Below are 52,799 nucleotides of genomic sequence, written 5' to 3'. Positions count from 1 at the left end.
CCCCCACTACCCTGGCTCTTCTCTTTTCCCTCCCCCATTCCACCTTCCTCTGTGAGATGCGTCTGAGGAGGGTACATCTTATGTTTTACTCCCTTTTTTTTTTTTTTTTTTTTTTTGTGGAAGCAGAGAGGAACGTGGGAAAAGGGAAGGCAGCAAGCACAAGGTTTAGGGATTTTTGTTTCAGTACTTGTAGTTACAGCCTTTCCAAGACGACCTTTATAGGCGTTGTCTGTAACGATGGTTAGATGAAATACTGTTTATATTTCCTGACACGGTGGCTTTGTCCACTTATGCCAGCAACAATTCTTGTAGGGGAGCTGAGGATGGTAATCATGGGGGGAAGAGCAATTTAATGTGTCCAAAGTGGATTTTACTTTCTCATTTAGTCAGATGTTACTATGCTAACACCGATGTTAACATGGTAAAGACCATGCTTCTTTTGCTATATCGAGTAGTTGATGTTGAGTGTGCAGACTTGCATTCTTATGTGGCTTTCCTTTTAACAGGAAAAACCTTGCGGCTATAGGCAGTGGTTCAGTGGCTGAAAGGCAGAAATGGCATATGAAGGTTTATTTGACCTGGTTGGAAAATAGCTTGGGCCTTAAGTTGACTTACTTAATTAAAAAATAAGTTGCTGGAACTCTGCTTTCCTCTAGGAAATGTTACTGTCTTCCAGTAGCTTCCTTTGAAGTCTCATTAATACGTGGATCTTTAATGGGAAAAGTTGAAGGCTAGATTTTGAAGTGGAGAAGAAAAGCAGCACTAAGCCATCACAGGGCTTTTTATAGAGAAACCCCTCCCTTAGTTTTAAGACGACTAGTAAACTTGCAGAAGTGATGTGTAATGGAATACAAAGAGTGCATGGCTGGATCACAGCTACCTCATGATTGGGGGCATAACCTAATAGTGAATGGATTCAACCACCTTTAAAATAAAAATCTGGATTATGAAATAGTACTAAGCTTTACAATTCAATATGGGAATATGTTCCTATAAACTCTGTAGGTTTTCACACAGCTGCTGTGCTTTTGTTTAAAATTCACTTTGTTTTGTGCCTTACCTTTCAGACTTTCAAGCATGAGTAAATTTTTTCTGCTGCCTAAAGAAAGACTCATTTGGTGGTATATTTCATCTTATGGAATAAACATTTTCACTGTCTTTGTTGCAAGCTTGCTTTCTTGTTCTGAGAACAAATTAATGGATCTCCCATCTGCATCTGAAGCATTTAATGTTTCTGGGATTTCTAAATAAAAAACTTGGATATTTGGTGTTTTGAACTATGTCAGAAAGATCTCTTAAGCTAATTGGCACACAGCCAGCATTTTATTGCACATCTTAATGTACACCGTACCAGTTCATGTTGTACTGTTTGCCCAGTTAGAAAAATTAAATGTTTGAAATGTGGGCTACATGTTTGAAGGTGGCGTTGAGAGACGCGGATAATGGTCTTCTTAAAAACTAATGGGAGTGCTTTGCTTTTTTTCATGTTTCCTCAGACCTTTTCTCAGGTCTGCCTCTCACTTCTAAGCCTTTTTTGAGAATAAGAATGTAGCTCAGGAGCTTCAGATGACCGTAGCTGCTGTAATTGGTTTTATCTTCCATTTGTTGTAGTCCTGCTTTAGCTGCTTCAAAGGAAGATTTTTCTGATGACCTTTTTTTGGAAGGCAGTCTTCCGTGTTCTATGGAAAGCATGTGACAGTCTACCTCTGGTAGGAGTAGCTTAGTTGCTTTCAAGGTTCTGGACCTTTTCTGGACTTTTAGGCTTTATTTAATGTATTCTTTAGTATGTTCCTCTACCACTTCATTTGAAGCTGGTGTAGTAAAGGTATACGGGATATATCTTAATTTTCCATCTCTGACAGTAGTGTCTGAGCTTCATAAATGTTGGCTTACGTTTGCCTAGTACTAACTTCTTGCAAATTGCAACACAGAATTATAAGACAGTCCCTAATTCCCTAGAGTGGACTTAGGGGTCTAAGCAGACAGCATGTTGGAGAAGGAAAACCACTATGCTATGAAGTGACTTCCATAAAACATCACAAAGCAGAACACTGCTAATGAGGCCATAAGTAGAGAGAAGTTTAAAGCTTCTGACATGCCTACTCTATAAGCCATAGAAACGTGATTTCTCTCCTACATGAGGGGAAAATTATTTCTAGTTTTGAAATACAGACAAAAATTATTGGCATTGTCTGCTGCTGTGCTAGTCAGTAGTGTCCTAGAACTGAAAATTGAACCTTGCCCTTCTAAATTTTGTTTCCTTTCTTAGTATCCCTTTTCTATTGCCATTTTTGTGTGCAGACCTTCCTTCCAGCCTAATCTCTTTCAGACTCATGGGACATTGCATAACCAACTGAGTTGAACACAATACAGGGTGATACTATGTGCTTTTTTCTGGATGCTTTCGGTTTTGGAAAAGATACCCTTCATCTGATCAACTTACATGAACCTGTCTGAAGATGTCTTCAGTTATTAATGAAAACAAGTGCTAGGATCACAGCTTTTTTTCTCCTGAATGTTTGGTTGTGATTCTTTTATTTTTTTTTAAGTAGTCTTTGTCTTTTTATTGTGTTGTAGTACTGGTGAAGAGGCAGCTTTTCGAATTTGCAAGTAATTTAGGCACTATAAAATCTTGATCCCTTTCTGTTTTCTTGCATTCTTTGTAGTGTTCAGGTCCCATATTAGAGCATCTCTACAGGTCATTGGTTCCATACACCTTAGTCTACAGGTTTTCTGCAGTTTAACTTTCATCGATTCTCTTGGTGAATTCTTGCAGTTAGATACAAACGTGGAGAATGAGCAAGACCTGCACATCTTTTTCATCACTGGAAGCTCTTGCTTAACATGGGATTTGTCTGGCTGAACTCCAGTGTAGTTCAGGCTGTATCAAGACAGTTGATATAAATCTTGATTGCTGAAGGAGTATGCATATATAATACTTTTTGATGTAGTTCTTAAAATACTGGTCTATAAAATTGATAGGGTCATTCTTAGAAAGAATAAAAAATTGGAGGAAAGGTAGTATTATGTAGTCTAGAATTGACTGTATGCTGAAACTACTGATAGCTCTGGATTGGACAGAAAGGCCTAGTGAGTATCACAAATATTTAAGGAAATTATGTCTTATACAACCAGTAGTTTGATTCAGGAGACTTTGTAGAGACATGCTGTTTAATGACTGACCTCAAGTATGTGCTAATGGATGAACTACCACTAGGGTGCAGCTGTGGTAGAGGTGATGCTCTGCCTGGAGTATTAAGTATTCCTGGCACTGCATCTGTGAAAAACCACTCAGGTGTCACTTCAGGTACTCTGCCTTTTAGTGTATGTAGTGGGTTGATTTTTTTCCTCTATTACTGTGATTAGTGACAACTAGATTCTGTAGTGCATTGATCTTTTGTTCATTGACGAGTAAAATTATAAGATTAATAGAATGCTTTTAACTTAAACGCCAACTGCAATGAAGTAACAAATATTTCTCCTGTTTTGACAGATATGCAGAGTTCTGCAATTTCAACAGATAAAGCTCTTTTTCCATTCTGCCGTTGGTTAAATGTCCTTATTTCTGATGCCTTTTTTTTTTTTTTTTCCTGACAGTAACTTACACTGTGCTGCTGCTGAAAATCCAGCAAAATGAGTAATTAGTTTTGAAATAGATAGGTTTCCTGATGGAAAGCTGGTGCTACCACAAGGGAGACTGAGGGACAGTGTCACCCCTTTAGGTTGCAGCCTGTATTAATGCTGTCTTATGCTGCCTTTGGGTTCATTCTTTTGAATTTAGTAGTTGATTTATGAAGTCTACAAACTCTACTAGTTCAGTACTGCATGTAGAAGTGTGGCTTTTTACTTTGATACTTCTGATGTTGTAGCTTCATGATTGCTTCAAAGTAACTTGTGTGGATTAACTCCAGTGATAATGTTGCTACATGATTTAATTACTGGACATACCTTTTGAGTGGAGCGTAGCAACAGTTTTGTAAAGGCTTGAGAAGTGTGCTCTGAGGAAAATGATCTGCTTCAGCTGGGATGTAGGAAATGTAACAGTTAAATGGTTAATTACTTTGTAGTCATAAGCTTACTCAGTATTTAAGTAGCGAGGTAATGCTAATTGACTGTAACGTGACTAGATCAGTCATTCTCAAAATGTATCTGGTGGGTGCATTAGTTTGTTTTTTAAACTAGGCAGTGGCATTGTACATACAACTTTTTGGGTAAGCATGCAGTCACTGAGTGGCATCTGAGAAAACCTTAAGGATCCGCCTTTAAGAAGCTCTTCTGAGATGGAGGCTGGTTTTTATTATTTGCAGATCAGGTATGTTCTCTTGCATGCTTAAGCTTGTTCTCTCATTTCAGGATTCTCAGCAGCTGTAGGGGTTGGTCTTTGTGTGTTTTGTTTTGACATAAAAAATTTCAATTACATAATTCAAAGCATCAGCCTTCAAGGGTGAATAGTAAGCGCTTGTTCATTAGGCTTCATGTGATATTTGCTTTTCTGGGTTAAAATGTATTCTGTTTAAAAGGCAAAAAATAAAATTGCTAAGTGTTTTGAGTTTGGAACTTTGCATTTCGAGCTCCAGTTAGTTGCCATAATATCTTTTCCTGTCAACTCATTTTCTGTCAGCTTTTCAAGGTCCACCTCTGTTCCTTACTAGGTATTTATATCCTTGTGATATTTTAATAGTTGTTCTGTTGTATCTTTAAAACTAATTTTAGGTTTAGATATCTGTTTCTTCAAAGCCTGACGTGGCATCTCTTAGATTAGTCAGTCTTGGAAACTGATGCTCAACATTGCTCCCCCCCTTTCCTTCTCTCCTAATCACTTGATCTCTTGTCTATCATCTGTCAACCCACCTCAGTCACACTGAGCATTGTGTTCACTGCCAAGCTTTTCCAGGTTAGCAGCCATTGTGTATTGTCTTTTAGACAGCTACAATAGTGTAAGTAGATCTGGGCTACTACAGAGTGGCATATTTGTAGCACTCAACTCTGCCAGGTTACCTGCTGTGCCAGTTTATTATGCTTAAACTTTTTGTTTGTTCATTTTTGGGTGTTGAAGTAATTCAGTGGTATAAGAAGCAATAATTTTTGCATATTTATGGTTGTTTGTCTACAGCTTCTGCTGATGGGACATAGCTGTTGGCGTTGATGCAGTACGTTTTCCTGAAGCCAGTGTCTGGAGTGGCAGTTGCTCAGTGCAGCTGAAAGTTAGAAGATAGAGAATTTTAGTAGGCAAATTAAGAAGGCCTAATAGTGTTGAACCCAGATCTGAAAGTTGTATTACATCTGAATTACTCTGATACTCAGTCAACTGCTTTGGAACAGAACCACAGCCAAAAGTGGTGGAAATACATTACTCTGTAGATATGAAGTGGATTTCCGGAAAGAAGTTCCTGTTTTAAAAGCAAGTGTTTTCTGTACTATGTAGTGTAGTTTTTCCACCCAGAGAAGGAATCTTTCACTACTGGTGAAACAAAACCACCACAACTGGTGGTTGTATGATTGTTTTACTTAATGGTAGTATAGTGTCATCAGCCACTGTGATACGCTGTAGAGAATAAAAAGGTTTTTTTTTTATTTAAAAGTAATAAAACTATGGCTCACCATTTTCACTGGTTAGTAGGTGTTCTGAAGGAGGCCAGTAAGATAATTAAGACAGAGGTGTTTGTGTGTACCTTCCTGCTTATTCACATGAATCTGCTCACGTATGCAAAAAGGTTTAGAGATCAACTAATAGCAGTCAAAGTTTCAGGCAAATGTGAATTGCTGAGTCAAGTTAGAGAGATACATTTGCTATGTAAGTGATATACAGAATGGCCTGCAGCCAGGAGCAACAGTAAGAATCTTTCACTTAAAATAGTCACATCTGGATTGCGTATTCCAGCCTGGGTGAATCTCTAATATTAGTCTTGAAGGAATGCATTGTGTACAAATCAACATTCATTTATTGCTGTACCACTCATGTCCTAGTATCTTTCACCTGTACCTGTCTGTGTTTCTGGTTCTAAATACTTAAGTTCAGTGTCTTTTTCCTATCCTAAAGTGGTTGTTGCTGTTGATTCATATCCATGTTGGATATGCCAGGCCAGACAATGAATGGAATTGGTTTGTTTGATGTCTTAATATAATTGAACATAAACTAAGTGCAGTGGGAAGATTCTGCACAGTAATTATGTTGGAATGGTTTCCTTGGTTTGTGACCAACTTTCTCACATCCCCATGGTAATTTGATGCTGATGGCCTCTTTCCCAGCAGTTGCTGTATGCTGTGTTCCCTTTGTGTGCTAGTCGAAATCGAGGTACTTGGACCCTCAAACCTTGAACAGATTTTGTGGGCAATCTTATTCCCCTCTTTAATAAGGAAACACAGCAGTTCTCAAACCTTGGTAAAATTCAGCAGGGGAATCAGGTAATAGCCATGTTGAACACTTAGTTTAGCTTTTTTCACAACTGAAGGTTAATGAATTTTAAGACTGATAAGTGCTTGGTGTACGACATGCCTTTGGATTGTATTTTCTTTGAATTGTCCTTTCTGGTGGTATCATCTCAATTGACTTTACAGATGTACTTTCAGTCTTGTTACTAATGATGCTGTGCTTAATCAGCTTGTATAAGAACTCGGCTCTCAATGTGAAGGGTCAGTGATCCTGCACTCAAGTTACAGTACTGCTTGACTTAAAAGATTACTAGGACCTTGTAATAAAAAGCTTGAGAACTTAGCAGATGTTTACAAAGATGTCATGTAACTTCTCATGCAAAAGTAGGAAACATGCTATGACACAGGACGTGTCCCAGGGATTTTGGGAGAAGTACTGATACTCGTATTTGGCTGCACGTATGTAGACTAATGTAATTTAAAAGCAATTGAGCCAAGTCTTTATTTTAATCCATATTACAGAACTGGAGTTTCAAAAAAAGAAGCAAAAAACCTTAACTGTTTGGTGCGGATAATTTGGGGGGGGTTTATTCTGCTGATGCTCATTTTCTCAAAACCTCTTTATTAAATGGTATTTTCATTCATGGTCACTTGGCATAGCAGAGCCAGCCTGTAGAAGGTTAAAGCCTGATGTAACATTTTGAGAGGGCTCAATATTCTATACACCTGTAGTGGCATGTAAGTGAAAACCCTTACGCCTCTGTGTTTCTCTGTAGTTTCTTCCTGTATGTCTGAGATGGCAAATATCTCTCAGCTCTAGGGAACAGCATGGAACAAATGGGTGTGTTTCTAGCAGTCTTCACAGGAGCTCAATTTCCAGTGTCAAGAGGTAAAGGTGGAGAAGGCAAATATGGGTGGTTATGCTGGTTTTGATTGCCAGGGTTAACATCAGTGAAAATAACATGTTTACTGACTTCCAAGGTAAAGTACTAGACTTTCTTGCACAAAAGTAGTGGCTCTTCAGCGTTAGGGTTCTCTGAGTATTACGGACCCAGGCATACAATCTCAGGACATCTATTTTGGACTGGTAGAGAACCACGAATAACTAGGCCAGGCTAAAAAGTATGTGTTCCCAAAAAATACAAATTGCCAAAAACTTAGACTTGATAATGAGGATGGTTAGTCTCTCCACCATAGATGTCTGATCACACTACTTGCAGAAGAAATGCCATGAATACCTGCAGAGTATTAATTGGCATTTAAATGTCAGATATATTTTTGAGATAGACAGTTTCAGTTGCCAAGTGCCAATCCTGGTTAGTATCATTGTAGATGCTTTAAGAGTAATATGCTTAATATGACTCTTACACCAGCCAACACCATTAACCTCTTAAAATACTTCAGAATCCAGCACTTCAGGGAGCTGCTTCAGTGGATATGTGGTAAGTCTAACTGAAATTAGCAGAACAGTTAAGTGGATACTGCACAGAGCTTCTGAAAAGGTGACTCAGTCCAACATGGATGCTTTCTTAGCAGTTTTGTGTTTGCAGAATGTACTTTTATTGTACCAGAGATACTATAGGCTAGCTTCTTCTAACATTATACACTCTTGGCTGTATGTACCTTTCAGATTCTTCTTTAATCTACGATCATACCTTTTTTCTTTCATTTCCTTCTGACAGTAAGACTGCTTTTTGCTAAGACCCTTGCTGAGCATTGAGGACACCTTTTTGTTTAAATACCCTAATTGTTCTTTGATCCATTTTTGTCTTCTGAGGTAAATCAAAGCCCAGGGCTGAAAAGTTAGTGACACTGCAACTGAAGAGAGATGCTGTAAACAGATAATTTTTTTTCAGAACAGATCTGTCTGGTCTGGAATTTAAGGCATACTTTTTAGCTTTGGAATTTTACGCAAAGCATTCTTACAGCAAAAGGAATTGCATTTTACTTCACAATGTTCTTTGTGAACTTAAGAGTAGAATATCAATTCAATTTCTAACCAAAGCCACAGGGAGCTTAATGTTTTGAGGATTTTTGTTAATTAAATGAAGCTTTGTTTCTGTTGAATTGTAGTAGTAAGCTGAAAAGGCAATACTAGAGAAAATAAGCTTGAACGTGGCTTTCTGGTTTTTAGCGTACTTTTTCCAAATATAGATTCTTGTTCTGTTTACTGTAATGAATAGACAAAGTCTGGGCTTTCTGAGAATCAATGTCACCTGACTTCATGGCACTGTGTACATCTCCTGTCCTTACCAGTTCAGTTGATTTCATTACTTGCTGGAAACAAGGAAGTTCGGATCTGTCACAAATGAGTTACATCATACTTATTACATGACATTTTTTGTGAAATGGATGGACAATGACCTATCCTGCATGCAGTTCAGAGGCTGTGGTGTGGGGAACAGTCTGCTTCATTAGATTTTGAGTCCTAATTCTGGGCTCATTTAAGAAATGTGGGGGGCAGGGTTGGCTTTGGTAAACACTAGTTAATTTTAGTGCACCCATGAGATGTTATGTGTTTTCTAAGATTTTTCTTTGAATAATTCAAAATTTTCTTTGTGTCAGAGCTATGATTTACCAGACATATAGGTGTGAGGTGTTTTGCTAAATTGTTTTTAATATAGAAATTAAGTAGCATAAGTCCATAAAATTTACATTTTGGTGTAGCCAGTTTTTGACCCAAATAGATTAATTTTGTGGGTGACTGCATGTAGTGACTTCACTGTTTGGAGCAGACTTTTAATAGATCCACCGTGTGCCCCGCACTTCAAAACTAATTATTTTTTTGCCACTTTTTAGTTTGCCTTGACTTCAAGAGAGAGGTGCATTTTTACTTTTATTGCAGGGGTTTTTTTGCTACTTAATCTAGAACTCCCTTGTTGGATATGTCTGTCCAAGAGGATGGGAAAAATTGAATACTCCAAGGAGAAACCCTTCAGAGGACTGTTTCTGAACTGCAAAATTTATTCTCAAAAACATTTCCTTAAAACAAAAGCATAATAACATTGAGTTTTCTGGTTGTATGTGAAAGTGGTGGTTTTGCATATTTGAGACATTGGAGGAGAAATTAACAAAATTAAATCATATTGGTAACTAAGCTCAAGTTTTAAGATATCCTAAATTGGCTTTACTACAGGGCGACAAACCTCTTAGATCTTGACTTTAATGAAGAACTTATTTTTGAAATCAAAGTGTACAGTCTGAGCCTGTGGTGGTAATGCTTATGGAAAGTGTTTCTGATGTTAATGCTGGTTGATGTTACAGCCACAGACATGAGTGTTTTAATGATTAGGAGATGGAGGGGAGCATCAGTGATATGGAGAGGTTCACTAGGGATTGACCATTCAGGTTGCTGAAATGTAAGAATGAGGGGTGGTTATATAAGACTGGAATTCAAACTGAAAGGATGAATGATTGTGGATCTGTGAAGCTTCTTGTCAGGGGACTTCATGAGTAAGAAATTTATGCAGGCTGAAGTATGTGGAAAAAATCCACATCTGTCTCAGGAAAATACCAGAAAATAGTTGTGGGCTGAATAACACTTTGGAATATAGTGGTTTTTTCTGTTTATTTTTGGAGATGGGGCTAAAGGGAATGTGTGTCATGAAGGAGGAAGAACCTGAGCAAAGAGTTATGGCAGAAGAGAGAGAAGCCAATGGGTGACCAAAGTCTTGTCATAATTTGAAATAAAATCTTAGAGTGAAATATTGTAAGCAGTAATAAGAATAGGAAAAGCATATTTTTTATTTTGTGTTTAGTATAAATGTGGATAAGTAGGTGTTAGCTGGAGGGAACGAAAATTTCTAATTCTTCTTCATCACTCTTTTTCTTAGCAAAACCAAATAGGAAGCTGACATTCCTGTACTTGGCTAATGATGTCATACAAAACAGCAAAAGGAAAGGACCAGAATTTACGAAGGACTTTGCTCCAGTAATAGTGGAGGCTTTTAAGCATGTTTCAAGGTACAGTAAACTTCTGTACAGTGTCCTTCATCATAGTGTATTTGGGGGGATTTAGAGAAGTCCTTAGTTTCTCATCCTTACGTGCTATTTCTGTATGTGAAGTCTTGTTAATTTCATTTATTCCATGTTCTTTTGATCTAGGATAGTCTTAATGCTGTTGGATGAAGTTACATAGCAAATTCATCTGCATTCAATCCCTTTTGCCTTAGAAGGCTGTTAAATGTGCCTTAAACCAAGACATGCTTTCCAGTCTGTTTCTATGCTACAACAGTTTGATACATTTCATTACCTGTGTTACGTGATTTATTTTTTCCCAACAGCTGTTCATCTCATTGCATGAGGATGCTAGAGTTGAGACAGTATTATTTTTCCATGTTCCACAGCTGTTGAAGTAAAAAAAAAACAATTTGCAGTGTTTGAGAAAGAGTTACAGACCTTCGGATTTGTGGGTTGAGCAAGGAAACGGAACCGAGCATTAGCTTTTTTAAATGTACTTGCTAAGACATCTTGAAATGGTCTTCACTTTTTTTCAAAACAAAAAAAAAACAACCCAACACATGATTTTTTTAATTTCCTGAGATTTTTTGATTTCTGGTACTCTTATCATTGTCAAAATATACCAGGGTCTTTCTGTGAAAGATCATAGAATCATAGAATCTTAGGGGTTGGAAGGGACCTCGAAAGATCATCTAGTCCAACCCCCCCTGCCAGAGCAGGGTCACCTAGAGTACATCACACAGGAACGCATCCAGGTGGGTTTTGAATGTCTCCAGTGAAGGAGACTCCACACCCTCCCTGGGCAGCCTGTTCCAGTGCTCTGTCACTCTCACAGTAAAAAAATGTTTTCGGATATTCACCTTGAACCTCCTACGCTCCAATTTACACCCATTACCCCTTGTCCTATCACTGGTCATCACTGAGAAAAGCCTAACTCCATCTCCCTGACACTCACCCCTTACATATTTGTAAACATTGATGAGGTCACCCCTCAGTCTCCTTTTCTCAAAGCTAAAGAGACCCAGCTCCCTCAGCCTTTCCTCATAAGATAAGATAATCGTATGGCAGTGATTTCACCCAGTGCTGATTTTTGCTATTTTTTTTGTAACAGTGAGTCCGATGAGAATTGTAAGAAGCACCTTGGTCGAGTGCTCTCTATATGGGAAGAAAGGTCTGTTTATGAAAATGATGTGTTAGAACAACTTAGGCAAGCTTTGTGTAAGTATTTTGTGTGTGTATGGATTCAGTCACTTGTTTGAAATGTATTTCCCTGACTCCTCTGTTTGGTTTCATTTAGATGGAGACAGAAAGGTGAGGAAGCGAACATATGAACAGATAAAGATTGATGAAAATAGCTGTTCACCTCGAAGTTCTCCCACTGACCCTCCACAGGTAAATGCATGTTTATAAAATTGCACGTTTGCATATGATTTGATATAGAATTTTGCAGTTACTCTTGATTTTTGAATGGTGTCTGTTTTTAATTTAATGAGGTACTGTTTCTGAACATCAGCTACTACACCTGAAACTGTTCTTCACAGTACTTTAGGTTATAAATGAGGCTAAGAAGTTGAGCATGCTGTAATATTAATCAGTTTAACTCTAAGCCACCATGTATGAACTATATCCAGCTTGGTCCATATCAGGATTTCAGCATTGGTTTATACATTTTAGGTTCTAATTTTGTTTCCAGGATGGTAACCAGTAACACATGCATCAAGATTGTTATCAGTTTATTAAGAAAATATTTCTCAGTGGGCAGTCAGGATGGTTGGGAAAAGTTCCTGTCGACCTTGCATTGTGTTTTTTTTATAATTCTTGTGGGGTTTTTGTTAAGGTACAGCCATATCTCAAAAGGTTTTGTTATGGTGAGGAACCACTGTCCTCAATCAGTTTAGTATGTTTCTCTGTAACAGACTTCTGGGCTTCTGTGAACATCAGCCCTACTTAAAAAAGAAGTGCACTGATCTAATCTGATGTGGTAGTGAAGCAAAACTACAAGAAAAATAATATCAAAAAAGTATAGCAAAATTAAAGGTACTGTAAAATGATCACTACTGTCAAAAAGAAAATATTTATAAATAGTCCTGTTCCAAGAATTTTAAGAAAAAAAATTTTAGGAAGGTGGCATTTAAAACTAGGAACACTGTAATGTTCTGACAGTTAATGGCTTAGTTTTGTTTTGTTTTCTGTCTGAGAGGGGATAGAATATTGCTATAATGTTATCATGAATGCTTTTTAAATGACCATCAAATTATTCCATAAGATTATTGTGAAATACTGTTTGATACCATGATCTGTTTATTTAAACCAGTTCTAAATCTTGCATGATTTTTCAGACCACAGATCTCATTAGAGCATTGCAAGAACTAGAAAACGCTGCCTCTGGGGATGCAGCAGTTCATCAGAGAATAGCTTCTTTGCCTATAGAGGTTCAAGATGTTTCCCTGTTAGACAGAATAACAGGTGAGATTTCAGTAACTGAAAAGCTGTTCTCAGAATCTTAACAGTATATAATGAAATCATGCTTTACTTGTTTTTCTCTGCTTATTTTTTAGATAAAGAATCTGGAGAGCAACTTTCCAAAATGGTAGATGATGCATGTATGCTGCTGGCGGATTACAATGGCAGGTTGGCAGCTGAAATAGATGATAGAAAACAGCTAACTCGAATGTTGTCGGACTTTCTCCGATGTCAAAAAGAATTCCTTGCAGAGAAAGAACATAAGCTGGAAGTGCGTAATATTTTAGTCCATTCTTCACTTACGCCTGTTCTTTAAATGCTTTTAGTTTGCCTAAACAAATTTTCTCTTCAAAGGTAAATATTTAATCACCACTTTTAGGTCTTTGCTTCCAGCACATTTTTAACAAGACTTTTTTTTGTTCTAGTGTTCTAAATGTATTAAACCAGCTCAACATCAGGTAATGTTACAACTGTAATCGCTTCAGTTTTTCTGTTTTTTAGCCTGTTCAGTCTTCATTAGATGTACAGACTTAGTTTTAGTAGTGTAGATAGAAAGTCTTATCCTGGATGGTACAAACCTAATTTGTCATAGAGTAATTTTTTTCTTGTTCTTTTAATTGTTGTAAGTCTTACTTATGCATTAGATTGCCTAATAATATTGTTCTTGTGAACAGAGTGATCTTTTTGGCAGTTGCAGGTTTGTGAGGCCACTTAAAGGATAAGAATTTAATTACTGATTTCAGCACAACTTTTAAACCTGACTTTAACCATCCATTAAACCCAGTAAAATGTAGTTTTAGGTTCTACAGCCTCTTACACTGCTTGTTAGCAGCATTTGTAGCACAAGCACTGTTAGGACAGGACAATTCATTAATAAAAGAAGGTTGCAGAGTGAACAGCTTATTATGAGCAAATTATCCACTAAGTTAGTCGGTTCTTCACTGTTACTAGCCATCTGTTTTCCTTTCCTACCGTGTAGTACTGTCAAGCTTCCTGTTGAACTTCCCACATATCCTAAATAAGTCCGTAAATTTGCATCCATTGCTTCCTAAATCTCTTTGGGATTCCAAATCCCTTGTCTCAGGTTTGAGACATAGGTTCTAGCACTAACTTCGGTATCACAGTAATGGAGCTGAAGCTCTGTCCTTTTGCAAGCAGAGATAGCTGAACATTTTCGATGCCGTGTAACCACAGCATTTGCAGTAGTCTTTACATAGTGCACAAATTAATTGCTCCTCAGGTTTCATATGACACAGGCCTGCCAAGAACATTTTCCTCACTCTGTTGTTTCTTTATCCTTTAATAACTTGATTTCAAATTTTATTAGTGTCTTTGTTCAGGAAAATGCTGTTCCCAGAGTATCTGAAGTGATCATTCAGATTGGTTGTGTCATTCCTAGAAGACTCATTTCCTAACTTCCTTCCTTTTCTCCATGCCTCACAGAAAAGCAATTGATGAAGGTTCTTCCTATCAACTTCACTGTGTTTAATCTGTGAGAAGGATATCAACCAGTTTCACCTATGATAGATGGTACTCACAGTAGAGCTGATTGCAGTCATAACTGATCCAGCTTCACAGTGGAACCTGGAAGATTAAAGAACAGGAAACCTTAAGGTTTTAACCATCTACCCTACCTTCCTTCTCGGTGTTGTGTTTACTCACAGGAACAGTGTGGAAATCATTGCCATGAGACACTCACTTTTTGTAGATCATTACCAGCAGTTAAACCCTATTTATAGGTATGTATAAGTATAGTAGACTAGTGGGATAGCGAGTTGCTCATAAGGCAGTGACTTAGTCCTTCAGACAGACTTGTCTCTCTATAAAAACAAAAGAGCTCAATTAATGTGAAATTACAAGCGGAAGGTAGCTGTGAGCAGATTCCACTCTTGTTGGTTGTTCTCAACAAATACAAACAGTTGCATTTCCCAGTATTACTAGATCTAAGAATTCATGGCTGTAAGAGAAAGCAATTGCTTATTCCCAGGCTGTCATGACCCTTAAGGTTTCTTGTCTGAGATATTTAAACTGTTAAAGAACCCCATTCTAATACAGCACACTTCCAGTTTCAGACTGGTTTCAGAGGTCTTTCTTCAGAAAGCAGGAGTCAGTCTTCAGTATCTGTAACAGTCTGTTTCAAGCAGATGAAGTCCTAGGATGTTGAGGTATACTGTAAAAATGTTTTTAGGCTGATCAATGTGGTTTAAATGCAAGAACTGTGAGTAAAGCTGGTGACAACCCAAGGTATTAATAAAGAGCTATGAGTCAAGAGATAGTAAAGAACAAGAACCTTAAAATCAAGCTTCTAAACTTCTGTTAAGATGAGTGAAGTGACTGTATGCTCACTACCTGCACTGACTTGTAGTTAGGGAAGTGGAAAGCTGATAAATATGCTGAAGTTTAGAAATTTTAAGATCAGGATGTCTTCATGATATTGTCTATAGGGCCAGCTGACTTAATTTCTGTTTGTTTTCTTTTTTTAATTAATAAATGGCTATCTTCTAATATACATAACAAATGCCTGTAGCCAGATGCATTTGTGTTCTGAAGCAAGGACTCTGTTTTTACAGTCTTGGGAAATATCTTGCCTCAGATTGAGCCTTGCTTCTTAACTTCTCATTTGAAATAGCAGTGCGAAAGGGCCTGTCATCTAATTCTTTGAGAATGTATTTCCTGAACTGCCTGTGTGTAGATTTTGCTGCTCAAGCTTAGCTTGTGGTGAAATTAATTTGTTCTACACAAACTTGTCTCCTTTGTTAGACTTCTGACTACTGACATTTTTTTGTGTAACATGATTTCTGGATTGTAACAGATCAGTTTTCATTTCTTTCTGAATTAGTATCACCTATCTGTGGGCATATTGCGGAGATCCTACCTGGCTGCTTTGTCAAACACCCTGGTGTGGAGAGAACAAAGTCATTGTGTTCTTAGTAGAATCTAGAAATGTTACCTGCTGTTGACCTGGTTTAACAGTTTTAGAATTTGAATCCCCAAAGAATACTTGTTAACTTTAAACTTTAGATGGGAGCTTTAGACCTAAATTTGCAGATCTTTTATCTTCTGAAGAAAATGTACAGGTAAGTAACTTTGAACAAACAGTCTTTCCATGAGTACTTCTTTAAAAATGAGTTTATCTAATAGTTATTTCTAAACAGAAGTGTATGATTCCCATCAAAATCAAGGTAATGTATGCATTAAATCCTGACAGGAAATTTTGACAACAGATATATTATATGGCCTATCATGTCTGCATAAAGAGCTAACTGTAGTGTTTAATAGGTGACTTTCATAAGTCTTCTCTGGGTAAGTAGTGTCATCTTTAACTCTTTATATTGTTTTCTTTAACATCTGTCTAGCTTCTGTTGCAGGTGGTGGACATGGACCTATCTTCTAATGATGTCACCATCCATTAGTACATATATCCTGCTTAAAATAAATTTAAGAATCAAAATCTTGTATTGTCTGTTGTTTTTGAAAACTGAAGAGAAGGAATTCTATGACTACTCATACCAAGCCTCTGCTATTTTCATCTATATTCTCACAAAAGTTACTGAGTTTATGCCCAAGATGGATAAGTATTTATCCAGTATCCTTCCTTTTTCTTGAAGATTGAAACTTTCACATAGTTTTTCCTAAAACTCACAAGTCCTTTCAGTTAAATAATTTGAAATTCTAAATGCAGAAGTTTGGGTTTCAGTTGCTACCATTGAAGCTGCCATTACCAAAAGCAAAGAGCTGTGAAAACAAGAATTTTCCAAACTTTCAATGAACATCAGAAATAAGAAGTGATGGATGAAGAACTTGTCCTTCACAAGCACAATAAAAAAACTTTCACTTACATCTATCTTACAATTTATGTAGGTAGCAGAGATGTATTTTAAAAATTGCTCTTTTGCCCCCTTAGAGTGTCCCTCAAATTTAGGATTGTCTGAAAGAGCGTTTTCCCTTCACTTTCCTAAGTTTTAACATAGTAAAGTATTTAAGTTCCATTGTACTGTAGCTGTACCTGAAAATGGTAGATGTGATTCTGTATTTTAGAAAAAATGGAATATTTTGCAGAAAGATTTTTGTAGGAACCCTTTTTTCTCTGAACTTTGAGAACAAATATATTTTCCTGGTTTTTACTATCTTATTCTTACTCCTCTGCATACTTGTTTTGTCCCCCTCCTACCTTCCTGCCTGTCCCCTAGTTTTTGAACAGAAATGTTGGTTGATCTCACTGAAGGCAAAAGAACTTTTTATGTTATGGAGGAATAGAGAATTAGGTATACATAAGTTTATATCCAGGTGTGCTCATATCCTTGTGATAAGGACTGTCCTGTAGACTTTCTAGAGTTAATGTGGTCTTAAAAATACAGGGATGATGTGAATAAGAGAAGTACTTGATTACTCTCTCTTCGTATTGCTTTTGATTTGCCTTTTCCACACTGTCATTGATTACAGAGTAAATAGACTCCTACTAAATTTCAAATAAAGGCTTTGATAGTTTAGAATCCTACATGACTTATTGAGGAATGTGAACAGATGATCATATGAACTTTTTCTATAAAAACGAGAGCCTTCTCTTACCTGCACTGTGATGTTACAGAAGAACATGGTGTCGCTACACTTCGTGTATACCGGATTACCCAGTTTCTTACATAGCTTTTCTATCAACTTGCTACTTTAAATTGAGGAACATTCTTGTCACTAAATACAAATATTTATGAAGGATATGATACTTTGGTAGGCCTGCTGTGTTTTAGCAGCTTGCATTTAATTAAGGCACTTTTATTGATGACACTGCTGTCTTGCATTCTTTATTTTCTAAATCTGTATAAACAATATTTGTGTCCTTGCACTCACATCTGGTTATAAGTAGTTTCTTAGGATGTCAAGAGAATATTATATGTTTGACATTTTTATTTCATGATTGAGCTTTATACCTCATAGTTTGATTTGTCTTCCTAAAGTAATTAATTTTGTGAGGAGATTTTGAATAAACAGCAAGTAGTCAGTCATCCTAGTGTACAGCTCTGGAGTCAAAGGATTTTTATTTTATTTTTTTCAGTTCCAGCTTAATTACTTAAATGCAGACAAAAATGTTAGTCAAAGAGTGTAGGGTTGGCAGACTTCTGTGTTCAGGTTTTGTTTCTCAGTGCAAGACTGTATTGATACTATTGTCTACCCACTCTTCACCATGCCCTGTGTGTTATCACAGGGTGTAGTGCTTTCCTTGCCTTTTTTTTTATTTCTCTTTGGACCCCTTATACTTGGTACCTCTGTACACCAGCTTCTGTCTTTGAGTGCCAGCTGATCTTGGGGTAATACATGTGGTCATGTTTCATACATTTTAAATCCACTTAAAAGAAATCAGATTAATTTTTTCATAACCTTGCAGCTGAGGAGTGGAAGTATTTTGCTGAGCTTTGGTTGAAGTTGAGGGAGTGATTTGTAGCATGAATCCTACACTGTTTTTTGTTAAAGGGTGGTGTTTGCAGCATTGTAGGGGATCTACAGCTCCCTAAATGACATCACCACAGTAACTCAACTTAATCTTGAATTAGAGCTGAGTTGTGCTGTACTTGCTGCTAACAGTGCTGTGATTACCAAAATGGGTAGCTGGGAAAATTTAGGAAGCATTCACTAATGTTAATGTGTACTGGTGAGGACTGTTTTGAGTATTTAAGATGTTCTGGTGTCTCTAGGTAGCAGACTTCCTGTAAGTAGTGATACCAAACAGACCATGTTGTATGGTCTCTTTTGATGTGAACAACCATTGCATTAATTTCTATTCAGGATAATTGAAGCTAGTTTTGACAGTGTTTCCAGTTCGGAGTAGTATATGGCTTCTGCTGAAAGAGGGGTTTGAATTGATCCAGAGGACTGAGGGGTGCATGGCTGTGGGTCTCTTTATAAAATAAAAAAAAAAAAAAAAAGGGAGGAGACCCTTAATCAGAATTATTTTCTTAGTTCTGTCGTCCAATTTAAGGTTACATTCACTATTTTTGAGCAAAATGTATGTAGCTCTTAACCATCAGGAGAGCAATGTAGGCTAATCTCCAATGGACGATAGATTATCTTCATTGTAGTACTCCCCATCCTACTGTGCAAGAAATGGAATAGGATTCAGAAAAAGGCCCCTATGCTTAGAGATCTGTGTAGATCAATTTAAAGCCTTTGCCCATAGGTTGGCTTTCACCATTTGAGACGCTTTATGTAGTGTTAAGTGTTCTATTGATTTTAAAGTTGAGTTGCACAGTGCAAATCCTTTAGTTTATATAGTCACTAGGAGTTTTTTTTCTTTCTTTTTAAAGAGAAATAACCACCCCCCAAAAAAAAAACCAACCCCAAGCTCCAGCTAAACTGATGACAGGAGAGTTATGCAATCATTGCAATACTCATCTCTCTATTAGATTAGAAGTTAAATGATGGGAAGGGGGTGTTTAAATCTCTTATCTTCAATGGAAGTAGGCTTGCTAAGCATACTTGCAGGTTGCTAACCTGTCTTTTAAATGTTCCTTTATTTCCATTAGCACTTTTTATGTACCAACAAGTGGCAGGACATAAAGCTGTATAGAAGCTGTGTAGAAGCAATTTGCTGGACTGGAGCGGAGAACTACAGCCCTTCTATCAAACGGAACAAAGCACTATCAAGTGTTGCTCTGTTCTGTACCCATTTCATGAGAATAATGCTTAATTTCTCATGTCTTCTAACCTCTCCGTACTTGACCAATAAATAAGCCATTTTTGTATTGTGATTTAATGACTTCAATATCAGATACTGTGGTACATAGTTTCTCAGTCTGTACATGATAGAGTATTAGACTTCAGAGCTCTATCTTGTTGCTCAGAGCAACAGAAGTTCTTGAAGATTTACACTTTCTAAATTAAATTGGCAGGTATTTTAGTATAAATCCTGGCTTTTCTAATAGATCAGGGAGGTTGTAGATTGTACTTTGCTCATCCTTATGAAGTAAGAATAACCTTTTTCTTCAGTTCATCATGTTTTCAAACATTGCTTGTCACATTGAAGATGCTGTTTTTGAAACAGGGTAATAAAACTGCTGCAACTTTTTACCAATTTAACCCTTATTATTTGTGAAAAGTTGGGCATTTTTGTTGTGGTTCTTTTTTAGCTTTCACTCTGCAGCTTACCTGTTACTTTTAATTTGGAGGTGGAGGGGAAAAAACCACAAGATTCCAGCACATTAATACCCTTAAGGTACCTTTTGAATTCCTAGTTATAAAACTGCCAAAAAACACTAATCTTACCTAGGTAGAATATTGTTATTGTTCATGAGACTTTTAGACAGAAGGTTTCTGGCTGTTGCAATGCAAAAACTTTATACTCTTAACCAAAACAAATGGATCTTATTGTGTCATCCTCAGAAGAACAAGTTTTGCAGGTATGTAATGGATTTGAGGTTTGTGCAAGCAAACATCTGAGAGGATGGGAAATTGAAAATTGAATTATCAGTGCTCTATCTGGAACTTACCATGTTTTTGAAGGACAGCTGTAGATTTATAAATGGCTTCATCTGATGCTTTCTACATCAGATGTTCCCTTTGTTTCAATCAGATGTTTGCTGGAAGGTAAAAAACAACTGGATGGAAGAAATACTGAAACTGTAGCACCCATTTACATCTGCAGTAGCAATGTAGTTTTTCAGTTTTAGACTACACTTTTGCAACAAGCCTTAATTTCCCACACTAATACTGTTACTGTTCAGACTTCAAAAATCCCCACGTTTTTCTTGCTAGGCATAATACATTTTGAGAATATATTTCTTAAATCTTGCCTGTGAATAGAAAATTGGCAGACCTGTAAACCCTGCGTGTGTCCCCCCTGCAACTAGAAACTTGCCTATTTAATTGTTGTGTTAAAGCATCTGTAAATTCCAAATAAGTAACACTGCACTAATGACAGGCAGCTGTGCTGGGGAGAATTTACAGCAAGATGTAACTACACAGACTAGACATAGAGCGTTCTCACTCAGTTTGAGAGTTATGAAACAAATGCTTGTAATCTAGTTTGAAAAAACCTCAACAATCTGAATGTAGTGGATGGAAAGGAAGAGGGAAGGAAAGTTATCAGAAAGCTCTGCTCCAGAGTTTGAGATTACTTGTATAAACAAACTGCATAGAAATCTGTTGCTTTAGCTACTGTCTTCTGGTACTTTCATTTAAGAGGAAAATAAGTGTATGTATTCAAAGATGATGGTGTTTAACTCAAATGCTGTGCTCCTTAGTGTTTTCTTTAAACTGTGACCTAAATAAATCCTGTTGCTAGGCTGATAATCAAAAGTTACACCTGGAAATTTTTTCTGCCATCATTAAGATTTAGAAACTTTTTTTTTCTTCTAAGAGGATTCTGTATGAAGTTAAAAGGAAGCACCACACTCAAGTTACTCTTTCCTATGACCTGTACCTGTAGTTAGATGTTCAGGGTTTTTTCGCATTTCTGATAATGATCTGATTGAACGGGTTCAGAAATCTGACAGAAGAAAGAAATGGCTAGAAAACATCAGTTTGCTTGTTCTCTCAGTCTTGCTGTGAAACGACACAAAACAGATTTCATTCTATCTCAGTTAGAAATTTTTGATGTTTCCACTTAAAACCAGTATAATCTTGGAAAAAGTGATATGTGCAAAATCTGGTGCAGAATGTAGTAGCACTCCTGAATTTGTGGGCAGGGCTAATACCTTTTTGGAGAGTTTGATTATATGCAGCAAGGAAGCGGTCTATGAGTTGACAACCACTGGCTGTTTTTGAGACAGCATTTGAAGAAAATTTGCTTTCAGTGTAGTTACTGTAGTTCTTGATTGCTCATATTTACCTGTGTCCTCACATATACATAGGAAAATTATTGATCTGCTTCTGTAATTGTCTGTGATGGCAAATATTTTCAAAGCCTGTTAATGAAGTAATAAATAATATTTTGTTAGTAGTTGTATTTTAAGGTTAGCATAGGGGAAAGTAAAGTTCTTACAGGAAGAAGTGTTAGCTGGCACAAACTAATAAGTATAGGTCATGTCAAAAAGACAAAATCCTGTATGCATTCAGAAAAAGTATTACTGAAATATTTTTTTTTAAGTACTTCATTTTATGATTTGTAAGCACAGTTCACTTTCCATGGTTTTATCTGAAACCCAGAGCTTGAATTTAAATCGGTCTATTAGGAAGTTCATCAGTTATGGGTAAAATACTGCTGCAAATAAAAAACATTGAAGAATTCATATGCAACAGGCATGACCCACATAAGGATAATTTTCAGTCTCAATAATTCTTCTGTCAAATCAAAATTATTTGAGTTCATATGAATCAAAGTAAGTTCATAGTTGAGGAACTTTAATCAGTCACTAAAACAATTTTGTTTTCCTAGTTCAAGTAAATGATGTAGCAGTGCTACTAAACTGGTCACAAGGTTTATTGTGACCATTTGAAATTTTATGGTCTGTATGCTCTTTTTAAATATAGCTACAGATGATCTGAAGGGTACTTTCAGCTTTTCTGTTAATTATAAATTCTCTATCTGAAATTCTTAATGAAAATACAGATAAGCAGACAAACGTTCGCCAGTGGATAGAGTTTTAACACATCATGGTTTTGAGGTCTTTTTGTTTGACCAGTAGCTCTCCAATGTGGTTTTTTTTTTCATTAACCTCAGCCTAAGTCACAAATCATGTAAGTTAGTAACTTCCATTCCTTTTTAGTAAAGGCTAAATGTAAAGGGCAGAAATACTGCTCAGTAGGACTCAAAGTGAAACTGAATTTTAACCATCAAGAACAACACACACCAATGTCTTAAGTCAGTATAGTAAAGTTGGAGAATTATACTTCAAAAATGTTCAATAAAATCCAGATACTTTATAAAATTAGACACTCCTGGTTAAAGGGCTTAATGTCCCAGCTGAGAAAAGATTAAAACTGTTAAGGGAAATAATGTTTCTCTTAGCTGGGCTGTTGCTGAAAAGTCCAGTTCTTAAAAATAGTCTTTATCTTTCTGTTAAAGCAAACAGATAAAAATACAGACTTCTGAAGAACATTTATTTTCAACTAGTAGCAACTGTAGTTTAATTAATACTTGCCTGATTCTGAAAATTAACCTCCAAGAACAATTATACCCTTTTTCCCTGGAGAAGCCAGTCTGGAAGGCTTACCTCTGTACCAGAACACAATGTGTGTACTCAAAATCAAAATGCTCAAAGGAGAGTGGGAGGCCAAGAGAACTGGGGGGCTTTAATGTGATGCTAGTAGGAGTGTTCATACTTGCTTTGATTGGAACTGGACGCTGAGATTTATGGTTACATATATATTTACAATTATGATCAGGTATATGTTTATACACATACACACACTTTTTTCCTAGCACTTTAAAAATATGTGTTGTCTTAGAAGCTGGATTATTTTCTTCATATCTAGATTGCCCTGATTGAGTGGGGTATGGTACAGATGTCTACAGGAGGGAACAACTTGGAAGCTATGAATTAGAAGATGGTTAAGGACAAAATGAAAACACCAGTGCTTGTTACTGTCTCTTGAAGCTGTATGCATTAGTTATTCTGGGGAGTGTAATGAAAAAATAAGAAACAACTGGGAGACCTATTTTAGCAGCAGTGAGGGAACAATGTATTTCACATCCGTTGTGCTTGCTGAGTAGTTTCTTAGCTGTGGAAAGGGAGAAATGGAAGAAGTTCTTTGTCACAGGAGTGCTCACCATCACCTGGTAGGGGTGTAAAGTGGTCTTTACTCTTGCCTTCAAATCTAATTCTAGACCAAAGAAGTGGCCAGTGTACATTTATTTCTGTGGGCAGGCTGAAAGTTTGTGGTGTTTTTCCAGTTCTGATGAAAATAATGCTGGATTAGTGTGTTTTGGAGTTGGTGAAGTTTTTCCACTGCCAAAATCTGGAGTGCAGTCAACTAGAAATGATGGAAATAAAAGTGAAAGAATGCAGGGGAACAACTCAGGATGATATATAAATCCTGTAAATGAACTCTGTGTTGTCTTGGAATTTCATTCTACTAATATAGTATGAACATATATCTCTAAGATAAAAAGTACATTAAGATGATTTGACTAGAGAGGGCAAAACATTTTTCTGGCACTTCTCAGCTATTGCTGGCAGTGACTGGTGGAAGAGTGGGGAGTGAGTTGCTGTTACAGAAGTCTTATAAATATTGTGCTAGTCTGATTTCTCAGGAGACTTGACTATTGCAATCATGCTGCCAGTCTGTCACTTCTTCTTTCACTTAACAAGGAAGCAATCTTAAAAATAATTCAGTTCCTTTAAAGTTTGATAGAATTTGTTTTGTAAATAAGTGGATACAGGAGAGGCCCAAAGGAATGCTTCAGTAGCTCTACTTCCCTCCATCTGCTATCCAGCCTGTGTAGCATGGAACCAGCTGTAACCTGTGCTGCTGTTTGCCTATAAATAGTTGGGCAATGTAGATGATGTCAAGGGATATTGGGATGGGGAGGGAAGAGTTGGAGGGGTTGCACTGGGTGGGAATTACTTTGGAACGGGGAATTGAGCTAGTTGTGGGATGGAGTTAGGACATTTAGCTGTTTATTTACTGGAGTCAAATAGCATCACAATTCACTGAACATCCTTTTACAGCTGTGCTGCATCCTTTTGAATAAATTATACTATTGAGGGTGTAAAATATCAGTGTGTAATAATAGCACTGGAACAACATTTCCCTGTAAAGTGTTAGTCTGAAGCACCAGTGTTACTCTCTCCAGCATCACTAGCTGCTTTCTTTTCTTTCCTGGTTCACTGTTAGATTAAATTCTTGTTTTTCACAAAAACACCTTTCTGCTTAATTGCCTTCATATGTTAAATTGACCTCACAGCAGGTTCTGAATTCTCAGTGGCTTGATAATTTAGGAATCTATTATGATTTCAAATTTATTTAAATAATCCTTTTGCATAAAATAAACTACACCGCTCCATAAAGGAAATAAAGAAAAATCTGCTGTCACAATTTTTTCAAAGTGAAGAGCTTTGGTATTTGAAATGGGATGGTACATATTTAAATGGAGAAAGTCAGAAAATGTTATTGTCTTAAGAGCCAAAAAGGAATTTTAGTTACTTGGCTTCCTACAGTTTTACACTACCAAATAAATAAAACCACTTTTTTAAGCCAATGCAAGGTATTTTGGAGGGGCAGCAGCAGGAGAGGAATATGTTGTGATTTTTTAGGCAGAAAGTGAACATAAGAGATGGATATGTTTTACATTTTTATTAGTGGATGAAATAAAGACTTAGAGGAGATGGATTGCCATTAACAGTATTATCTGGCTCCAGCCTTATCTCCCTGTTAAGGAGAGATTAACTTCAGACTGGTTTCATGATCCGGATGAGGTCAGTTCTCTCTCCATAGCTGGATTTGTTTGCTGCAGTGTGCACGTATATTGTGAGCACAGGTGAGGGAGGAAGCTGGCAAGTGGGAAGAATGCCACATACTCTCTAAAATAATTGTAGAAATTACAATAGATATGCACCAGAGGATTGGAATATTAATCAGTGTTTTGTGATTTAGCACAAGTCCTGTACTATTTGAAGCTATTCTGCAAATCTTTGATTTGAAGTGTAGGCCAGTGTTAACTAATGGGTAGAAATCACTATAAAATTAACCTTCTGTCTGTAAGTTAATGTTTCCCTCTGTTTTGGTTGGTTTGTTGTTTTTTTTTTCTTCCTTCCCATGCATCCAAAACATGCTCCATCTTCAAGGCCCTAAACCAGATATGGAGGTTCAGTTTTGCAGTCAGCACATGCAGTGTTTTTAAAGCTCTGCTGCATGGAGATTTTGGGGGTAGGAAATATGTAGTGGCTGCTTTGTTAGTTACTATGTTGCATGGTAGAGTCAAGTTTTGAAAGACACAATTGAAAGCTGGAGATAAGCGTTTGAGCTTTGACTTCTACCAGTAAAATAATTTTTGTTGTGAAGTCAATTCTGAAAAAAATAGCAATAAAACAATGTGAGGAAGACTGGAGAAGCAAGATTTACAGCTGACTTTGGTCCTAGAGGTCAAGTAGATACTTTGATGTAGCTCCTCAAATTCTTATTACCCCTTTCCATTCCCAACTACCTGTTTCCTCCAGCCCAAATACTTTGTTCATCGGACAGCAAAGGAGGTATAGAAACAACCTCATTTATTCCAGAGCTGTGCCTGTAAACAACTTAATTGGGTTTTGTACGGAGTGCTGAGCTCTTTGTAACTTCTTTAAAAACAAACCTCAGTGCTGTCCTGATCTCAATAGAAGTGAGCCCTCTGATTGTGAAGATGGTAGAAGGCAGAAAACTGAGCAGATGGTATACAACTCCCTCAAGTGTTACACTTGTCAGTCTTTCAAGCACACAGAAGTTTTCATGTTATTTGTTTCTAGGTTGCTAGTAACTACCAGAGTAGGAGGAATGTTTCTTCAAGGGCAGGAAATAGGAAAGCAGTTGATTCCTATGTCATATCTTAATTCACTATGTATAAAATGACCTGTTTTTCCTTTGCTTTCTCCTCAAACCATGGTCCCTAAGAAAACAGTGTGTGACATTCATACAGAATCTTCCCCCTTCTTTCCCTCCCTCCACCTTATCTTTGCTGTCCTACACGTTAAGACTCAACAGTGAAGCTGAATCTGGTGCTATTCATTGCCTAAGAGTTCAGAGTACCAAGGTGAAACGTGGTTAAATTCTAGATGTATTCTAGAAACATTGTAAAATCTGTGATGTTAAACTACTTTTTCTCTGATGGAGATAACTGACATCCATCAGCTGTAGTGAACCATGGTCAAAAGATGGTGGCTCATTTAGAAGGTTTGACTGATAAATTGATAAATTGACTGATATTTGACTGATAAATTGAAAAGTGTGCCATCATTGTACAAACTTTATTCTGGAGTACTTGGCCTCTGATTCTGATAATAATCCAGAAAAAAATCAGGAATTTAGTTAAACTGGTATTTGATGGTTAGCTTCCAGCTAAATCTTCTTAGTCTTCCACTCATCTCTGATTCTGTAATAACCAATGTAAGCAACAGATACTGCATGGGTGCCAGTAAGTCATATTTTCTTCTTTTCCCATTTTTTGCCTTCTGCCCTAGGAAGTCATTGTGGTGGTGATTTTTGTTGTTGCTGTTGTTTTTTAAATGAGTGGTACATTAAACAACCTTTAGGTTTAAACAGTTTAGATCTAGAAGATGTACCACTGACTTTTTTTTTTTTTTTTGTGGTGTTTTGCTAAACACGTTAGTAAAACAATTTAGCATGCCATCTTGCAAGCCAGGTGTTTCTTGTGCTTGCTACCATGGGTTATGTAGTTAGTTGAGTGCCATTTCCAGTAGAGAAAACCATAATCTGGCATAGGATGATATTAGATGTAACCTCTGTGGAAAGAATGAAATTCTATCTGTACATGTATTAATTTGCTATCTTTGCCATAACACAATTACTGTGCTTAGCTATGACATCTGAAGATGCTGGAGTGGAAAGTCTCTGTTTATAATATTATCTGTGGAAGAAATCAGGTGCTCTTGCTCAGCAATGTTATCTCAAGGCTGAAAGATAATGGAATAAAGCACAAACAGTGATGCAGGTGCAAACTCAAAGTAGAAACTACAGTCTCTACAGACTGATTTGGTTCTGAGTAACCTGCATGAACTTTCTCAGACAACATGTACCTGTCAAGAACTAATAATTCCTGATTTTCTAGATTTCTTCTTGTGCCATAGTGCTGTCTTAGAACATAGCAGCAATAAATTTAACGTGACTAGGGTATCCTCCAGAAAGTAATCCTTAAACCAGTACTCCTTTGATTTCCTTGCTAGCTTCTCACCTGTACTTTATATGGATAATCAATGTACGCCCTTGCTACAATGCCTGTAAGCAAAAGTCATCCCAATGCCATTGAAAATGTAATGGACAGTTTCTTCTGCAGTTGTTTGGCACCCATGTTCTCAGCATTTCTACAAAGAAGCACCCTGAAACTACTTTTTTTTTTTTACATCCTGGCTGATTAGTGTCTTCTGCCTTATGTGGAGAGAAGAATCCAAGCCAATTTTGTGGAACAAACTGCTTTCAAGCCAGGAAGTTTTGATGTATGTGCAAATCAGAATATTAGTAGCAGAATTTTTTTCATATCCTACAGTTCAACATAGAGAAGCTTCCTGTCACTGTACTTACTAGGATCATCTCATTTATTCAGTTTGTGTACTTTGTGCTCTACGTATGCATGCACAACTTGGCAAATACCCTAGCCCCAAATCTTTGAAGCCATGCTGGATAACAGCCACTGTAGTCAGTGGAACATTTATGTTCTTTTCATGCAGTGTGATCAGAAAAATTGTACACAGAGCTGTAGGTTTTTACCTTATGCTTCTGTTAAACAGTAAGACAGCTTTACTCTCTCTGTGCCATCAGCTGTTACTTGCCCTCAGCAGAGGCTTCTCTTGCTGTGTTGTTGCAATATCAGGGACAAGCTGGTGCTGGCTGGGAGGCACTGAGTAATTCGTTTGGGTTGCTAAGCCCCTTCAGCTTGCAGTGTCTGATTCTTTGCACTCCCAGGTGGTTTGCAGGGTGCCAGTAGAGAAATTCCCTTTAGTTTCACAAAGTGCTCCCTATAAAAAGTAAAATTTGGAATGCATGGTGACTTTTATGATCACTCTTCAAGGTAGTATCTTAAATTTGGGTGCAAGTCTTTGTATTTTATTATAAGTCATGGTTCACTCAGAAGTTATTTACAGTAAGTGTACCTTGGATTTAGTGCTGTTCATTATCCTATGTTTCCCCTCTTGCATGCCCTTCTGCATGATGGTTGCCATGCAAAGTGAAAGCTAAGTGACATACCCAGGCCTAATACTTGAGACCTCTACCTCATAGCAGTCTGGAAACATGTACCAAGAGAGCATTTATGTTGTTCTTTACAAACTCTTTCTCTGCCCCACATCTGGTCATGTCCAGAAGATGAGAAGTCTTAAAACATGTCCTGGCAGACTGATTTTGCTGTGCCAGCCAGTCAATCCAGCTTTTGCCTGAGCTCCAGCTGCAGATTGAGTCATACAGGTTTTGTTTCTCTTTATGAAAGTCTTGGTTGTCAGATACTAGGCATAGTTTATGATTTTTTTCTTTCAGACTTGGTGTTTACAAGAGATCTGGAAGTGTGAGCTTATAAACAGACCAGTCCTAACAGTTTACTGAACAACAGGGAAGAGAGGGACAAGTAATTAAAAAGTTCTTAGATACTCCAGAAGCCATCTATATTCAACTGGTATTCAACCCAGTTTGCCACAACAATAAGCCCTTTTCTGCATCAGGAGTACAGTCTCCATTGCTACTTCAGGTCTTGTTTTCTCAAGGAGTTTGAAGCAGCTTACGAGTGGAATGAGACGTAATTATTTTACAATTTGGACATAAAATCTGATAAACCCCCATACTTCACTGCTTTCCTGAGGTATTGTGAGGCAACATTTCAAAATATTTTAAATTCTTATTTTAGCTTGTATAAATTGAAATAGAGCCTGAGTTTTTCTCTGGAACGTTTGATAAAAATTAAAAATATTATCAAGTTTGTAAGAGTGAGGTTTGTATGCCTAAGAGAGAAATTTGGAATGTCTGTCATTAAAAAAAAACAACCAACAAATAAAGTTGATGTAGCTGGTGAAAGTGTTTGTAACAGACTTACAAACTGACATGTAAGAAAGACATGGCAAAACAGGGTATTTAGGCTATTTACTACTTTGTATAATTCAATTTTTGCAACACTGAAAACCCAAATAACTGGTTTAGGACATACAGTGAAGAAATTGATGAACAAGAGTAACTGTGTTTAGATATTTTATTCATGCCTGCTAAACAGTCTGAAATCTTGGTCAATTAAATCTTTGTCAGGAATATCTGCAATGCTGTACTTTGCAAACAATGATTCTTCACTGTGTTCCTCTCCATTTCAAAATTACACATTTACTGAAATTTGGATGACAATTGAAAGAACAAGACAATTTTTTACTTTACTTGCATTTTTCTCTTTAATATCTGTTGAATTACTCATTATTTAATTAATAAATATCTTGGCAATAAATTGGGGTAACAACATTTTACTAACTACGTTCTCCTGATGATCTCATCTTCCAAGATCCCTTCATCCACAACTGGATAGAAATACAGACCCACAAAGCAGAAAACCCAACAGGTACTCTTAGAGCTTCTATATAAACCAGGATAATTATTTTGAAGACCTTTCTAATGAAATACAGGTGTCTTGAATGGATGAAAGATGCTTTAAAAAGCCAAGACATTTTAGATAGAAATTATTGCTAACCTTTGATACACTTTTTCTTTTATCAGTAGGTGACAGAAGGATGTGCATTAGTGAGATTATTGCAAGCCGTAGGCTTTTGGCCAGAAAATAGTTCATAATGGAAAAGAAAGCTTAAGGAAAAACACTGTAAATGCCTTTCCTTCTTCTTTTTAATGTTGTTTACTTGTTCTGTGTTCTGCTTTCTTTCTAGACTTCATATTCTCTGGTTGCTTACAGTTTCTGCCCTGACAGTGTCTTTTTACACTGTTTTTGTTAAAAAGTAAGACTAGCTATTTGAGCAATTCAGAACTGAGTAAATCATCTCAAAAATGGGTGGCTGTGCCAAATTTGCTACCTGAAATTTGTTGCTTGATAAGAGACTTTTACATTGTGTATTTTTCTTGTAATTGCTCTGTCTTCTCTATCGGTATTGCTTCCTATATGCAAAACATTCTCATCATAATATTTTAATACTAAAGCTTGAGGGTGAGCACTGTTTTTTTTTTAAATAATAGAACTAGTATCTATGTGCAATATTAGGAAATTATGATTCTTGTTGACTCTAGAAGGAGTGTGGTTGGTTGCTTGCTTCATGCGTGGTAGAGTTTTCATTTGAGACATTCCCACAGGACTGCACACTCCCCCACCCCCTATCCCTGGGTCAGTTTCAAGGAGTAAGTCAGAGTATCTACTGCTGTTCTGTAGTTCTTCCCTTCCAAATTTACCTTTCTCACGCTCCCATGCCCATCACAGAACACTGCACTTGAAGTATCTGTTTCACAGTTGTGAAAGGAGAGAAAGAACAAATTTCCATGCAGCATATCGACTGTTTATCTTACACAGATAATTATTCTCTTTAGTCACTTAGACTATAGTTTCAGTTCTCAAATGACGCTGAGCACTTTCAACTACCATTAAAGGAAATAAAATGAATGCTTGTCTTTGAGCTGTAACTAAATCCTCTTCTTTACAATTCATGTCTCAAAAATGGATGTTTCAACCTACTTAATGAAATTGTGAGAATAAGTTGACAAGTGTAATATGAAGCTGTCTAGCTGATAAAATTTATTGACTGTGTTCATTGGGTGATTCCTTGGCTTATTTTGAGGACCATTTTTTAAAACTCTCCTGAGAAATAGCCACATGCTCTTCAGGTAAGATTAGTCGGTAATTGTAATGTACTTGTCCTTCATGGCTGTTGCATTGGATTGGAGTCACTTATGAACTGGGAAAATAAAAAGACAAATTTTTATTTTTTATAAGTATAGTTTGAAGAGCTCATTTAAAATGGCCAAGGCCAGTTATGCAGAGATAGGTCTACACTGACAGAATACTTTAATGAACAAAGTCAACAGCCTGGGCTTACCTGTAGCAGAAAGTTGAGGTCCTCTGTATTTCTTTTGTTTATTTCACTTGAAATACAGCTAATACCCACTCTTAGGTGAATAAACCACTTCTGATTCAAACACATCTCATGCTTTTTCTTTCTTGCTCACAGGTAAATACTGCATAGCTCTACACTGCAGTTGCAAAAAGCTATGTACATTAGTCTGCTTTAAGCTCTCTGCTGCTTGGATTAGACTGTAACTAGTACTTAGCTTGGCTATGATAAAACTAGGTCTCACACTTCTACTTTATATAGATCTGAAACAGTTGTCTCTTCACTAGCTAGTGATCTGCAGTGTTACTTTTATTCTCAGATGCACTTTTCATCTGGAAAATAGTTACATGTAGTTTTGGCTTTACAGAATTTTCATACTTTCAGATGTCCATTTGTCTCTGTTAAACAATCAACATCAAAGTCTACATTTTTGGGGTTTGACACCCACAGCATTATCTTTAGACAAATGAGTTGCATATATGGAATATTTATTTGGCACTGAGACTGCTGTCATGACCTACAAAACCTCCTTGAAATAAGGAGTGTGTTTCTATGCACACAATTCTTACAGTTCAGCTGTTAGGTACATATTTGAGCCTCAGGCCTTTACACAACTGTTCTTAAATGCCTTGCTAAAAGCATATTTTTTCTAGTAGATCATAAAGAAATTTCCCTCACAAATTCCTTTAAAATTGAACCTTGATATCCCTTAATTTGGATTTCCCTCAGATCATTTGTGAAAAGGTGAAACTTCCATAAGCTATCTCTTAGCCTGCAGCCATTTTTAAAATTTTATTCTTTTCAGAACTGTTCTGCTTTATCCCTTTCAAGTGTGTCTCTGTAGAGTATCAACTTGAATATTTGTTTGAGCACAATTTGTTCGGTCAGCCAAGATTTGAAACTTAGTGATGCAGTGAAATTCAAGCATCTCTTGGAAGTATGTAGCTTTTAGTTTATTGTAATGGCTAATTTTTCGACCAGATAAAAATGCTGTATCAAATAGTAAAATATAAGGAGACCAAATTTAACCTCAAGCAGGCATCTTTCATTCAACCTGCTGCTCATATCTTCCATCCTGAAATGCTTTAAATTGAGTGATTGTACCATAGATATTCCTTAATTAAATAAATGTATTATTAATCACTGTGGACCTTTTATGATTGAATGGGTGAAAATATAAAGTAAGTTAAGCGAGTAATACTCCTGGTAATTAAGCTTGTAAGTCCCTGTTTTCTTTTCTTTGCCTTCCCAAACACTGACCAACTTTTTTGCCAACACATTCTTCAAGAATAAAATTAAGGACAGATTTGTAATAAAACAATCATAAAAAATTACCTTTTCTTTGCAATGACATCATTAATGTTCTTTCTCAAAGTATTATGGAATGGGGAAACACTTTTTTTTTCTGTCAGGGGTATGCATTTTGATATATTAATGAAAATCGATCTGAATTTAATGAAATTACAGGCATTAGGAAAAATCTTGCTTTATTATGCTCATTAGAGTTCTTAGAAATATTACTAACTTCCATGAAGAACTTCTTTGCTAGACAGTTTTCTAGCTTGGGGTAAAGAAGACTTTTTGTGCAATTGCAACTGTATACAATTGTTATCTGGGCTGACCATGGGCCTAGGACCTGACCTGAGAGCAGAGAACTTCTTTTATGGGTGGTTTGTCCATGAGTCTAAGTAATTGGGATGTGGAAGCTGATGAGTTTGAATGCAGAACTTGGACAAGTTCCCATGGAACTTGGCACCATAAACTGCAGAGATTAAGGGATTCAAGGTTAGACATTACAGTAAAAACTGGAATAGGAGATCAGCTAGCTGACAAGAAAGGGAGTGACTAACCAGAAAAGCATAATGTCTTCTAGGACTGAAATGAGAAGAACTGGAATTCCTTTGGACTATGAGAATGAAAGTAAAAACTGGGATTGAAAGATTTCATGGAGATATATAGGCAGAGAACAGGGACAGGCTTAGTACAGGACTGAGGATCAATAGGTGGAACTGGAACCAGACACAGCCAAAAAAACTATAGCCAAAATGATAAGTGCAGACCAGGACTGCAGAGGGAATAATTCAGATATGGGGCCAGAAAAGAGGAAATGAGAACAGGTAGAAACCAGTTGTGTTTGTATGAAATGTGAATACAGGAATGACAGGAGACTGATAGGTATCGAACAGGTTGCTGGACAAAGATGTTGGTTCTAGGGACATTGTTCAAGGAATATAGATGGGAAGCAGGAGTCAAGCCTGAAGTGAATGAGATTTGAGACCCAAGTTTTGGGCTGGAATGAGCTGAAGAAAGAAATAGCATTTTCAAGGAATGGGAAGAATAATTAGTGACCATTGTGAAGGACTTTATATTTCTGATAATCACCCTTCGGATGGGAAGTACCCTGGTAAAATGCTTTGTTCCTATTTATTACTGCCACACTCAGGATGTTATGGTTTGAAGATCTGCAGTGTATTCCTGTCTGTTTCGCAGCATAACAGCTGATGGTAGACAAAGTCACTTAATCAAGCTTTCCCCAGAGGGTCATTAATTTATTTTCTGGGTTTCAAACTTCTGACTTCCTGTTGCTTCAATTTGCAGACAAGCTGAGAAGTCTCTAGTATTTTAACTTAATTTAGAAAATGCTTTGAAGCATTAAGTTCTCAGTATTGTTAAATACTAAGAAAAATACAGTACCCAAAATTAGAGGATGTGTATCATTTTGATTCTTTATCTCAAAGTTTTCTGAAGAATAAATTGTGTTTTGTAATGGTGAAGTATGCCATTAAAAAACTATAAGAATAGTAGTGGATCTGCATACAGTGTAATGTGTAAAGTAATGTGTGGGGCAATGCATAGAACAGTAAGAAATAAACAGCAGTCACTAGGAAGGTGCTCATTGCTTCTATGCTATTCATTTTGCTCTACATGTGGTAAGACCTAAAGGAAAATTGATAGGTGCTAACATGTTAGAAAGCTGAAACTTTCTTCCAAAAGTTTGTTTTCTAGTAACCAGGAAAATTTGTAATGGAAGGTTATCCAAGTTAGTCCTTCTATAAGCTTGTCATAACTGTCCTTGATTTTTCAACCTTGTGTGTGTGTGTGTGCGTGATGCATATAGATGTGTTCAGGCTCTGTTGAGTGTCTTAAATGAAAGTTATTTCAGGATTTTGTTCATCCTTAACACTAATAAGTAGGTGGAACATTTAATCATTCTGGTGAAGAGCATGAACCATGCCAAATTTTTAAAGGCAGCATAAAATTGAATCCTTCCAGAGAGATAGTGAGGCATCTCTGAATTCTCCTAGTTGTCAGGCTTCCTTGCAGAAAAATGGCCAGTAATGTGATAGATTTTAACAAGGTGGCGTCTATAAACTGACACTGTGTTTCAGAACTTCAGAATCAAGATATCAATGTATTACATGCAATTTGCCTTTGTCTGAACCTTTGAAGATTTGTGGTGGTTTCTGTGCTGTTTGACAGAGTGTGTGAGAAGCCTTTGCTCTGTGACACATCTCTGACATCTGCACCTGAAACTAGAAGTTTGGAACAGATCTATGAAATCAGAGATCTCAGTTTTAAATACCATGGACATACAGGTCGTGGATGCTTATGAACACACACGCCTTCACACATTTTAAACCTTTTGAATTATGTTTTTCTATATTGAGAGTGTTGATTTCCACCTTACCTTTCTATCTGTACCTAACAAGGGTGCAGATTAAATATTTGTGGTTTTTATCCTTGCTTTGAGATCAGACTTTTTTTCTTTCACTTTCCTATACATTTTATGCCACACACTATTTTGATGTGTGCCATAGCCTAAGTGGTCAGGTGAGAGTTAAAGTCATATTAATGTTTTAAAGGGAAAGCATACCTATGGAGTTCCAAATTATTTTAGCTGTAGCATCTCTCTACCATAATTGCAGAAGCTTTATGTTAAGATCTATTTCAGTTGAAGGGAAAATATTCTCTGCAGTGTACAGCCTGTTTGGGCTGCCCACGTTTTTATTGTTAATATGATTGTAGTGTCTACTCAAAAATTATTTGGCTTTTTTTGCCTGGTACTAATTTGATAGAGTTTCTATTAATCTAGGTGTGGAATCTGTGGCTTGTTAGCATTGCTTTCACAAAATATCTATATTCTACATTGTCAAGTAACGGGAATTGTAGTAATCAGTGGGGTTCTAATGAGCAAAATAAGTTCTTCTAATCATCTCATAAACCTTTTTTTATGACTGGAAGTACAAAAAATTGTTGCTTGAAAGTAGCGTTATATTAGACCGCTGAAGAAACTGAAGAGACTTTTATTCCATACATCACATTGCCCTTATATCCCAAGAGTAAGGTTCTCCATAGGTAGCAAGCAACGCAAATTATGCTCACTGTAGCAAAAGAAAACATAATACTTCTGCTTGTCCTTAACTGTTTGAAGTAAATAGCCTGAATCTTTTCTCATTTACATGGGGGTAATTTGAAGGATATCTTAATATCAACATAATGCAAATGAAATTGAAATTCACTGTGGAGGATTTCTGCAGTTGGAAGCATCAACAATATGGGTAAATTGTTACTCAGCTGAACAGTACACAGCATTTCTAACAGAGCAACAATGTCAGAAATAACACCTAGATATCCCCATTTCCACTATTCTGCTTTAATTAAGTCGCACTCTCACCATATACACTGAGGAGTAAGATTCTAGGTGCATGTGCATCCTATTATGATAAAATAATAAAGGCTGTACATATAAGGAATATTTTTTATAATTAATACTTGATATTTGTATTCCAGCAGTCCAGGACTACTTAGGTAATGCCAAGACTATATTAGCAGCCCTAAAAATATATGCGTAAATTTAAATAGAAGAAACCCATGAAAAGCAGTCCCTTTGATAGGACCTCAAAACTGCTAAGTCACTGTAATTTAAAATCAGCTCTCTGTAACTTGTTTACCAGTCATGGAAACTAGACATTTCCAGTTATTTCTACAATGTGAGTGTCATGGAAAAGGAGGTGCTCTGGATAAGGTGAATAATATTTCTGCTTGTTGGGGAGGATTGTGATGGATGTCTAACCTGTAGTTGAAGATCTCGCATATGATTTGGATTACAAATTCTGTATTAAAATTGCAGTATGTTGTTTATATGGCATCAACAACATAAGGAACTCTAAAACCTTATGTAATTTTTTAGTTACTCTAGTTTTATAGTAAAAACCTTGAGCAAACTTTCTCAGGGTTGTCTACTTCTGAGAAGGCTTGAGTTTTGACTCCCTAAGAGTTTGCATTAAGCAAAAGGTGTTGGTGAGAGGAAGAAGACTGTATTATATGGGAGACTGAATGTAGGAGAACATTTCCCTTCATGAAGAAAAAGGAACGTACTGACAGGGATATTGACCAAACTGATATTTACTAGGCAACAAGTCCCAGGTGAAATTTATGTGGAAAATACTGGATGACAGAAATGTGATGTTACTATGGAAATGATTTATTATCAGCTAAAAGGAATTTTAATGGAGTCAAGCAACTGGCAATCTAATTCAAGGCACATTTTAGGTTTTGGAGTAAAGTCTGGAGAGAATATAGATGCTATATTTGTGTGTGATTTGTGCCTATTTGCCTAACACCACACTTCCAGCTTACAAAGGGATACTCATCTGCTGCTTCACATTCTTCATTGACAGAGAATGAACTTAGGATTCAGATGATTCAAGCACCATTTACCAGAATTAACTGCTGGAATGATTTTATAGTAAATGTCTTTTACTAATTTGCAGCCTTTTAAGTATTTACAGTTCTACTCATCCTATTCTGTACAGCACAACAGAGGCCAGATCTCCTAGCTTCAAGCTTACTCAAAGCCTGTGTTGCTTAGTACACAATCTTCAGCCACCCTGCTTCTGAAAATAGTGATTCTGGTTAACTAGTGTGCTGTAAATTGCCAATTAAAAAAAAATAAAAATAAATTAATAATAATAATAATAATAAAATCTATACATTTTTAACTAAGCAATGAAACATGTCTTTTCCTCTGACATAAAAATCTGTTCCCTAAAATAAAAGTCCTGTACTGTGGCCACAATAACCCCAGGCAGCTCTACAGGTTTGGGAAAGGGTAGCTGGAGAGCAGCCTGGCAGAGAGGGACCTGGGAGTACTGGTTGGCAACCGGTTGAATGTGAACCAGCAGTGTGCCCAGGTGTTCCGGAAGGCCAGTGGCATCCTGGCTTGTGTCAGAAATAGTGTGGCCAGCAGGAGTAGGGATGTGATTCTCCCCCTGTACACAGCATTGGTGAGGCCTCACCTCAAGTACTGTGTGTAGTTCTAGGCCGCTCACTTCAAAAAGGATATTGAGGTGCTGGAGCAGGTCCAGAGGAGAGCAACAAGGCTGGTAAAGGGACTAGAGGGAAATTCTTATAGGCATAGGGTGAGGGAGCTGGGGCTGTTTAGCCTGGAGAAGAGGAGACTCAAGGGGGACCTTATCACTCTCTTCAACTACCTGAAGGGAGGTTGCAGTCAGGTGTGGACTGGGCTCTTCTCCCAAGCAACTAGCAACAAGATGAGAGGGCATGCCCTGAAGCTGCTCCAGGGGAGGTTTAGGTTGGATATTAGGCAGTATTTCCTCATGGAGAGGTTGATTAGACATTGGAATGGACTGCCGAGGGAAGTGGTGGAGGCACCATCCCTGGATGTGTTCAAGGAAAGGCTGGATGTGGCACTTAGTGCCATGGTCTGGCTGATGTGGTGGTGTTAGGTCATAGGCTGGACTTGGTAATCTTAAAGGTCTTTTGCAGCCTTGGTAACTGTTTGATTCAGTGATCCTGTAATAGTCAGGAGTATATATATGCAATCTGAACTAAGTGAAAAGGGCAAGGAGTATTCTGTTACGGGCTTTTTACATGCTGGCAAAAGACTATGACTCTTGCATAGGACCAGCTCACTTAGGCCTCTGAATGCTGCTGTAATATTAGGTAGGAAGCAGTAAAGTATTTGTGGCCCTTGGGAATTACTGTAAGGATACAGTATCAGGATGCAGCCTTTCCATTTTCACAGCCACAGTCTTGAAGTCAGTTGCACTAGAGAGAATTTTTTTGGCAAGTGCCAGCAAGTGATGGGTTTCTGAGGATTCAAGGGACTTGGACTTGTAAGACTTTTTTGGTCATCTATATAATGAAAGGAACTCTGCTTTGCCCTGTGTGCTGTCCCCAGGTGTTTACAGTTCTGCTGACCAAGCATCTGCAGTATTTTTGCTATGTTTAGTATCTTAAGGCTCTGAACCATATGTAATATTTAAAATTTAAATCTAAGCTATATCAAGGACCTGGTGAGCCTAATCCAGGGACATTTTAAAAAAATCTCTATATAAAGTTTTTGTTTGTTTGTTTTTTTACCTATGCATTACCTTCTCTATGAGTTTAAGATTTCTTTTGGTTTTCTTACTGCCCTTGGGAAGAAGGCCACACTGCTGCTAATAGTTGCAAACTTTGTTTTTACATGTGTTGGACCTTGTCTAACAATCTTGATCAAGCCCCAGGTATTTAATATTTGTACTACTGTATTTGATTCTGCTGCCAAAATGTCTTTTAATTGGCCTCCCTTTTTACTGTGTGCTATTAACAGTATAGAAAAATGTTTAAAAGTGTGTTTATACCTTGTAAATAGAATGACTTATATTTTCTAGACATTTGCACAGTTTTTATACTTGCCAGAACTTCCAAGTGCTTATATTTGGCACTTTCACAGGATTATGTAGATTTCCTCCCACTATTATTTACAAGTGGTTATATAATGAGATCTTGGTTATGCATGGACCGATTTCCAGCTCTTCCCAGGCTGTAGCTAAACCTGCAATTGATGTGTTATGAATTACAGTATATTTCCATCAAATAAGCAGCTAATTTGCCTGCTAATGCTTTGTCTTTTCTGCTCTCCAAAGAAACCTCTTTCCAAGTATTTGAAATGTAAATATTCCTGTAAATTGTACTCTAATCTTCCTACATTTTGGAGTAACTGTTTTTATTTTATACAAGCTAGTATTTTCCATTATGTCACGTGAGCCCTGACTATATTCCAGTGCACTGGTTTACAATGTTAGATACTTTGTATTTTATAATGCTGTTTCAAGTGAAAGATGCCTCGTAATCTTTAAATATATGAATTATTAGTGGTTTGACCTGTATTCCAAGGCAAAGTGAAATCCTGTGTCCCCAGTTCAGAAAGTTTTGGAAAACTTGGGTCCATAAATGTGCTGATGGTTTTTATTATAAAAGTTAATACAAAATACTTACAATTGGTCTGCTCAGTTGGGCTTTATTCTTTCATCAGTACAAGCTGAAAGTCACTTTTTTGACATCAATAAATATATAATCCTGTACTCTTTGAATGGCAGTGGAGTGTGTGTATCGATTATCCTTAAGATGGTTTCTAGGAATAATCTGATTTTACTCTTTGCATGGAGAAACATGTAGCTGTGTTAACTGGGATTGTTTTCCTTGTTTAGCATTCCTGTATTCACAATTCAAAGCAAAATAATCCCATGGCTATGCTTCTCAAGTCAGATGCTGAGAAAATGCTAGAGCTGATACCTCTGTCTCCAAAATACCCAGTTCTCTGTGTTCTCACCTATTAAAGGATGCTCAGTCATCTAACTCACTGAAGGAATATGTCAAGTGAAGTAAATAGTAGGAATGGTGTTAGCAAAAGAGTCTCATGTTGAATTCTTCTGCATTACAGGAGTACAAGCGCAAGCTAGCCAGAGTGTCCCAGGTACGGAAAGAACTCAGGTCACGCATCCAGAACCTGCCTGATCTCTCTAGACTTCCCAATGTCACGGGCAGCCACGTACACTTACCGTTTGCAGGAGACATCTACAGTGATGACTGATAAAAAAACGTCCTTCCATAACCTCTACTTTTCTGTGAAATGAGGGGTAGGTCAGGCTGATTGGTACTCTTGTAGTATTATTTTTGTATATTGTTGGAGAGTGTCAGTAAGAAACCTAATAATTTATAAAAAATGGTTTAAAAAGTTGATTTGTTTACTGTTTTATTGGCAAGTGAACATAAGGGTACATTTATAAAAGTGGCATCTGTATCTATTACATCGAAGAGTGGATAATTATCTTATCTTTTGTAAAGATTTTAGTTGAGTGCCCTGTAAAAAAACATGCTAAGATTTTTCTTATGTACCCTATATTTAATGTAGATCAATATATAATCAATGCATACTTCTAATGAGACATTTTAGTTTCTAGTGAAGAAGTGAAATGTGGAAATCACAAGCTGGTGCTTGCAAGAAGGTTGATGCAATTTAATTCAAAGTTAAAAGAGATCTTACTATCCATTACATCTAAATTACCCACTCCCAAAACAAGTCAGGTGATTTTATCTGAAGTAAGTGTTAGTAACCAGTTTTGTATTGGAAAACATTTATCATGTTAGACTAAGTGGATTCTTAAATTACTCAAAATATTGCAATGTTTTAGTATAATTTAAAATTCAACATAAGAAGCTATACAATTGACGAGTTTAATTAGGTTTCAAAAATCTTTCTTTTTACAGCTGCTGAGTTTCTAAATTGAGGGACCATTCATTTGTACTTGAATCCCTTTCTGCAACATTCGTCTCCTTCTAAAAAGGTTAATTCCTGAAATGTGAAGCCATTTTACAGCTTCAATTAAATTGAAAGGTCATCCTCTAAACTGTCCCGATTGTTAAATGTCCATTATTAAAATTTGAAAATGCTATGTACCATCCATAGATGCAGGAACACCATGATACAGCCATGATGTACATTCTCTTCCACTGAGAAACCCCGGAGGCCAACATGGGCTTCCAGTCCCCCCTCCTCTACCCACTCCAGCAAACCTTTCTACATCTTGATTGTCTTTTTTCACAGAACAAGAGGAGGCAGTTAAGGCCTGTGTATAAGTTAAACTGTGGGAAATTATTGCTGAGTGTCTGTTTTCAAAAAGTTCTTTGTATGGCACAAATGTATTTGTCTACAGGTTGCTGAATTTGTCTGAAGTCCTTGTTACCATACTATGCACCAGCTTTTAAGTTCACTTAAGGATACAGACAGACATCTATCAGATAGCCAGAGTTTAGGCTTTTTAGTCAATCAGAATTAGGCCTGTAATTGTTGAGGAGTGGTTTAAAAAATGCCTACCTGTACCTTTGGCATTTAGATGACCTTAAAAACCTGAGCTGCAAGTGTTTAAGTGGGATATATCATTGGAGTGATCGCATTTTGCTTGTGAGTTTGCACTTGTCAGGCATTGTTTTGCATGAGTTAAGTTCACAGTTTACAAGTTTAACTCTCCTTCTCACATGAAAGCAATTTAAAAAATTAAGAAAATCTATTATTAATTTCAAAACCCACAATTTTTCAAAATAGTCCTGGAGTGAAAGTGTTGAAGACAATGATCTGTCATTTGTTATTGACTTCTATGAGACTAATCACTGGAATATTTGTTGGATGTGAATTGAGAATAATCTTTCTCTTTAAAATAGATACACTTGGACATAAACACTTCAGTCCCAGTATCTCTTCTCATGGAAGTTGCCATGAATTAGACCTGTTAAGTAGGGCAAAAAACCCCAAAAGCTAAAAACACAAGCTGTTGACACAGCACTCCATAGCACGCAATGTAGAATATTAATTGTATTAAAAAATCAGACTGATATATAAGAATCCTGAAAGTAGTTCATCAGAGCTCACTAGCTGTCCAAAGATTTGTAAGTTTTGAAGTGGCAATTTTCCATTCCGTAGGAAAAAAGAGCAAATACAATGAATCCAGAGGAGTGTTTCTTTCATTTAAATCTAATATGTAAAATTAAATAACACTTATTGGCAGCTTTTTAGTGTAGATTCTTGATAATAAAATAAATGTTTAGGTGCAAGCTTGATATTTTAAATATTTCTGTTCTAGTACCTTAGCTCATAAGTTCATATATGCATGTATGTGCATTACCATGGCAGTGTAGGTTCAGTCTTGCTAAAGAATAGCACCAAATTTCCAGTAGATATTAAAACACCTTTATCCATTAAGATTTGTAAAACAAGAAGGATAAACACTGAATTCCTGGTTGAATCCCATCTATGGAAAACTTAATTTGTACCCAGAGGTGATTGTTAACAGCAGTGGTGTTTCTTGTTTAGAGTGCACCGAACAATCTAAGTCTTGGATACACAAAACTGTAGGGAATTAAGCTTTGTCTTTTGCTACTTTAATTAAAAATAATTATAATAATGAAGTGGAATGCTGAATTTCCTTGATCTCTCAAGAGTACTAAAAAAGACATGACACTTACTTCACTAGACTTGTTTTTCCTGTTCATAATTCTTAGAGATAATGTTGCTTATCTATAGATAATGTAGAACTGATAAAAGAATTAGGGGAAAACTCAACTAATTCTTGTTGTATATAAGTTTTGATTTTGACAGAGTGCTATTTTCTGGAGATATTTTTCTTTATTTTACTGTGAAATTGTTTACTTCAAGGAATTTTTCATAGCTAGGGTTTTGGAAATGATCCCTCAACACTTACTTGGTGAAGAGGACTTGTGGAAGGTGAAGGTCGCTCTTATAGCAAGTGTCATATATTAGTGGCTGAAGGGTACATTGTTTTTTATCTATATAGGAAAGGTGGGAAAGGCATCAGGTATCAACTAGTTAGAAGATCTGTATTGTGACTGTAATAGTATAACAGGACATAACAGTACGATATAAATGCAGCCCTGTAGTATCCAAAAAATACCTCCAAATTCTCAGGTTCTGAAACTTAACATAAGTACTTCAGACATCTCAGGAAGAAAAGATGCTGGGTGGGGAAAGCAAGGGTGCCTAGGAGCTAAAAGGGAGAATATCCCTGAGTGGAAATGGAAGTAATAACAAATGTCAGCTTTTGTCAAAACTGAAATAACAGTGGGAAGCTTTGGGGAGCACTGTGTTTTAGCTGAAGATGGGTTTATGCAATAGAACTGCTTTGTTGCGTTACCGCCCTGGGAAAGAAGATGCATGGGTGTACCCTGCCTGGTCTGGTTCTACTCAACTGGAATTCCCACCCTACAAAAGGCACAATTATAAAATACCTGAACATTTTTCATCTAACAATATAAGAATAATAATCAGATTATTTGTTTCACTGTGTTGCACTTTTATTGAGCATTCTTTGGAAAAAGCAAAGACAATCTTGCAGCTCTTTGCCATATGAGAATGCTTAACTTGGAGGTCACTGGGACTGCTTGTATGTTCTACTGTTTGCAGGCTCAAGCTGTGTTTTTCCAGAATGTTTTGAGAGCTGTCAGGAATATTACCCCACTTCTCTGCTTTTAAACATAAATGTGAAGTGCTTAGTTACAAAAATTACCATTCTTGGAAATTGTTTCATTACTCCTTTTGAAAATGGAACTACAGCCTGCAGTAACATTAGCTTGTCTGTTTCACTCAATTAATGTTTGTATTAATATATTTGAACACCTTCGTTAATCCCTAGGAACACAACCCATACTACATGTTTACTCTGTGTTTTATCGGAGTAGTCTTCTGAATGTTGAATATGATATGAATATGATGATGATGATGAATATGAATGTATGAATATGAGTTTCATGATGATAAAATTACATTCCCGTTTTCCTGAAGTATAAAAAGACAGTGTGTTAGGACTTCCACAGCCTAATATTGCTCTCGTAAGTCACTGGTAACATGGTCTGGTACTTCAGTGATGATCCAAAATGCATAGGTAGGATGCAGTAGCCTTCTGTGCAAATGACCATGGAAGTCATGCATAGGCTTCACTGGGCCTCCACAGAAGAGCTGGATTTCAACCATTTGAAATGTAAGCAAAGAGATGGGGTTTTTTCAGTGGAAAAAATAGTGAACTAGAAAACCAGCATGTCTAAAATTTGACGGTTACATCTATATTTAGGGCCAGTTTTGCTCATTACTCATGCATATAATCACAGTGACTATTCCTGCAAGTAAAGAAAGCAGATTCAAATGTAGCGTCTGAAGTGGTTTTTTTTTTAATGAATGACCAATTTTGTCTCAGCTCCTATTTCAGTGTGTCATTTATCTTGATTAAGTAGTAAATCTCTTCCATCTTGTTATTTAGAAACCTAATTCTAATTTCATCTTTACAATATTTGAAGTATCCTACTAAGCATGATGTTTTTGTGGGAATTTGCAAAAGTTCAATAGCACTCTTTACTTGTTTGCAACAGAACTAGACTCAGTTGTTAAAAGTTTACAAGAAAAATTTGAAATTAACCGTGTTTCATTATTGTGCTCTTCTGACAGAATGTGTAATCCTTGTGTAATTTATGTCCTAGAAAATAACACCTGTATGTACGCTCTTTCATATTTAATAGAATAAACCATTGTTGTAAAAACATCTTTGAAATAATTGTTTATTACTTGCCTACTCAATCTCATGGTGTGAAATGGTTTTAATGTAAACTGCTCCCTATATGAGTCAACCAAAAGCTCACACTGATACTGAGGAAATTACATACTAATTTTTTGTGTGACAATTTAAAGTGAGGAAGCAGTGCATTAAGAATTCTGGGGTCATATCGCTAGAATCATACATTTCTTAAAAAGTAGTGTTGCTGATATACCATCTAGTTTGGCTAAAGGTTGTGTTTCTTCAGAGGCAGGGCTAGGTGCAAGGGAACCAGTTTTAATATGCCAGCTTGAGGTTCTCAATACTCTGAAATGGGAAAATGGCTCAAAGTGATGTTTCAAAATAAAACACATTTTAGTTGAGCCAGTTACTATTAAGACACACTGTAACATTTTCAGTATGTGGCATGATACTGTGTCAAAGATACACATGCCATTGTCCAAGTATAATTTGTATGAGCCAGGAAATAACTCTTAATCTACAATTAAACACCCATACACAGATGTGTATGCTTAGACAGAGAACCTTCTTGGTCTTGCTTTGCAAAGACTGGGTGACATTCTGGCCTCACTGAAATCACTGAAGCTGTTTCCTCTTTATAGAGTTGTTGTTCCTCCAGCTCTTCAAATACAAACCACTGATTTTTTTTTTTGATTTTTTTTTTTTACCAGGGTAAAATCTGATAGCTTGCAATAGTGAACACTTACTTACAGCAACACATCTGGACATGTCCCACAACTCTGGTGATTACAAAGAAAAAGACGTTATGGAACATGACCAGACTGTCCACATCAACAAATAGCCCATTTCAGTACCAACACACCTGGAGTGGAATGCCTGAAGCTCAGTGCCTGGCACCCACAGTACACTTTTTGGAGATGGGTACTTGTGGGGAACGGCCCACCTTCTCTCCTCCCCTCCCCTCCCCTCCCCCTCCCCGTGATGGAGAAATGTCATGTGAGCATCCTGGCCTCCTGCGGTCTGATCTGTTAGTACCACCGTCAGACCAGCCCTCCTGTGATCCTGCAGCTAGATGGCCCATTAGTGCTCCCAGCACACTGGCTGTGCCTCAGAGCACATCATATGTGCTGCTACCCATTATCTGGAGTTTTATCCCAAAGGAACGTGACTCATGCTCTGAGACTACTCAGTATTGCATAAAAAACACAGTAAACAGGGACAATGGGGCATCTGCTTCAAAAGCAGGCTCTTGATTTGATCTAAACCATAAATGCTTGTGCACCTTAGAACAGCAGATGCCCACGCTGTCTTCACATAAGCTTCACGGGAAGCAGAGCAGTAGGGTAATGTGCATACTTTTACTATAAAAAATTACTGCAAAACTTTTCAAATACTTTTTTATAATACACATTTTCCATCGACAAGATGGAAGTATTTTTCCAGAGGACAGGATCATAAATACATCAAAAACAGGTGAATTAATGCCAAGTTCTACAGTGGAAGAGGCATAACTCCAAAGTCCATATTTTGATCAAAAAATGAGTTAATTTGATCCTACACATATGTAAGAAGCAAGTGGCAGTGAACCGTTCAAAGTTGTGTGAATGTACAGGAAATATAAAAAGGTTACATGCCAGTCTCTGAGACCCTAAGTAGAATTTGCAACAAACTGTTCTCCTTGCCCTGTATTGTTTTCAAGTCTGCCAACTTACTTGATGGTCCTACTTTTAAAGTGGTATTCATTGAGTTTGGGAGTGCTGAAACTGTTCATTAGAATACAAAAAAAAAAAAAAAAAAAAAAGGAAATTGCTGGACTTTAAGCCCAAGAATTTAAATGTTTTAACTGACTCTCCAGAGGGGAAATCTGAAGCATGATGTGCAGAACTGTCACCTCAGACTATACACAGGACAGGCTATGAACTCAGTCCTGAACGGTGACTTTGTGCTGTCCTTTCTTACCTCTGAGCTGAACCAAAAATGTAAAATCTGTGACACTGGAGGCTGCTTTAGCTGTGACAATTGTCTATTCATAGCAAAATTATTTGGTGCAGCGAGTTGACTGCTGACAAAGGCAAACCTGTTTTTCCAAACTGAAGTCAGAAAGGAAGCAACTCTAAAGCCGTATGCCTGACAAAACTGAAAGACTTCTAAGAAAGAGGTTCTCTCCTTAGCCATTTCATTTTCAACAAGAAAAGTGACCCACTGACAGCACCAGAGCAATTAGAATTATTCCTTATGTCTGTGCCACTCTCAGCCTTAACAAATTGGGATGCTGATAGCAGTCTAGTGTGGAGCTGTCCGCGACGCTAAAAGCATCCTGCATTAGAGCACTGTCTTACACAGACTGTTACCCTGGAAGCAGTTTGCAGTCTGTATCACATTCTTAAGAAAATGAAGAAACTTAATCTATTGATACACTGTTTAAACTCTCTGAGTGCTGTCTTTTTAAAGAGTACCTTTGTAACGGCTGTGTTAAATTACCACAAGTTTTGATAAACAGCAAGAGCATAGGACACTGCATTAGATCCTTGAAAATACCGTGCCTGCAGAAAGAACCAGTTACAGCACCTTTGATTTACTCAAACGTGCAAAATGGGGATGAGATCTTTTGCGGGAACAGAATCATAGGCCAGCCATGGTAGGCAGTTTTTGAGTCAGCTGCAGGCTTAAGTCAGGGCAACTGACCCAAGCTGACCACCGGTGTATCCCATACCATAAACATCAGACTCGTTACAAAGGGGAAAGCCTGCTGTGGACAGGGAGCTCCTCTTTCTGAGGCTCTTTTTTCTTGAACTCTCTCCCTCCTGCTCCTCCTGAGGCCTAGGCTTATTATAACCCCGTATACTGTATGTTTGCATTAGTACTAGTGTTGCTATTTCATTAAATTCATTTTCATATCAACCCATGAGTTTCCTTTGCCTGATTCCATCTCAGCTGGGGAGTGGTCACTGGGTGATACAGCGGCTGCTATAGTTTAGCCCAGGTAAAGGCTAAATATAGACAGATGTGTTACCTTAAAAACAGTGGGAGTGAGGTAGACCAAACTGCAACCTCTCCACCCCCAGACTGCTTTCAGCTCTGCAACTCTATCTTTTAGTCCTGCTGATGGGTCCATTACTGTTGGCTTCCTCAAAGGATTGACTCTGATTTTTAATTCCTGGGCCATTAGAGACTGCAACAGATGTTCAAGATTCCCAAGCGTATCAGACTGTTTTATCATTCCCCTCCTGTGAACAATCAGTCCCCTCAGAAATAAAGCTTGCTTTCTAAAAATATGGTCTGCGCTTTCACAGGGTACTTGCTGTTCTCTAAAACTCTAGTTTTAGAGAAACACTAACTTTGTTGATTTACTAAAACTGGAACAATACTTATTGGTGTAATCTTTATTACTTTAAAATAATGTAAAACTAAAGTAAAGTCAAGAAGGTTTTCAAATCTGCCTTCTGGCTCTTCTCTTTTTCTTCTAGGCTGAGCATCCGTTTTAGCTTAGAAAAGTGAAATTTGGAGTTTCGCGGTGTCTTCGAAGCAGAGCCAGTTGTTGCCTGGCCGGATACATGTGTTCTGAAAAACAAGAGACTCAAATATCTTAAAGGTGAGGAGTCAGAATCAACATAAAGTAACTAAGAAAGTGAATACATACGCGTGAAAGGTTTGAAGCATCAATACTGTACTTTCACGAGAAAGTAAGCAGTTTTGCAGGTTTTAAGCTGGACATGTCACATCACTGACAACAACATAAATGCGTATTCTTTTTATTAGAATCTTTGGTTTTAAAGGTTGGAAAGTTAAAATTTATCTCTTCCGTCAGACCACTAAAGAAAAATACCTAGTTATCCAAGTTTATTAAGGGACTGATCTTCAGTCAGTACATTACTGCAATACACCCTTTCCCAACAAGGTTTAAAACACTCCACTTGAAAAAATGCCTCTTTAAATAGGAGAGAAACAGGTACCTGGGAAGTGATGAGGGACTGTTCCCATTAGATTCCAACCTACTGCAGCTTCCTGGTGTCACTTTGGTTGCAGACTGAATTTTTACACTTGGTGTCCTCAGGCTAGATTTAATACTTGGAGTGCCAGAATTGTGCGTCTCGGAAGCCAGAAAATCCCTGCTTTTACCGTAATGTCTTGTTGTTTTGTTGCATGAGTTGCAAGTAACCAGCTACAGAGAGAAGACAGGAAATATCAACCATTTGTTCAGTCTTTCCACCTTTATGTTATAAAGCCATTGTAAGAATTATCCAAACTATTCTGCAAATATCATGACACAAATTAAACATTTTGCTTAAACAAAACATGAGATATTAAAAAGTAACAAGCACTTTAAACCTAGTATTTTCACTCAGGCTTCTTAAGCCAAACACAACCTCTGGGTTTATTTAGAAATTGATCTAGTCCCCTAGAAACTAATTTCAGAAGACTGGTAATTCTGAACGTAACGTTGTTCAGTGGAATACAAAAAATAACCCTGTCAAAACAAGATGAATCAGCATCTGAACTGCATGTACAATATCCGGAGTATGCACTAGGGGTATTCATATTTTACTAATAAACATGGCATACCGTGTGATCTAAATTCATTAACATGTTTTACCCTTGATGAATTTATATTAACACACCCTCTGGGGAGTCTTGAGATAAAATATTTAAATTACCAAACTGTCAAAAATAGTCATTCATAACTAATAACAGCAAGTTTTAGTGAACGAAGAAGCAGCTTTCTATTAGTGCAAACATACTTAACTCAATACAGAGGAGTTTGTGGACAAAGGGCATTTTCTCTTCTATCTGTTTACTTCTAGGTTGCAGGGAACTTCCAGCAGCACAATATGTTGCAGGGGTGCAACAACAGATTACGTCAGTCTCAGAGACTGTTAGATATTCCTAATATCCCTGACTGCCACGGCAACCGCTCGTAATAAGAGACAGGAGAATAATACAGTCAGACAACTTTTTGAGGCACACAACTACACTGACTGAAAAACACAGTTATGTGATGTTTCTGGATTAAAAAAGAGACCCAAAAGAATGTCACAAGATTGTCTAAGCTGTTTTGAAAACATCTATACTACAACGTTCTCCAAAGAGTGTAAATTTACCTAAATTTAGATGGCTTAAAAGAATTACATTTAGAAACCCAAAAAGAATTTTTTTCAGTTAAGTGTTTTGAATGTATCTAGATGTTATTTTGTCAGCCTAGCAAACTAAAAAGGAGAAAGATCATTAACTTATACAGCTCAGGTATGTAGTTTTAATTCTTCTAAATGAAATTCAAATGGGAAAAAATCCCAGCATCACATGACACTTTAGCACTCCACATAATATATATTTATTTTTAACACCTTAAAGGTGTTTGTTAAAAGAGGGGAACACCTTACAGTGCAGAAATTAGTGGATTACTCAAAGCACTACACAGCTAGTTTCCAATCCCTGAAATGCATATACATTTAACTCCCAAAATTTTAAAAGCCCTGATGCATTTCCTAATGTTATATGCCTTTTCATGGCAGAGTGTTCTTAAATCAAGTTCTTCTTCTTAAGAAATGCATTGAAGGAAAAATCTGTCATACCATACTCGAATTTGCATTTCTGCAAGTCTCAGGTATTAGATTACAGGGATCTACATTGCTAATCGTGAAAGCTGTAATTTCCTGACACTATTTTTAATACCAGAAATACTTAAAATCATCATCCACAGCACAAATGCAAACAGAACTGAGCAGAACGTAAGTGCAGGAAGCTGTAATTAAATCCTAAGATCAGAATATTACCCAGAGTTTAAACTGGACCTATTTAAAACTGAATTTTAAACTACTGATATGAATGCAAGTTGTCTGACTGTATTATTCTCCTGTCTCTTATTACGAGCGGTTGCCGTGGCAGTCAGGGATATTAGGATGCTAAAGAGACCCAGCTCCCTCAGCCTTTCCCCATCAGGGAGATGTTCCACTCCCTTCATCATCTTTGTGGCTCTGTGCTGGACTCCTTCAAGCAGTTCCCTGTCCTTCTTGAACTGAGGGGCCCAGAACTGGACACAATACTCCAGATGTGGCCTCACCAAGGCAGAATAGAGGGGGAGGAGAACCTCTCTTGACCTACTAACCACATCCTTTCTAATGCACCCCAGGATGCCATTGGCCTTCTTGGCCACAAGGGCACATTGCTGGCTCATGGTCATCCTTCTGTCCACCAGGACCCCCAGGTCCCTTTCTCCTACCCTGCTCTCCAGCAGCTCAGCCCCTCACCTGTGCTGGTACATGGGGTTGTTCTTCCCCAGATGCAAGACTCTACACTTGCCCTTGTTGAATTTCATCAAGTTTCTCCCCGCCCAACTCTCTAGCCTGACCAGGTCTCACTGAATGGCAGCACAGCCTTCTGATGTTGAGCCACTCCTGTCACTCAAGCCCTTCTTCAGAGCAAAAACAAAAAAATGGCAGTAAATGTCAAGCTAAGCATACTGTCAAAACCAGCACGACTTTAGGAAACGGCATGTTTTTGTTCCTATGTATGTTTTGGGGTATTATTAGCAATGCATTTCTAAGGCTTCTAATGCACTTTAGGATCTATACAGCTGTGTTAAGGCTGTGCATCTAATACGAGTTGCTTGGTCCCAGTTCTGCCACATTCATAGGAAAAAAGGAACAGGCAATATCTGCCATTTTTGCAAAGCTATGCAAATGATACTTACAAGGAAGAAATACTTAAATTTTCAGCAAGTTCTTAGAAGAAATACTTAATTTTCAGCAAGACCTTAGACATCTTCAGAGTCTACCCAGACTGCTGACAAAGAGAGGGAAGAGCTGTTTGTGTAGCTTCTCTGCTTTGTGGTTGTTTTTTTTTTTGGTGGGAGGTTACTGTTCTTGCTGTTATGCTCACAATCTATCTACTGTGGAAAGAAGATTTTAATTTTTTTAAATTTTGAATAGAAGGTATCCCAAAAGAAAGGAAAAGTTATTTGCGCATTAAAAAAAAAAAAAAAGTGTAGGTGTAAGCTCCACTTCTAGGAGGAAGATTTACATGTGCTCTTTTTATACTACTGAAAGGTTTGGGGAAGTATTTAGTATTCGGCATTTCCAAGAATATATCCTTACCAGAACACTTCTTGATTCCCTGTACCTTCTCAAAAGCTTTGTCTGCTTCATATTAAGCTTATGGTTCTTCGCTTCCCGTTTAAGAACTTTCTCTATCTGTGGAGTCAGTTTCATCTTTGGCTTGAGACGCACCCGGTGGCTATCAGGAACTCGGAACTGGAAGCAGTAAGGGCACACCTTTTCTAATCCATATTCTTTATCTACAGATTAGTAAAGGTAAAAGAGTAAAACTTAAATGTTTTATAGGCAAATTTTTAAATGGCATGTATCTATTTAAACATGGCCTAGGTAGATGTGTTTTTATTTTATGTCTCAGAACTAGAACAGAAGAGGAAGCTGAACACCAGTGTGTGCACCAGGATGTGCTCAGCTGAGCACGACTCATGCTAAGGTTATGTGCAACACAAGTTTACACAGTATGTGATTGTACATTTTCTTGAAAAAACGCAATTCCTTCCTAAATATCTTTAATGACGGAGGCTCATAATTCTGCAAGGAGGACCATGAGGCCACACTCTTTTGCCTGACAAGTGACACAAAAGCCTTGTAAAGGTTGCTGCCCACTTGAAGCGCAAGATGATAGCATCTCAGCCTGGGATGAAGAAATGCTTGGAGATAAATTTCAGCCCTCATAACACGAGGCACGCTTCTGCAGCTACCTTATTACTTCTTGCTGCCAGAGCCAGACTCTCTAAGCCCCTCAGCAAACACCTGGACCCTGCTGTCTAGCCACTATGTCATCTCTGCCAGCAGCGCCGAAGCACATCCTGGCACATTTCTGTGGTGTGGGGGAGCAGAGGGGAGAAAGGAAGAAAAAATGAGAGCCTGCCCCGTTCTTAGGGCCGCGCTTCTGCCCTCCTTCTGCGCGGGCAACCCCTACGCGCTGCCCTCCC

General features: G+C 37.3%; 2 protein-coding genes across 2 annotated transcripts in view; one reads left to right on the top strand and one right to left on the bottom strand.

Annotated features, from left to right (window-relative positions):
- Positions 1-10,205: 10,205 nt before the first annotated feature.
- On the top strand, positions 10,206-40,329 carry RPRD1A (regulation of nuclear pre-mRNA domain containing 1A; the record flags this gene model as incomplete). Its single annotated transcript, XM_009996541.1, has 6 exons — positions 10,206-10,335; positions 11,444-11,550; positions 11,630-11,724; positions 12,672-12,798; positions 12,891-13,066; positions 40,180-40,329. Coding segments are annotated over 6 exons (785 nt in total), but the record flags the coding sequence as incomplete, so codon positions are not given.
- Positions 40,330-48,172: 7,843 nt separating this feature from the next.
- LOC104387755 (chromosome unknown open reading frame, human C18orf21) overlaps positions 48,173-52,799 on the bottom strand; it is a 5,386-nt gene continuing 759 nt past the window's right edge. The window contains exons 2-4 of the mRNA XM_009996539.1: positions 51,907-52,106; positions 48,769-48,977; positions 48,173-48,376 (exon numbers count right to left, since the gene is read on the bottom strand). Coding sequence (XP_009994841.1) covers positions 48,223-48,376; positions 48,769-48,977; positions 51,907-52,106 — 563 coding nt within the window. The 3' untranslated portion in view covers positions 48,173-48,222. The remainder of the gene's footprint in view (positions 48,377-48,768; positions 48,978-51,906; positions 52,107-52,799) is intronic.

Source organism: Chaetura pelagica, unplaced genomic scaffold (assembly GCF_000747805.2).
Source record: "Chaetura pelagica isolate M959 unplaced genomic scaffold, ChaPel_1.0 scaffold82, whole genome shotgun sequence".
NCBI classification, from domain to species: Eukaryota; Metazoa; Chordata; class Aves; order Apodiformes; family Apodidae; genus Chaetura; species Chaetura pelagica.
This window is presented reverse-complemented; position numbering and strand designations above follow the sequence as displayed.